The sequence below is a fragment of the Lucilia cuprina genome, chromosome 4 (genome assembly GCF_022045245.1).
Source record: "Lucilia cuprina isolate Lc7/37 chromosome 4, ASM2204524v1, whole genome shotgun sequence".
Lineage (NCBI taxonomy): Eukaryota > Metazoa > Arthropoda > Insecta > Diptera > Calliphoridae > Lucilia > Lucilia cuprina.
This window is the reverse complement of record NC_060952.1, coordinates 28,513,709-28,585,797: the sequence shown is the minus strand read 5'-3', so window position 1 is coordinate 28,585,797 and position 72,089 is coordinate 28,513,709. Positions and strand designations below refer to the sequence as shown.

At 28.6% G+C, this 72,089-nt stretch overlaps 2 protein-coding genes across 3 annotated transcripts; both read left to right on the top strand.

The window, feature by feature from the left end:
- The first annotated feature begins 28,432 nt into the window (after positions 1 to 28,432).
- Positions 28,433 to 55,637, top strand: LOC111684429. Of its 2 annotated transcripts, XM_023446605.2 has the most exons (9): positions 28,433 to 29,756; positions 36,841 to 37,089; positions 37,195 to 37,448; positions 41,614 to 41,795; positions 41,875 to 42,201; positions 42,382 to 42,619; positions 50,006 to 50,116; positions 50,191 to 50,369; positions 55,267 to 55,637. In XM_023446605.2, the coding sequence occupies exons 1-9, from the start codon at positions 28,688 to 28,690 to the stop codon at positions 55,406 to 55,408; spliced, it is 2,751 nt and encodes a 916-aa protein (XP_023302373.2). In that variant the 5' UTR covers positions 28,433 to 28,687; the 3' UTR covers positions 55,409 to 55,637. The 2 variants fall into 2 exon arrangements, with proteins under 2 accessions (XP_023302373.2, XP_046804325.1); XM_046948369.1 differs by lacking the exon at positions 41,875 to 42,201.
- Positions 55,638 to 67,243: 11,606 nt separating this feature from the next.
- Positions 67,244 to 68,696, top strand: LOC111684323. Its single transcript, XM_023446470.2, has 3 exons — positions 67,244 to 67,760; positions 67,820 to 68,001; positions 68,068 to 68,696. The coding sequence occupies exons 1-3, from the start codon at positions 67,328 to 67,330 to the stop codon at positions 68,386 to 68,388; spliced, it is 936 nt and encodes a 311-aa protein (XP_023302238.1). The 5' UTR covers positions 67,244 to 67,327; the 3' UTR covers positions 68,389 to 68,696.
- The last annotated feature ends 3,393 nt before the right edge of the window (positions 68,697 to 72,089 follow it).

The following is a 72,089-nucleotide window of genomic DNA, read 5'->3' as shown; positions in this document are numbered from 1 at the left end:
TGCATTAATTTTAAAAATTCTCTTAAAAATGTTGCAATAATTTTAAGCAACCAATTATCAAATGTATAAGAATCAAACTACAATAAATTTTTACTACAAGAAGGTGAAAAAGAATTTTACTCTTAATTTTAAAACAATTCTGGTTTAAATTTTCTTTTCAACGTTCATTATTTCTTATTGTGGAAGATGTTAAAATTAAATGGGAGTTCATATAAACAAACTGAAACTGTTGAAAAACTTTCAGTTGAAAGAAAGCAGTCGTCAAACTAATAACAAACACTCTTCATAAACTCTTCAACACCCAAGACTCATATAAACTACACATTTAACTACTAAACATTTAATAAAAAAAATATATTTTTTTTAAAACATAAGAATTTTAACAAAACAAAATAACAAAACGTGTAGAAATAATAGAAAAAAAGTGAGAAACCTAAACAAAACAGAAAACAATATGTTAATGAATGAGTGAATGTATGAATTTACGAAAACTAAATCTTGCTCTAACTATTTCATAGAAAAATATATACATATGATTGTAGAAAAAGAAAACCGCAAAGTGTAAACAAAAAAAATAAAAATATAGAAAAAAGTGGAAATTAGTGTTAAAAAAATTGTCTAAAGCAAAAAAAAATTGCAGTTAAAATTTGAGTGTGCGTTGAATTTTTGATAAATTAGTAGAAAATATAATACATATATAGTAATTATAGTTATTTATTTTGAACACGTTTAAAATTCAGTTACTTTTTTTTCAAAAAAAAAAAAAAAAAAAAATATTTAATATTTAAACTATCGTGGAGGAGCGGCGCTTTCCATAAGAATTTAATACAAAAATTAGTTTATCTGAAAAACTTATACAACTAAATTCTTAACATTTTGCACGAATAACTTTAATAATAATCTAAAAATTTTGAAGAAAAAAGGGCGGACTTTTATCTGAAGGAGAAATGAAAAGCTTTGATATTCATGTGAACATTTATCAGTTTCGTAAAATTTCAATGGAATTAAATTATTGAATTCGTTTATCTTGGAAACTATTTCACTTGGAATCTTCAAATGTTGCACAAATAACCTTAACATGCATGTAAACATTTTGGGCAATAAATTGGCGGACTACCAATGGGTGGAGCGGCGTTTTCCATATGAATTATCATACAAAAATTAGTTTATCTGAAAAACTTATACAACTAAATTCTTAACATTTTGCACGAAAAACTTTAATATTTATCTAAAAATTTTGAAGAAAAAAGGGCGTAGTTTTATCTGGACGGGACTTAGGGCCCTTAAATGAATTAAATTAAAATAATCGTATAACAGAGATGATATTAGAGCCAGAATCGTCAAATTTTACATGAAAAACTTTGATATTCATGTGAACATTTAGAGATTATCGGGTGGACTTTCAATGGGGGGCTTGGCACTTAAATACAAAATTTTGTATATCTTTGAAACTATTAGATTTTTAAAATTGTTCATAGATCTTTATTAAGATTCGGAAAAATTTGTGGTTTTGCAATATTTTGCATTGCATCTCTTATATTCGAAAAAATAATATAGGTAGAATCTTCAAAATCGTTAAGTGGGTTTTTATTTATATTGCTTTCAGGTTAGCAAAGCATAATTTGCATTCTCTGAGAAATTAATTAATTAGTGTTTCCAAATATTTTAAGAAAAACTCTAGACATTCGTACAAAAACATTTCTATCCATTGCTTAGCTAAGAGTAGTGGGCGTGTCGTGCCATAAATATATTAGAAACTCCGATCGATTAGAGAACACATTAAACAAGCAAGGCTATATATGCATCGATATTTGATCGTAATTTCTAATATATTTATGAAATGCCACTCCTGGTACATCAATGGATTTTAATATTATAGAAAAATTGAACAGCATTGTAATAAATATGCCACGCCCAATTAACATATATTACCCGTTAACGTTAAAAATATTTCAAAAGCTGTCATTTTCATAATTTGATGTTAAAATAACTTGTGTATCCATGTTTAAGACTCACGGTTTCAGCACTTGCCATTACGTTATCAGAACGTTTTTGGATTTTTTTTTGTATTCTTATAATAAGTCTTATATGAGCCAGATTCTCTCTACCAAATTTTATGTACCCACGATTTGCTAGTGGATATTTAAGATTCGACATAGTCGAGTATAACAATGGTACTTGTTTTTTTTTTTTCGTAAATATGCCCACAGTACAGTACGATATGCATTTATCTTGAATTGGTAATGCAAAAATGTTGTTTATTTAATAGAAACTAAGGTCATTGATAAATACAAGAAATAAAAAGAATTACAAATGTTAAACTATTTCAAATTTTCAAGCAGTTTTCTTAAAAAAAAAACTAAACTATTACAAAACTTTTGCAATGTATATACGGTTGTTAGATCTTACAACGTTGGCAGTAAAATGTGGAGAAAATTTCTACTAATACTGTCAACTTACAAATTTTGTATTGCAATATTTTAGATAAAGCTTTTTCTGACAACGTTGCAAAAGAAAATTTTAAATTTCCGACAATTATTAGACATTTTCTGATCATTTCGCTGACAACGTTGTAAGATCTGACAACCATGTATCACGGTTGGTTGATCATTAATCAAACTTTAAAATGCAATATTGCCTTTTCAAAAGTCTTTAGTTTTAAAAATTTGCATATCGATTTAGATAATGAAGTTAAATGTAATAACGATGTAGTGCATAACTTGAAAATCTAAATAGAAAAACCTCAATTTAAAATAAAAAAAATAATAAAGTAAATATAAGTTAGACACCACAAAGTCAGCCTCAAATTTCTTTTTCATACGTAAATTATGATTTTTTTATTAAAACTATTTTAGTGGCAAACAAATTTCTTATGCCCGCCAAAGATAAAACAAACAAAAAATAAAGAGAGAGTATTTTCTATTTAACACTTTTATTTTGCATTTTTTTAGCAAACAATTTTTAACTTAACATCGTCGGCTCTCTAGTATTTGTTCTGTGTGCAAATGTGTTAATTATAGAAAAAAGTGCAGTTTGCATTCGCAAACATTCATTTAAGCAGAAAAGTGAAATTTTAGTTTGGTTACCAAAATGGTTTTATTTAAACAAATATTTTAAGTGCTTTTGAATCAAAGTGGTAAATATAGTTTAATTTTTTTGTTTTTCTGTTTTGGCTATTAAGTGTCATTAAAATAAAATTTCAATTATTAATAGTAAATACATGTTTTACATTTTAATAGATGTGAACTCAAGCTTGAACTTTAAAGTGTGACAGGTGTAGCTTATAATAAGTGCCCATAAGGTAATTATTTAGAAATTCATAAACTCTTAACAATAAAATTGTAAGTAAAATTTTAAAAGAAAATTCAGAATTTGAAAAAGTGATAGGTATTTTATTAACATGATTTTTAAGTTAATATGGGGCAAAGGTGAATTTAGTATAGAGATTGTGATTCTTTGTAATTTTCTGATCGGGACCTTGTATGGGAGCATAAGTTTAATATTTATATTGTTTAAAGAGTATTTTGAGAAGAAATCATGGTCCGATTGTTTGCCATTTATGATCAAGGAAGAAGAGTTTGGGAAAATTTCTGTGGAATATTTTTACTTTTTAATTAAAAAAAATAGATTTTCTATAAGAGCGCTCATAGGGTAGTAAGGGTAAATAGGGGCCTATCCATATAAATTTTGGTAAAGGAATTTACGTCTACTTCAAATTTATTTATGTAGTTAGTTTGAAAGGAGAATGCACCTGGTCCTCTATTGGGCCTGCTGTGCGCTCCTAAACTAGTGTCTCAGGTGGAAATCGAACCCACCACCTCTGGTCTACCAGACTAGAACACTAACCACTAACCTACCGGATGAGTCCAAATTGGGGGGTACGGTTGTATGGGGCTAGGTGGAATAATGGACCGATTTTAACCATTTTCCTTGAATTAAGAGAAGAGTATGTGCCAAATTTCATCAAATTTGCTACCTGTAGCGTGTTTTACATGGATACACGAGTTTTACATGGATACACAAACAGTCGGACGGACATAGCTAAATCGACTCAGAAAGTGATTCTGCGCCGATTTGTATTCTTTAAGTTGGGTCTAGAACCAATATTTTTAAGTGTTACAAACATTAGCACAAACGCATAATACCCTCCCCAATATAGTGATGTAGGGTATAAAAATGTTTCATATAGTTTTTAATGTATTTTACAAATATTTTAGTTTTCTATCAAAAAACGCTACCATAGCACACTTTTCGCGTTAAGGTTACCCATTCCTAATCTCTTTACTGTTTTGTTAAAACAAACGAATTTTCTTTCATTTCTTACTCCCCCTTTTTTTAAATTCTAAATTGAAAAAAAAAATCATAATCATCATGCGCTCTAATAATTAAAAACGTAAATAAAACGCACACGTCTCATAAAAATCACAAACAAAATAATTCTCCCCATTAAAGCGTATTTGTAGTGTCGCAGCTAATTATTCAAAGAACAACTATGAGCGCCTTAATATTAAACAAAAAACTACAAAAATTGAAGAAAAATTAATTACAGGAAAATTTATTTAAAAAAGAAAGACATAATAAAGATTTGATATAAAGTAATACAAAGAGAGCTGGAATAAAATACTTAATTAGTCAACAACTAAGCTTCTTTATTACTTGCATATACTGACGGAAACCTTTAGATACATATGTACGTATTGTACATTAGGGGGGTATTTTTTCATTTAGAAATAAGAAAGTCAATAACAATAATAACATTTAAAAATTGGGGAATTTATATGGCAATATACGGACAGACATGTTTAGATCTATTTTGATGTTGGGTTTGAAATTACATAATGTTAAGAAACTCCCTAATATACATCTTTGAAATGTTTAAATCATATTAAACATAGCGTTTTGGAATAGAAAATAAAAAAAGATAAAAAGTGCATTTAGTTATTACTTGCAATTTTCTAATTAAATTAATGTTCGTAACATTTACTGTAAATTCTCTAACTGATTATAGAGGTACACGTGTTAAACATTTTTGTAAACTCATACTAATTGGTAAACAAATATTCTAATCTTATTTTTCTGAAATTTTCCATTTTTGTAATACGACTCATTACAAGAGAAATCAACTTTAAAGTGCTTTAAAGCTTTAACATAATATTGTTTAAATAAGTCCGCCAGTGAATTACATTAGTAAAACGATGTAATTCAACGAGTTCGATAATAAGCATTACTTACTCATAAAGTATACATTCTATTGTAATCGAATCCTATTCAACTCTTTACAATATTTAATGTGATTCACAAAATCAATCTTAACTGTTTCATAGGACAATTATAATCCTATACCATTCTAGCAAAAAAAAAAGAACTTTCGAAAAAGAGAAAAAGTAGTAGAATTATTTCCATGTAAGCACTGAAAAGGACCTAACGTAGTGATGACACAAAGTATACAAAGGTGTCACCTTTGACGTTTAAAAAAGTCGCTAATTAGATGTTATGTATCTTTTGTCAAACTTGTGCATTAGGAGATATATAAACTACAGCTAAAAAATAGTGTGAAACTTGTATTGAAGGAGATAGAAATAGTTTTTTTTGCTCGTGAGGTCTCTGTATAACCTGTGGTGATGATTTTAACACAGGCTTGTCATAGGAGGGAAGCTATTTTTTGTTTTTTTTTTTTGATTCTATATAAACTACATCTAAAGTCATTTTCAAGAAGTAATTTTTATGTTCTTTTTTGGTAGTGGAATTATAGTATAATAGAATACAACTAATTTGACTTAAATAATATAAACATAAATAAAGGAATTATATCATATTTAAGACAAACCATGATAATAAACTTAATTATGAACTTAAAAGCCCTATTTGGCGGGTTCAGTTGTATGGGGGCTAGGTGAAATAATGTACTGATGTTGACCATTTTCAATACAAGTTGTATGGGAGGTAGGTGAAATAATGGACCGATCTTAATCATAATTTCAATAGGCTTCGTCCCTGGTACATGAATCTCGAGAGTTTTAACATGAACAGAGTATACTCTGAACATATCTGGAAAAGGAAGGAATATTGAATCCATCATAATTCAACCCAGCACACATCTCACTCATACATTCATAAGAGAAAAACATACCACACATTCATTATAGGTAGACAGGTGGACTAAGGCCCGCCGAACCTCACATTCATCCCGTACCATATACAATTAATACCAACTCATTTCCAACGCTTAATCTCGCAGTCACTCCTCTGTGGGGTATCTGTTGTTTCGGCAATACCCCGGGATTGCAATAACACCTAGGCGGAGGCTTCACCAAGGTACCATATCCCTGGGACAGACTGTCGAGAGTTTTAACGTGAGCTCCTGCCGTGTCGGCCTTATCTCACGGTGGTCTTTTTCATCCACAGGGTAGACTTGAGAACGGTCTACCATCGCCCCTTTGTCTTCAATGAAGACTTAGGTGGCAATTTTTGCACATTGGCTATGACCGGTACCATGCGCAAGTACTTTGCTGGAGTACTCGAGCTATCTAATCTCTTGCCAAAGTAGTCACGTTGTAAAACAACCACACTACTATGGCTCTGTGGATTCGTCAACAGCACCTAGAGACGTAACCGGTGGACCGAAGCACGATCCATCAATAAGCCGTAGACATCGTTCTTACTCACAGTGACACGCTGTGGTAAGTCTGATATGAACAGAGTATACTCTGAACATATCTGGACAAGGAAGGAAAATTAATTGGTATCACTTGTATATGATACCTTTCATCCATCATCATTCAACCCAGCACACATCTCATTTATCCGACACATTCATAGAGAAAAACATACGACACACTCATTTAGGTATACGGGTGGATGAGTCCCGCATACCTCTACATTCATTCCGTATCATATACAATTGACTCCAACCCATTTCCAACGCTTAGTCCCACAGTCACTCCTCTGTGGGGTATTTGTTGTTTTTCGGCAACAGCACCGAACTCATCATGCATCAGTCTTTTATTCGCCACTTACTCTTCCCGCGAATTTGGGTTTTGCGACCGGTAGTCTGATTACGGTTTACATAGACGGACAGGCTGACGGACGGTCATAGCTAAATGAGTTAGAAGAAGATTCTGAGCCGAGTGGTATACTTAAAGGTTGGTATAGGTCCAATATTATTGTGCGTTACAAACATCAGCACAAATGCTACATACTATGATACAATCGTACAAAACTGATTATGAATTAGACAATTATATTTATATGTGTCCGATTGAATGTGATATATTATGTAATTTAATGTTTTATGGTTCCAATTTAAATAATTTCAATGCATTTTTTTAGGGCTATTAGCATCATCTTATATATCAGAAATAAAGAGATTAAATAATAAACATTAATAATTATTTTTCTCATTAGGGGTATTTAGATGCAACAAACTTAAAATCGGATATCTACAAAAAATTTTAATAACACCCATTTATCATTTTGACAACCACCAGTGTAATTTTAACAACGCAGCATTGCATATATATACTTAGACAAATTTTGGTGTAATTTTAGTACTAAGAATTTATAACACATTTTGCTCTAATGATCCAACTGACAGTAATATTCTATCTAAGATATGTGCACTAAAGTTGTAATATATGTACAAAATTTTAAATACATTTTACTCTTACAACAATCAAAGCATAAATTATCATTACAAGACATAAAGAGGTAAAGAAGTATTTCTCTAGATGAACTGACTTGTTGCAAATTAAAATGAATATTATTCAATTTGAACAGACATAAATTTTGGCCGAGAATAGCAACAGATTTGCCAGTTTCTATTTGTTACATTAAGGGAAAGTTCTTTGAATTTTAGGTTGTTTAGATTTATTCATTCATTTACGCATTTGTTAAAACACAATTACTCACTGACATATGTATGTATGTTTGTGCGTTCATAGTAATTCTCATAATGAAAGCATTAAAATTTATCTTGTTAATATTACCTAATTATACATTTGCAAAGTATATAGATGTTAAATTGTTGAAATGCTTCTAGGTCTGTAATTTATTAACATCTTAATTACTAGAATATTTACGGTTAGTCGAGATTTTGCATAATTGTTTGAAGGAGAAAAAAAATTGTTTATTATCAACATAAATTAGAAGACGAAATTAAAAGAGAATAAATATGTATGTCAGAACATTGAACTCATTATGAAGTGTCAATTTATAAGGATATATTTATTGTGATGTAATTTTGCTTTATCTCTTTAAAGATGATTTTTTTAAGAGCGTATTGTTTTTATTACGATAATGAGGATTTAAATGTAAAAAAATTTAATACATTTGGCAATGGCATTGAATATTGTGTTTATATATTACGGATATTTTATATAAATAAAAATATTTATATACGTATATTGGATTTGTACTGATGTTTGTAACGCACAATAATATTGGTCCTATACCCATCTTAAAGTATATTAATCGGCTCAGAAGCATTTTCTGAGTCGATTTAGTTATGTCCGCCTGTCTGTCAGACCATGTACACCTTGTAATTAAACTACAGGTCGCAATTTTGAAGATAATTCAATGAAATCTGGTACATGATATTCTATTGACCCAGGGACGAACGAAGCCTATTGAAATGGTTAAGATCGGTCCATTATTTCACCTAGCCCCCATATAACAAAACCCGCCGAATAAGGTTTTTAAGTTCATAATTATGTTTAATATACTCTTATGTCTGCAAAAAGCTGCAAAACCAAGTTCTTTATTAGCCTTGATAACCCTCATGCCCCTATAAAAAGCCCCCTTCAAAATTTGACTTAAATGTCCACAGCTTTATTCAAGAAAAAATGGCTTAAGTATATGACGTTTGTTAAGAAAACGTCATCACATTTTACTTTTTGTAACAGGTGTAGTGTATTCTATGGTCAGCCTCGCCCGACTATAATTTCTTAATTTCAATTAAGAAATTAGTTTTCATTTAAATCGTCTGAAAAGAAAATAATATTTCATAATGAATTCGACCCTTACAGTTTTAATTTTACTAAAACTTCAGATTCAGTTTAATATAAAAAGTATACCAGTAAAGAATAAAGCTTATTAAAAAACTAACAAAAAATGTTGTTCTCCGAAATCCTTAAAATTAAAATCACTGCACAGCTAATATGTCAATACTCAATTAAGATTGGAATAAATAACTTCCAAAGAAGCGAAAAATAAGTAGAACTTAATCCATAAAAGTGCTGAAAAAGACCTAAAGAAGTGGTAATTTTAACACAAGCTTGTCATAGGAGAGATGTCCTTTATATTTGATTCCAAATTCTCTACTTCTGAAGTCATTCTCAAGATGTAAATTTTATGTTAATTTCTTGAAGAAAAATTGTCCCTAATAATTTTAGCACATGGACACTTTTAATGAAAAGCCCAAAAATATAATTTTTTACCTTATAATATAAGAATAAAAATATATTGGATGGCAAAAAATTGTATTATTTTTGCTTCTTCCGAAGTCATTAAACAACACAACCAGGTTCATAACTATGTCCATTTTTAAGACGGTACCGTAATTGCTCTACAAACGATGAATAAAATATGTTTTAAAATAATGGTACTAAATCTTTATTATTATATACAATCTAATTGTAACACAAATAATTTGTAGACTATACTTTCTTTTATTAAACAGTTTTTAAATAATTTGTTTTATTTCAATTTAAAATTACTTATTTTGACAGTTAAATTAAAAAAAAAAAACAAATAATTTATTAACTGTATTAAATTATATAATCTTCATGTGTGTCATTAAAGTCATGACATTTCACTTAAAAAAGCAAAACAAATCACATAGAAATAAATAAACAAACAATGAATGTATAAAGTAATTTAAATGTTTTAAATTTTTCCCAACCAGACTTATTATTATTATGTAAAGTAAATAAAATAAAAACATTAAACCGCAATGTGTTAAAAAAAAACAAAATTATAACAGACATGCCTTAAGTCATGTTCTTCAGATCAAAGTTTAAAATGTCATCATAAAAATAATAATAAGCGAAAAAAACATAGACAAAAAAAATAATAATGTGAAATATTAAAAACAAATATTGATGTTGGTCTTTTTTTTTAAACAAACATTCATATGTTTGTATGAATAAATTTGCATAACAATTATTATAGCCTTTTTTTCTTAGTTTCGGGCCATTTCAGTTTAAAAATCAGACACACTTCATACAAGTACATACATTTTTTGTTAAAATTTTTAATATTATATTTGTTGAGATTCATACTAAAAGCAAAAAAACGTAATGTAATATATCACACAATTATTTAGATGATGGCGTTTAAAAAATTTAAACCACAAAAAATAATGAAAATAATTGTAATGAAATAAATGTTTTGCATGAGCCATTTGTAGTTAAAGAAAAATCTTTATTTGTTATTTATTTTAAAGCGAAAGTATTTTTTAATTTTTTAAATTATAACAGTGGCCACTGTAATGGTAAATATATTTTACATTATGATACGTTTCTAGGAAATTTCGTATCAAGTGAAAAAAAACCCATGAAATATGTATCAAGGTTACACTATTGTCCTTTGCACAATTTTTGCTAGGACGAATAGGTGCAAGCTTACACTGAAAAAAATCTGTATGACTTAAATTTCCAACTTTGACAGCCTCTAACACCAGCAGTTCTTATCCGAATAAGCCGAAATCTTATAGTCCTTGGTGCAAATTTCATCCAAAACGATTTTTTAACACCTCCGGTAGGTTAGTGGTTAGTGTTCTAGTCTGGTAGACCGGGTTAAATCGAATTTTATTGCAATATCGATTCAAGATCTAAACGATTTGAATGGATTTCTAAAGATGTCATCTTGGATCACTTAAGGCTAGAACTCTGTGAAGTTTAAGATAATACAGACAGACATGTCTATCCCTTTGCCTGCATGATGAAAGCAAAGAAATGGCCTTGAAGGAACAAAATATTCTGTAGTTTGAATATTTAGTATTAAAATTGAGCAATATTTCTCAATCTCTTTTTTCATATATTTATTTGTAGAAAGACAGGGTTGAGCAATTATCAATTATCATAATGTCCTAACCTGGCATATCTTTTCCTCTTCGATATATATTCACCTAAATCTTTTGTAGTTGATGAGATATCATTCATTGAAGTTGAAGGATGGACAGACACCGTTTAGTCAAATCAGAAAGAAGCTGTAAGTCAATCAGAACATTGTTGGGTAGGTAGGTGTGGATCCTATATTTTTTTATTATTAACAAAATTTTCAAAGAATAATACCACACTTTACCAGAAGCTTTTATTTTAAAGTCAGATGGCATACAATATTTTAAAAATTATAATGTCTCAAAAAGGAAAAAAGACATTTTGTAAGATTTCAGGACATGATAAACAGTTGCTGAGATATCATGCATTGAAGTTAACGGACGAACAGACGTCGTTAAGTTGAATTTGAAAGTGACTGTAAGTCAATCAGAACATCGTCGGATAGGCATACTATTTTTGTTATCAACAATATTTTGAAAGCATAATACCACATTTTAGTACTTCAGGTTATAAAAACCATGAAGATATGTCACTTCTCATTTCAAGCCCTCATTTTAAAGCCAATTGAATGGACTTTCAGATGACATACAACATTTTACCAATAAAGTTGTCCAGACACTGTTATAAAGTCTCGAAATGTTATAAAATATATAATATAATTTTATAAGATTTCAGAACATGATATCTCAAATCCCCGAAAATATGAGAACAAATTGGCAATTTAAATCACATTACAATCTTGTCTGTGTATATGCCGTTTTTTACATGGCAACAAGAGATTTAATTATCCTTCAACAACATACTGCTAAATTAATAACATACCTCACAATTATGAAAAACCCAAAAATAATTCGTGATTTAATTTGTAAATTTAATAACTATCATAATCTTTTAATATATTCGATTAATCAATTAACTTTACAAAAAAAAAAAAAAATACAAGTCTATGACCACAAGTGCGTGTTAGATATTTTTTTGTCTAATAGAAGTTTTTGCCTTTATTAATTTTTAATTTAATTTTTAACCAAATAATTGAAAGTAATTAAAACCTTAAGCAATAGCCTACCAACAACCAGATAACAAGATACAATAATAATATTACATTGCATTTAAGTATGTAGAGCAATAAAAAGTGAAAATTTGTAATAAAAGCGAAAAAGAAAAAAAGTTTAATTATTTACATTAACCAGCCAAACATAAAATCGTAATAAAACCAAAACAAAATAAATAAACAAATAGCATTTACAAATAAACCAGCAAATAAATAAATAAATAAACGATTCGTGTTGAAGCCACTCATAATGATTAATGTTGAACCACAAAATGTATTCAATATGATTTAGTTACAGCGTGAATCATGCATCATGATTTATATCAGATTACTGAGAATGCCCCAGTGTAAACAAAAGAATCTATGTACAAGAATATGTTTTCACTACATATTTATTATTCTCTTTTGATTTTTTGTTTTCATTACAATGTCAAGTTTAAATAGATTTTTAAGAACACAACCATGTTGATGTTAAAGTTCAGGTTTATTTTGTTCTGTTTTTATCAAGTTTTTCTTACAACATAATTATGTAATTTAAATTTCTAAAAAGATAAATAAACAAGGCATTTAATTTACATAATAAAAGAACTTACTGCTTTGTTTCTCACCTGTCAGAATAAAGAGAGTAACAAATTAACTTCCATTTGAAAATTACATTTATATATATTTTGTTTAGTTATGAACATGACTAAAAAGAAAATATCAAAACAAACATTAAGAAAACTGACCTTTAAATATTGCATTTCAGGTTTGTTAAAAAATAAATTTAAACCGTTAAGAAATGTTTTATAAACTTTTATTTTAGTTTTTATGTGGAATTTTATTTATAACCTTATAAATACATTATTACAACATTTTAAAAATAATTCAAAAGTTAGAACAAACATGTTAGAATAGTAGCGTGAACCATAGACACCCTATATTAAACTTTATGGTATAATCTTTCTATATCTATCTATTAGAATAGTAGAGTGAACCATAGACACCCTATATTAAACTTTATGCTATAATCTTTCTATATATATCTATCTATCTATCTATCTATCTATCTATCTATCTATCTATCTATCTATCTATCTATCTATCTATATATCTATCTATCTATCTATCTATCTATCTATCTATCTATCTATCTATCTATCTATCTATCTATCTATCATCTATATATATCTACCTATCTATCTATCTATCTATCTATCTATCTATCTATCTATCTATGTATCTATATATATACAATTTGTGCAAATAGGTTTGCGGAATTTAAAACACTAGATTTTAATAATATAAAACATAGAGAATATCAGCTGTAGAGCACATACTACACATTATTAATATAGATGTTACAAACGAAAAAAACTTGTCTTAATAGCTGTTATAAAATAATGTGGCATAATTTTTCACATAAAACTAAAGCGACAAAGGAAATAAACGAATGGAAAAATAAACACAAAATTGGTCATAATATTATCAACAGGGCAACCAAAAGTATTTTACTGAGCATCGTGAGGACACCTGTCTTAAAGCTGTGATACATGGTTGTCAGATCTTACAACGTTGGCAGAAAATGATCAGAAAATGTCGTTTAATCGTGTGAAGTTAAAATTTCGGAACGTTGTCAGAAAAAGCATTTCTTACAATGTTGCAAGACAAAAATTATATGCTGGCACGGTAGTTAGACATTTTCTGACAACGTCGTAAGACCTAAAAACTGTGTATGTATAACATTGTCTTTTTATTCATTTCAGATTGTTTAACAATTTTTTGTACAGCTCATTTTTACGTCGCCTTCATACAAAGAACCCTTTATAAAAGGAGTTGAAAGTTAATACTACACTTCACAAGAAATTCCTCATTAATAACTTTATTTTAATCGTATATTCCTCTACCAACATTTAAAAGGACAAGACCCATGTTTTATCTTGCCCTCGTATGACTTTTCATTCAGAAATCACTTGTCGACAAATTGGATTTTTAGACAAGTAACGGATTTAATAGTTTAAAGTATCCCGCTTTTATAAGATATCAAATATATTAAAATCGGTGATTTAATTTTTCTTAGTTTTCAAGAGAATTGTTTATGCTTATTAACACATTTTTTTGGAGCATATTTTTGGTTGCTCTGCTATCACACTTTATTGAAACAACACGATAAAAAAAGACAAAAACTAAATATTGCGTCTAGTAGTAATACATGAAGTCGTAATGACAAGTAAATGTCAGTTAATTTTATTACAGGAAAAAAATATTATGACCCAAACGCCTAAGTACGTAAAAAATATTGTGCAATCATAGGAAAAGACAAGGCAAGAAACGGGTTAAAATATTGTTATATAACTTCAAAAATTAAAGAAAATAAACTGCCGTAAAAACAATGAACCAGTTTTAACAGTGCTTCAATTTAATTACCAATTGTTAGAACATTTCTAAAGCAATAAAAATGTAGTAAGAATAGAAAATAGATAAATGTTTTAAAATAGTTTAGTTAGACTTGTAAAGTTAGAGTATAGAGCTATACTGGGAAATTCAATGGAACAACATAATTTTTAAGTTTTATAATGATAGAAACTATTTAGATTATTATGTGTTATTATCCCAAATAAAGATGGATTTTATAGCTAAACTATAATATTTAACGTGAGCTGTTTAGATTTGCAAAGAATTGGATTTACAGTAAATTAAAAAAAAAACGGTTTAATTTATAACATTAAGCGATGAAGAGGTTTGTATAAAACTTTGTTATGTCGACTTTTGTGGATGCAAAAGTGTATTTTTTTAACTATTTGCTTACATTTGGGGAATAAATTAATATATTGTTTTCAACCATGTTTATTCTTGGGATAAACGGACGGACTGAAAAATAAATATAAATTTTATAACGCACCAAAAAGTATCTTAATAAAAGTCCATTATGTAGCATGCAATAAAGAACCCAGCAAAAAAAGAAATATGTACTTTCAAAAAAGTAACATTTAGCACCACTTCAAAATTAGCACTAAGTGAATTGTTTTACGTTCTAGGGAAGTGAAGTTTTTTGACTTCCATAGAAGCGAAAAGAATCCAGATTTGTTTAAAATTGATAAATGTATGTAATTTATTCTTCTATGTTAATATTATTTAAGTCAAATAAGTTGTATTTTATAATACTAAAATTTCACTTCTTAATAACTTCCAAAAAAAAGAACATAAAAATTACATCCTGAGAATGACTTCAGATGTATTGAATTTAAAATCAAATAAAAGAGACATTCTTCCTATGGTAAGCCTGTGTTAAAATTATCACTTCTCCAGAACTTTTTCCGTACTTCCATGGAGTACATCGACTATTGTAGTAGCTGCTGACATACTACACATAAAACACTGTAACATCGATTATGAATTGAACAAATGTTTTACGGCATCATTTTCGTATTTTTTACAAACCGAAAGGTCACCTCAATTCTAATGATAAACCGCAGAAACTTAGAGTTTGAACATTCTAAAAATAAGCTGGTTTTTCTTTCACCAAAACTCTAAATAAAATACTTGTAGTAGCAAGAGAGAGAGAAATATTTGTACCACAAAATTTACCAAGATTATAATTGGCATAACAAATTTAAATTTCATTCACAATATCTTGTCTTTGTACACTATAGTTTGTATTATGTAGGCCAATAGTCTGACCAAAAGACTCTGGATAAACACACACATATGTATAAATGTATTTATTTTTTGTTTCACCAAATTCAAAGGAAAACAACGACAGACATTATTGCTCATACATATATTCAACTCCATAGTAACTTAGGAATTTTCTATATATGACCATAACGAAATGAAGTAGAGCAACAGGTGGCAATGAGTAAAACTTGTTTTCAAACAGTTTAAATATACTTTTTACTGACCACACAAAAACATTGGACACAAACATCAGCAACAGGATTACGGTTGAAAATCCATTTATAAGAGAAAAACTTGTAGAAGGAAAACAAATTGGCTCAAAATAAAATCAATAGAGAAAAACAACTTTAACAAAAAATTTTTTAGCACATTGTGCTCACCTAAACAAAGTTGGTTGATCGAGTAGAAAAATTGTCCATGAAAGGAAAAATAGCAATGTCAGCATGAATATTATTTAACTTTTGTTATACCCTACACCACTATAGTGGGGAGGGTATTATACGTTTGTGCTGATGTTTGTAACATACAAAAATATTGGTCCAATACCCACCTTAAAGTATACCGATCGCTTCAGAATCATTTTTTGAGTCGATTAAGACATGTCCGTCCGTCCGTCCGTCTGTCCGGCTGCACAGTGGTATAGGAAAAAAAAAGAGGGAAATAATTCGGTAACTTCTAAACGGTTAATCCGATTTTAATGAAATTTGGTATGCACAAAGAGGAGGTGTTGTCGAGTTTAGGTTTTGAATTTGGACCTTATAGGCCAACCAGGGGCCCGGCGGGGGGTCCTCAAATTAGGACACCTCGGCTATGTTAAATTTTTAAAACGATCCTATTTCTTCATTTGAGTTCCGATTTAAAAAAAATTTCGTATATAGAATCTCCTCATCGAGCACTATAAAAAATGTCGTCATAGCAGTAAATTATCTCTTATAGTTTAGGAGATATTCGCATTTGAAAATTAAAATATTAAAATTTTTACCGTTCTTACTTTAGTTTTTTGATAATAGCGGGTCCAAATATTCCCGATTTTCGCCATTTCTTTTTTATTCGCTTAACAACAAGTTTATATATCAAGCAGTGAAAGAATTATGTAAAAACCATGACTGAGTCCAAAGTTATAGGCATTTTAATTTAAAAAATTAAAAAAGGCGATTTTTTGCCATTTTTTGGGAAAAAAGTATCTTTTTCTTTTTAAGTTATCTAAAAAGTTTCTAAGAAGATGTATATAGAATTTATACTTTTTGAAAAGCTGACTTTACATAAAATATGATAAATGAAACAAAACCTAAAAATTTTTGATACCGAGGGGACCAGGTCCATCCAAAAAACCCTATTTTTTATAGAAAATTCAATTTTGAGCAAAAATTCTCAAATCGCATAGTCGATATCAAATTATAGTGACCTGTTTTATATGACCCAATATGTTCTTAATCATTTTGTAACGGGTTTCGATAACCCCGCCCCTGGTATGGATATAATAGGCAAAAAACCAAAAAATCCCATTTTTGGGATTTTTAAAACTTTTTTGGGAATTCCGGGATTTCTAATAAGAAAATTCGAAATTTTTATTTAATTTTGGATTTTGAGTAAAAAAAATCTACCTAACTGTAAAATTTCATCAAAAAATATTCATAAATAAAATTTTTATTGCAATTTGAAAAATTTGTATCTTCGCAAAAACTGAATAAAAAACATTTTTTAATTTTTTAAAAAAAAAGTATTCCGCGAATTTTTGTTTTGAAAAATAGACAAAATTACCTTTCCATTGATATATAACATGCCTACCTAATGTTTTTTAAGTGACAAATTAATTAGGGAAAACTCAACATCTTTTAGAAAATTTACCTAGTACTATTATTTTCATCCATAACGTTAACTCTTAAATTTGTTACATATATTAAAAAATTTTCAGGTATTATTTTTTAAACTGTAATGATTTTTACCCCTATAGGTCACTTTAATAGGTAGCTTATTAAAGTGACCTATTGAGGAAAAATTCATTACATAAGGATACGTTAGACATATTAGGTAGAATAACATAACCCTTTAAAAAATAATTTAATTTAAGTACCTGTAATTAATATATAAGACAGGTTTATATCTGTTTGTAATTATTTGTAATTTTCTAACCATGGCGATCGTACTAAAAAAAATGATTTGTGCTCCATTTTATTTGAACACTCTTCAGCTCCTTTTCAAGATAAAGTGAACTTTTATTGAAATATATTGAAACTGCACATAAAAATAAAGTGGATAAAACTGATATATGTAAAATTGAAAATTTTATAAAATCAGTTGATATAAAACTGAAGAGTGTTCGGTATTCCATTGCTAAATTTCGATCGAAATTTTCTGATTGGCTAGATGAATGTGTAGAAGTTGCTATTTGCGTATCAACTGTTGGTGCTCCCTGTAAGCAGTATGAGGATTTGAGCTCAAAATCTAAGAGGAAAAGGTTATCAACTTCACTAGAAACCTTATCTAACGAAGAAGTTTCGGACACTTTTAATGCAATGTTAAGAAAAGAAAAACAGCCTTTGGATGCCATAAAAATTGCAAATATTCTTCCAACCGCATCACCAAGACGACTGAAAAGAATTGTAAAGAGTATACCCACACCATCATCTGATACAACGTTCACTGAGGAAGAAGCTATTGCGCTTATGTTGCAGCTGGGATTAAGTCGTGATAACTACATAACGTTAAGAAAGGCGCTATCTGAAAAAGGAGTGGGTGTTTTACCATCATATGACAAAATAAATGAAAAGAAGAAAAGCATTATACCACCTCCTATTGAAATAACTGATCGGAAGGCTGTTATTGGACTCGGCGCTCTACTCGAAAATACTGCTTTAAGGATTGCTTCTGACTTTTCTTCAGACCAACTAAAAATAAATTCTTGTGATCTTCAACTCATTTGTAAGTGGGGATGTGATGGATTATCAGCACTCTCGGAATATAAACAAATCAACACAAGTGAATCATCTTCCGAGTATAAAAGTGTATTTATGGCATCGCTAGTTCCATTAAGAATTCGAAAGTATGCTGACAGCGATTCTCCATCAACCAGTTTCGATGATATTTGGAAGAATTCGACTCCAGGATCCAAAGCTTTTTGTAGGCCAATAAGCTTTGAGTATATAAAGGAATCCAAAACAACAACGCAAGATTTGATAAATCGTATTGAAGCAGAAATTAAAAACTTGGAACCTATAACAATCGAAATAGAAAATTATTCGTTTAACATGTCCTATGATTTAAAACTTACAATGATTGATGGGAAAGTTGGAAATGCCATTACAGGAACATCATCTACTTGGTACTGCTACATATGTGGTGATAAAAAATCAGAATTTTCGAATATTTCCAAGCAAAGATCAATAAATGAGGAAACATTACAATTTGGAATATCCCCCCTACATGCTCGCATACGATTTCTGGAACATTTTCTACCTTTAGCATATGATTTAATACCGGAAAATGCAAACAAAAGTGCAAATAACAATAAGGAGTTAATGGAAATGAGAGCCAGTGAGAAACGAAGAATTCATAAGGGAATTTAAAAAGCGGATGGGATTAAATATTGATAAACCACTCACAGGATATGGAAGCACAAACGATGGTAATACCGCTAGACGTTTTTTTAAACATTTTGAAACTACTTCCGAAATAACCGGAATTAGTATGGATTTACTGCAAAAGGTCAATATTATTCTAATGGCGATAAATAGCAAGCATAAAGTGAAATAAATTACTTTTGGAATTATATCCCTGGAAAGAAATGACATCTACAGTTCACAAGATATTATGTCATGGAAAGGTCATCATAGAACATAATATTCTGCCTTTAGGAGAGCTTACAGAAGAACCCCAAGAATCGAGGAATAGAGACTTTAAGCATATTCATCAGTTTAGCTGAAGGAAGTGTTCTAGGCAGTCTCAAAATGAAGATATTTTTAATAATCTGATTCTATCTTCTGATCCTGTTTTATCTACTATAAGGATTTGCTACAAAACGTTAGCATTTGAAAATATTCATGAATTTAAAGATTTACTTTATCTTTTAGATATGTAAATCCGATTATTTTACAAAATTATATTAATTTATAAAAAAAATAAATAAAGACTATTTTTATATAAAATAAATACTTGTTAATTTTTTTAGGGATAAAGAATAAAAGATTAATCGTAAAAAGTGGCTGTAAAAATTCATAAAAATTTAGGTAGTAAAACATGCCTAACAAATGTATGGATGAAAATAATAGTACTAGGTAAATTCTCTAAAAGATGTTGAGTTTTCCCTAATTAATTTGTCACTTAAAAAACATTAGGTAGGCATGTTATATATCAATGGAAAGGTAATTTTGTCTATTTTTCAAAACTGTATATAATTTTTGAAAATTAAAAATTCGCGGAATACTTTTTTAAAAAAAATTAAAAAATGTTTTTTATTCAGTTTTTGCGAAGATACAAATTTTTCAAATTGCAATAAAAATTTTATTTATGAAAATTTTTTGATGAAATTTTACAGTTAGGTAGATTTTTTTACTCAAAATCCAAAATTAAATAAAAATTTCGAATTTTCTTATTAGAAATCCCGGAATTCCCAAAAAAGTTTTAAAAAATCCAAAAAATGGGATTTTTTGGTTTTTTGCCTATTATATCCATACCAGGGCGGGTTATCGAAACCCGTTACAAAATGATTAAGAACATATTGGGTCATATAAAACAGGTCACTATAATTTGATATCGACTATGCGATTTGAGAATTTTTGCTCAAAATTTAATTTTCTATAAAAAAATAGGGTTTTTTGGATGGACCTGGTCCCCTCGGTATCAAAAATTTTTAGGTTTTGTTTCATTTATCATATTTTATGTAAAGTCAGCTTTTCAAAAAGTATAAATTCTATATACATCTTCTTAGAAACTTTTTAGATAACTTAAAAAGAAAAAGATACTTTTTTCCCCAAAAAATGGCAAAAAATCGCCTTTTTTTAATTTTTTAAATTAAAATGCCTATAACTTTGGACTCAGTCATGGTTTTTACATAATTCTTTCACTGCTTGATATATAGACTTGTTGTTAAGCGAATAAAAAAAAAGAAATGGCGAAAATCGGGAATATTTGGACCCGCTATTATCAAAAAACTAAAGTAAGGACGGTAAAAATTTTAAAATTTTAATTTTCAAATGCGAATATCTCCTAAACTATAAGAGATAATTTACTGCTGCGACGACATTTTTTATAGTGCTCGATGAGAAGATTCTATATACGAAATTTTTTTTAAATCGGAACTCAAATGAAGAAATAAGATCGTTTTAAAAATTTAACATAGCCGAGGTGTCCTAATTTGAGGACCCCCAGCCGGGCCCCTGGTTGGCCTATAAGGTCCAAATTCAAAACCTAAACTCGACAACACCTCCTTTTTGTGCATACCAAATTTCATTAAAATCGGATTAACCGTTTAGAAGTTACCGAATTATTTCCCTCTTTTTTTTCCTATACCACTGTGGGCTGGCTGGCTGTCCATGTAAACCTTGTGCGCAAGCTACAGGCCGCAATTTTCAAGATAATTTGATGAAATTTGGACCAAGCATGTTTTTTGGCACAAGGACGAAGCCTATTGAAAATGGCTGAAATCGGTCCATTATTTCACCTAGCCCCCATACAACCGTACCTCCCGATTTGAACTTTTTATGCTATAATTACGTCAAATATTCTGCTATCTCTCTAAAAATTGACACAAATAAGTTTTATATAAGTATAAATGATACTGCAGATTTTCGTAAGGATCGGCCTATATTTGACCCTAGCCCCCATACAAACCCCCCTTCAAAAAATGACTTAAACGTCTAAAATTGACTAGTAACCATTTGTATCGCAATGAAACTCAACAAAACTAACTGATATTTAGAAATATATCCTTTTCCCAAATTTACCGAGGATCGGCCCATATTTGACCTATATACTGCCTCATTTAGAAATTTTAGTTTTTTATCAATAAATGGCTTAAATATTTTGGAATTATGGTAATATTCAACATAAAAGTTTCTTTACAAAAAATAAAAATTTTATAAAAAGTAAAAATTTTAAAAATATACTCATGGTGTAGGGTATTATATGGTCGGTCATGCCCGACTATACTTTCCTACTTGTCTATTAATGGAAATTGGCCACTGAATGGGATATTAATATTATATTTAATTGTGGTTTCAATGATTAGGTCAAGAAAATAATATTTAATTTCCTTTTTGTTTGAATTAAAAATGGAAAAGGCGTGTGTTTTGATTGAATTGTTAAAAACAATTTAGATAATATTATAGGTTAGTTTTATTTGAAATTAATAACTAACGTTTAAAATAAATGACAGTTGTATTACTTTTGTTTCAACATAAATTGGTATATATATAGGGGATTTCATGTCCCATTTTTTCTATTTCATGAAATAGTTTTTACAGCTATTTCTTAAAACTAGACAAATTAATCTTTCCGACGGTATATAACATGACGAACTATATAATTTTTCAATAACATCCATTGTCAAAGTATATACGGATAGTTAGATAATAAATCATTTAATTTGTTTTTACCTTAATTCTAGAATATTTTTACATATTTTTGTCAAAAAGAAAATTTTCTATAAGCTTGCTCATATAAGGTAAGGAGTAATATGGGCCTAACCTTTCAAATTTTGTAAGAGGCATTTACGTCTACTTCAAGGTTATCTGTGTAGAATTTAATCGTGTTATAAGTAGGGTTCTATAGTTGAAACGAAAAGTCGACTTTTCGACATTTTGCATTTAGTAAAAGTAGACTTTTTGCATTTTATGGAAAGTAGATTGTTCGACTTTTTTCATTAATTTAAAATTCGACTTTTAGACTTTTCAACTTTAAGTATTTTATAAATAGTCGACTTTTTTGACTATTTTTATACTTTTTTCGAGTTTTTGCGACTATTTTAGAGTATTTGACTTCTTTTCCACTTTTTTAAAATTTTCGACTATTTTTGACTTTTTTCTACTATTTTCGACAAAAAGTCGATTGTTCGATTATTCGAAAGTCGAGTTTTGACCTTCAGGCCATTTTCTGAAGGGGAGTTTGTATGGGAGCTAGGATCAACTGAGGCTTGATCATTATAAAAATTGCAGTGTCATTAAAACTTCTATAAAACTTAGTTCTACGTATTTTATTTTATCGACTTTTATTTACAAAGTCGACTTTTTTCACAGAGTTATCGACCTTTATTGGAACAAAATAGTCGACTTCGACTTTTTTCGACAAAAAGTCGATTGTTCAATTATTCGAAAGTCGAGTTTTGACCTTCAAGCCATTTTCTAAAGGGGGAGTTTTTATGGGAGCTAGGATCAAGTGAGGCCTGATTATTATAAAAATGACAGTGTCATTTAAACTTCTATAAAACTTAGTAGAGTATTTTTGTTGACATAGTACATAAAGCATTTAACATTATTATGTGCCCAAAAGCATTATTTGGAGGGTACGGTTGTATGGGGTCTATATATAATTGCTTTGGATACACACTGGGTTATGAGTGTAACGAGTATTATAGGTAATGTAGTTATTTCATACATTACTTGGTAATGAGTTGTCGTTATCAATATCATATATTACATTTTTTTTTAATAGAATTTATAGTCAATTGTCTATAGCCTATGTTTAATAAGGAATTATATACAGTTATATTTCTTAAAAAAAAAACTTCCAAAATCGACTACGGTTAGAAATACTAACTTATTCCTTATTGGACATACGCTATAGACAATTGACTACAAATTCTATTAAAAAAAATTAATTTCTGTTATTGATAACGACAACTAATTACCAAGTAATGTGTGAAATAACAACATTAACTACAATACTCGTTACCAAAAGTAGAAAATAACTTACTGGGAAGGGACTATAGCTATTGGCTTGAAAGCTATCAAATTAGTTATATAATCAGATATATTATCGCTTTATAAATTGAGCACTAATGCTTCTTTTAAACATAATTCTCTTTCTCGTTTCTTTAAAAAAAAAATAAACATAAACAAATCTAATATTTATCAACAATTTTTAAACAAGTTTATTACAAAACCAACAGCCAACAACTTAACGATACATGTATAACAATAACACTCTTTAATCGACTTTCTTATGCTCTTTAAACACTCTTTTCATAGTGTAAATAAACTTAACGAAAGCCTTACTTTACTACGCTTCTTGAGATTGTTTGGACTTTCTTTTCGTTTAGCATATTGGGATGGATTTTTATAGTGAAAGAGATTTTTGGTATTGAATTGCAGTCAAGTATTACAGACAGTGTCGTATAGTGAGTAAGTAATTTACAACAAGATCACTACCAGCTGTGTGCCGTGTTAACAGCATCAGTTTGACACTAGTTTATAAAGAAAGCACAACGTTTTAACGGCTGAAGTAACGCAAATAAACTCATCTGCATTTTTGGTTAATTTTTAACTAAAAAAAGAAAAGAAAACGAAGCGAAAAACAAAATTCATAAACTATATGATAGAAAATTTATTTGTAATATTCCAGTTTCGAATGTGTCTTGTATGTTTTTGTAAAATATTTGTACATTTTATTAAGTTTGGTATGTTGGCCATGATCTTGTTGTGTTTAGTTGTTACCAAGATACGCAGTTAAACGCATGTTTGTTTTAAAGTCTACAGAGAAGTGGTGACAAAATTATGTACAAAAAAAATAAAAAGAAAATTAATTAAAAATAAAAGTCATTAAAAAAGTAAATAAAGCCAAAAATTAAAAAAAATAACCAACCTAATTGTATAAACTCAAACAAAAAAATATTTTTCGTGAAAGTGTTAGAAAAAATGTTGACCAACGCTAAATAAGCGTAAATTTTGTAGGTGTGTTGATGTGTAGTTGTCTTTAATTTAAGAAGAAGAAAAAACAACAATCATCTATCTGTTTGTAGTTTATTCACAAATAAATAAAATGTGTAAATTATTTAAAAAAATAATTATGAAAACATACATACACATACAAAAAAAAAAAAAATAATCAGAAATAAATTTATTAAATGAAAGTTTTTCTTAAAAATAAAAAAAAACAAAACAATTGTGAATACTTTCAATTTTAAACTGGAACCCATCAATGGTATCAGTTCTTTGTATTAACCATTGACCTAAATATTTTTTTCTGCAATTTTTGCAACAGAAAAAGCAACAATAAAAACAAAATGTGCATGTTTATCTGCAGTCAATTTGAAGTGTTAACATTTTGGTGAAATTGAAAGTTAAGTGCCGTGTTTGGGCGGTAACTTTGCATTTTTTTTCATAAACTATCAATTTCATTTATGATCGGTTTAAAGGTTTCTGAACTTAATGGTTGTGGTGATTATATTTTTAGAAAAACTATAAACATTTTAATTTGATCTTTGCGGTGTGTTGTCGCAGTTGAAAATCAATACTTAAAAGTGGTTTTTAGTTTTTTTGAGGTAGTTTTCTTTTTGTAAAACTTGGGCTTTCACTGAAGAATCTAAAAATTGTTGTTCCCATAATTTTCCACCGTAGATCCGCGCCTGCATACTAGTTAGTTCTTATATGTAGTTAGCTTACTGTTTAATGATATATCGTTTAGTTATAATTAAATAAGTCATTGCCTGGTAATAGGATCATGTTAAATTTCAAAAAATAACAGAAAACAAACACGTTTTACTTAAAAAATTTTCGAAAGATTAATATATTCCATCTTTAGTTTTGTTTGTCTGTTCTTTACAAATGACATCCTCGACATCCAATTTTGGGTCATTTTTTCGCCCTTTGGCACGAAGCATCATCCTATTGAAACATAATCTCACCCGGAACAATTTCCATGTTGATAATCGAAACTGTCATAAATAGTATGAATTAAACATAACTTTTTTCCCAAACTATTTTTTAAACCGAATATAACAACATTTATTTATTAATCTATCTCTTTATATTTATACAAATATATATTAGCGCATCTTTAAAGATAAATTTACAAGAATAGAAAGTATATACATATACACTTGCTATATACATACCTCATAAGGTTCGAGATAAATATAATGGGTACAAGACCTGAGATGTGTCATACTATGACACTTTTAAATATGTCACACGTTCATTTTTATTACATACTTTCAAAATTAAATTTTAGCTCAAACTCATATTAAAGTTAAATATCTTAGTATAGGCGAAAACTATTCTAATAGTATACAATTGGATATAATTTTTTTTTTAAATTTTTGTACCCGGCAGTTTTGTGTGCTTTCATAGCATTACACTATGTTGACTTGTCAGACAACGCAACGTTGTCAACATTGTAACAATCCGTTGTCGAAATCTAAATTTTATACACATCCGTTGCCAATAGTGATCTTACCACGTTAACTTTTAGACAACGAATTCTTGCATTGTTAACAACATAGTGTTGTTGTAGGTATGTCTGTATATTATACCGACGGACTCTGTATGGAAAGCAAAACCATCCCAGTAAAAACTTTCATTACTATGTAAGAAGTCAAAATTCAAGACAAGACAAGATGACTAATGATTTAGAAAGTATTTATAAAACACATTATTAGTAAGACCTTATTAGACTACTTCTGTGTAATCCAGACCATATGTAGTAGTCATTGAAAAGTATGTTAGGTAAGTAATTACAACTGATAGCCAGTTTTTGCTGGGATGTTTTTGTTACCCCTCTCAAAATGTATCTTGCTTTGTTTTATAATGATTTCTAGAATATTTTAATTTTAGCGATGACCGTTCATGAGCTGGATCTAATTAAAAAATGGTATTTTGGAATTATTTTTGTAAATTTTTGTTATATTTTAAAACAAATTATCGAATATGGAGCATCGTTTGAAATGGAATTTAAATCCGCGTCCAATGATGTATTAATCATAATTAATCGTTTGCTCATAAACATCATATTTTAAAAAATTAAAAATTGTTAGGTTAATATAATATAAATAAAATGTATACACAATTTTGTAAAATGATACCTCATATCCTATATTTTGTTTAAGAAGAAACTGTAAAATTTAATAAAATAACTGAAAAAGGACTTCCATCGAAAGACTATAAGTAATTTGGGAACAATCATAAAAAAAATAAAGATTTTTTGATGGTGGGTAAAATATTGAATTGAACATGAAAAATCGTATCCCCCATAAGATATTTTCATGAAAACTGTCCAGCTCACGAACGGAATATTGCGGGGGTAACTGCAACACCTTTATTGTGAGTCGGTCTTATGTATTTACTTTAACAACAGATTTTCTAGAAAAAATATAAACACTTTGACGATAATTTTGTACCAGGCGTGTATATTTATTATTCCCTCTATAAAAGAAAGATTTTTTAGAAATATGCATATTTTAAGTCTAAAAACCTCTTAATTAAAAATATTTTGGCTTTAGAACAAACATTACCTACATATCTTAGACACTTTAAAAAGCTTAATCGAAAATTTGTCTGCTTAAGGGAGAGTTTTACTGATAGAGATAATCTCCGTTCTTTGGTTAAACTGGGTTTAATATAATTTTTATCTTAGTTTAACTGAGTGTAAATGGCCAATTAAACTCAAGTTATAAGTGAGAAAACATAATTAACAAAAACAATAAAACAATGATTTCGGAAGAACAAAAACTTAATATTTTAGATAAATTGCAATTTTCTGATTTGTTTTGATTTATTTATTATTGTTTTAAATGCGTATTTAAAATTTTTCCAAAATTTTCCATTTTACAAAAGTATTTTGCAAACAATAATTTTGTAAAATGGAACAGCTGTTAATTGTTTATGTTTTTGAGTGAAAAGTTGGCAATACTAACAAAATTAACTGAACTTAAATCTAAAACTGAAAAACACAATCATCGGTTAAAGTCCGCCTAAATTTGTTCCTAGTTTCTTCTAACAGCAAGTTAAGCCTAGTTTAACTGAGGAGTAAGAAACCCGCCCTAAGACAATAATCAGATTTTATGTTCAAAAATAGTGATTATCCCCTTTTTCATCTATTTACTTCGTTCTTGTCCACTTCTATTCGTAGTTTTGAAAATCGTTCCAAGCTTTTAGGTGTAGTCAAAAAAATATAGTATAGTAATAAAAGTACTAAATAAAGAATACATAATTATATTTTTAGTCTTTAGAACATTTTATAAAAAATTCCTTTTTTACCCTATTTTCCACTTAGGAGAACTCTCGTAAAATATATTAATAAATGGTTTTGAAAAACTCTAAAAATTTTGTCCTATTTTGTCACCTTCAGCTCCATATTTCGTAAATTCACTTTGCTTATACATATGTATTTCTGAAATTTTCAAAATCTTACTAAGTAATAATTATCTAATATCTAACTATATTCCAAGTTTAAAGAAAATCGGTCCAGCCGTTTAGACTTGATAGACGAACGAACGAACAAACAAACAAACAGGCTTACAAAAAGATCATTAAAAAGAAAATTATTATATAAATAAACTTTAATAAAATAAGTTAATTTAAATATATATAATTATTAAAATAATTAAATTAAATAATAACATTCGTGTGACATAATTATGTATAAAATACATAATTTACATAAACAAATACTTAAAAACAAATCAAACTTTAAAACTAGTTTAAATAAAAAAAAAAATAATAAAAGTGAAAATCAATATAAAACTTAAAGTGAAATAATAAACGATGAAAAATTTCTTTAAATTTGTTTAACCAGTTGAAACGTTGACAAAAAATCTTGAAAAACGACAAAATTCACAGTCATACTTCTTTCTACTTGCAGATTTTAGAATTAAGAACAAAAATTAAAAGAGAAATTTAAACAAAATGTGCTAAAAACTAAACGAGACATTAATTAAATAACAAAAAAATCAATAAAATTGAAAAAAAAAAACGGAAACATAAATACAAAAATGTATAAAAAACTTGAACAAAATTTAAATACAGCTAAAATAGAGAGACAAAAATATCAACAAAATAACAACAATCCAGAGAAAATAAATACAATGAATTTACAAAGCGAACATTGTTCTGCGAATCATCTTCAGCAGCAGCAGCAACAACTTTTACCAGATTTTTCAAATCAATCATTTCAAGAGAAGAATAGAATCAATTGTATTGTAGGAAATAAGCACAGTAGGACATCAAAAAATACAACGACGACATGGTTAAGAAGTTTAAGTCTATTTAAAACGAAATGTAGACAAGAACACCAGCAACGACAACAAAAACATCAGCACATTAACAATAGCAACAAACAAAGTTGGATTTTGTTAACAACCATAATTGTGTTATTAGCAATTATAGAAAATTCTATGTCACTAGCAAAAGCGGATGACAATTTTAATAATAATGTTGATGATATTGCTGTTGACGATTTCAATATAACCGCCACAACAATACCATTAACAACACTTCACCATCACGACCATCTAGATCTACTTCATGACAACTCTAATGGCAGTACTGATGGCGGTGCCATTGGAGACACTCAAACATCAACATTTGCACCAATTATGGCGAACAATGAATCTTTATGGTTCAATAATAGCAGTCCCACCACCTCTAATACCTCTAGTTCGTCTGCAAGATCACAAAAGAAATTAAAATCTAAATACAATACAGCAGAAGATTCAATATTCCTACGTTTTGCTAAACGTTTTACGGCCGACAACAATCTTTGGTCTGGCATCATACAAGACTGTTATAGACGACCAACGTTTTCCTGTTTTCAAAAGAATGTCTATTATTATTTAAACGATGTTTTAGATGCTCAGGATGTTAATGTTACGCAAAGATTGAAATTCTATAAAAATGGCAATTCATATCAATATGATGTCGAGGCAGCGGAGGAGGATGTACCAACACCCTCAACACTATCATCATTGGCAGTGGATTCGATGGAGAATGTGGCAGCTGAGGAAGAAAATGATGTAAAGGAAAATGAAATACCATATACACGTAATAGTCGTTCGTTTACAGGTGAGCAGAACAAAAATTTATTTTTATTTATTTATTTTTAGATAAACACGTGAAATGTTATGAACTATATAGCAGGTATTTAAAAGAGTTTATTATTTTGATTTTAGATTTTTTTGTAGTATGTGGATATCTCAGCCAATTTGCTTTCAACAATTTAAGAAGTATACACTCAATATTAGATTATAGACTCAATATTAGATTAGATGACCATATCGGGGCATTTTCAAAAACTCCCTTCCATTATAAATTAAGTTTTGTTTACTTTTTGGCTAATTTTTAATCCAAACCAGCAAAAATTCGATAATATGTTGTACTTACATAACCACTTACTTTTCAATGAGTGCTACTTACCATCTGTATTACTATGAAGTACTCTTGTAATGATTTTCTTTTAACAGGATATATAAGTACTTTATTTTCGACTTTGTCATTTTATTTGCACAGAATTGTGTTTTACAACAAAGCATACCCAACAACTTCTTTGTAATCGAAATTGCAAGTACTCCGTTATGCGAGCAGGGAAGAACTTGCCGTCAATGTCATCACAGTGTTTAAGTAATGAGTTGGAATGTTGATAAAGTAGTAGTGAAAAGGGAATTTTAACTCATTACTTTTCAAAGTAAGTTTTTCCTGCCTTGCCATTATGCCAGTGACACAATTAAATGATCTGATAAAACAAGTAAGAAGTTATAGTCGGGCGAAGTCGACCATATAATACCCTATAACTGTATACGAATAAAATATAATTCAGTTTTCATAATAAAGCATTTAAGTTGAATTTTACCTTGCCTCAGATATACATAAGCCATTTTTGTTGAATAAAACTGTGGAAATTTAATTAAAATTTTGATGGGGGCTTTTTATATGGTCTAGGGTCAAATAAAGCCCTGTAATTATAAAGTTCATCAGGGTCATCAAAGCTAGTATAGAACTTGGTTTTGCCGTTTTTTGTCGATATACGAGTATATTAAACATAATAATGAACTTAAAAGCTTTATTTGGCGGGTTCAGTTGTATGGAGCCTAGGTGAAATAATGGACCCATGTTAACTATTTTCAATAGGCTTCGTCTACAGTACCATAAGAGATCACGTGCCATATATCATTAGATTATCTCCAAAATTGCGACCTGTAGTTTGATTACAATGTTTACAACCCTATTCGGGGGTACAATTGTATGGGGGCCAGGTGAAATAATAGACCGATCTTAACCATTTTTAATAGGTATCGTCCTTGGGGTATTAGAATATCATGTACCAAATTTCATTGAATTATCTTCAAAATTGCGACCTGTAGTTTGATTACAAGGTTTACATGGACAGACTGACGGACAAACATAACTAAATCGACTATTCTTCAATATTATGCAATCAAACAAATATTGTTTTTGAAAAAATTTAAGTTAACTCTTAAAAATTCAAATTATTCAATTGTTTAATATTTATGTTTATTTTATTATGCTAATAAACATGATCAATATTTATTTTAAAATATTTATATTTATTTACAAATTCTTTCTTTTTTTATTATTGAATTTAACTTTCACTTTATAAACTTTTCAAAAAATCATCTTCATTTTGTTACAAGTTATTATTTTTTGTTGATTACTTGCACATCATCTTCACCATTGTCTCACTGGCAAACTAACCGACTGACTGACTGTCTGAGTGTGATTTGTCTGGTTGTTAAGATGTCTGTTTTCTTACATTTCTCATATATCAAAAATATTAAATATTTATATAGTTTAATACATTTTGCTAAAGCCTTTTGTAGCAAAAAAATTTTAATCTGTAAAAATGTGTTGTAGGCACCGTGTGAAAATTAATTTCGTTTAAAAATATTAAACTTATGTATAACGTGTCTAAGTATATTGGATTTTATGGAATTTTTCATTTTTTTATAAAAGAAATATAATATAGATTTTTAAATGAAATATTTAAATCTTAATAGGTGACAATAGATATTTTGTACCCTACACCACTTGAGAGGACAGGGTATTATTTGCCTTATTGATGTCTGTACGTTCTGTCCTCACACTAAAATATAGCAATCGATTCAGCTAAATTTTCCCAAAATATGTATTTTCTTGGGATAATATTTTTCTTTAATTATTTAGGATTACATATGTTCGGTCATGTCCAATTATACTTTCTTATTTTGTTTTATTTGTCAAAATGTTTAAATTAAAAAAAACTGAAAATCAAATAGCTTTGCATAAAATTACATTTTCATTCGTTTTATCACAACTTTAATTAAACACTTTGTTAATTTTTCCAATGAATAAAAATTGTATCTTTGGCACGCAAATAGCTTAATTACACAAAAAGCATTAAATAAATAATCATGCGAGTTAGACGAATTTTTTTGCACAAAAATCCAATTATTTCAGTGCAAATTTACTGATGTTACGTTCGTATTTAATTTGGAAAATAAAATTTAATATTAAAGTATTAAAAGTGATTGTTAGTCATTTGTAATATTCGAATCTGCCAAATCTTACCCATACATACCCATCATCAAATCATCATGATTTTTTCGATAAAAAAATATTATTATCATATCATTTATGGGAAAAAAACTCTTCCTAGTGATGATTTTTTGAATACAACTTCATTTGTATGTTTGGGTCAACATTTTTTTAATTTGACGAGGGGTTTTATGGTCCTAGGATTAGTTATAGTCCAATATTAGCCTTACGGATTAATTTTCGAGTTCATAAAACTAATTTGTGATAAATTGTAGAACATTTGTTAAATAATTAAATTTTTATGATGGTTCAAACTATATTTCGAGAATTCACTTGTATTGATTTTATGCAAAAATGTTCTGACTTGTGAACAACTTCAGCCATAAGCTCTTTCCATTCATCAATACAATGAAAAGTGAATTTTATACGTATTAATTTCAAAATTTTCCTCGGTTGATCCAATTTTATCAAAGAAAAATTTATTTTGTAGAATATTTGGGAAAATTAATGCTTCCAACTCAACTCTTCTTTAGTTGAAATTTTGCTAACAACTTAAAATTTTAAATTGAAATTCATTACAACTTTTTTGGGAAAAAATACAAATTATTAGAATCAGTTGCAACAAATTACAACATAAAAAATACAACTCTATTGTTTATATTAAATTTTTAAGATAAAAGGAAGTAAATTTTTTAAATTTCATAAATCTCTGATTTTGGTTGAATTTGCAGTAAAACACGAAAAACACAATGAGTTGAGTTGTAAACAGATTTGCCGATTTATAGCATTTTGCCGATTCTATACCTCAACAAGTCAGATTTCTATATTCGGCTGTGCCGAATCTTATATACCCATCACCAAGTATGTTTTAAAAAACTGTTTTTATTTATTTTGTATCACTGCACGTATGTCACACATAACAAATATAAACTGTAGCAGAAAGAAATATTAACCGTTGTACTGTACTACCACCGTTAAACTGTATTACCACCCTCAAACAAATATGTGATGTATTACCAACATATAACTGCTTTATCTCTTGTTGTTGTTTTTATGCTTTTATTTATAATTTGTTGAGGAAATTTTCAGAGAAAGTCTCAGATTTTTACCCATATATCTGTTATTTATTGACCGATTTTGCTGATTTTCATTAGGAATCTTCTCGAAAGCATGTCTGACAGAATTATTGAAAATTTGGATCTTGAAGATATCTGGAATCTTCAAAAAATTGATTTCAACAGACAGACGGACATGGCTTAATCGACTCCGCTATCTATAAGGATCCAGAATATATATACTTTATAGGGTCGGAAAATTATATTATAGAAATTACAAACTTATATATACCCTTCTCACGAAGGTGAAGGGTATAAAAATAGCATAGGGCCGATTATGCGATTTTTGCTCGATAAATGACGATTTTTTCTTAAATTCTTAAAACATGGTTACTTTATATTTTTTATTAATTTGGCAACTTTAAATACTTGAATTATTTGAATTACTACTTTTTTGTAATTATCGGACTTTATTATTGTTATATCCCTAGCTCCCATATAAAGTCCCCTTCAGAAAATTACTTGAAGGTCAATAATTCACTTATAAACATTAGTATCACTATGAAATCCAGCATACATAACACTAATGTAAAGAAAGCCATGTACGAAAATTTCTAAGGATAAAGCCAAATTAACCCTTGCCGCCCAAAACCAAAAATTGTTCATACAAAATGAGAAAAGAAAAGAAAAAAAATAATATATGTGAAAAACTGAATTTCCCCCCAAACGCTGGAGCTGGATTCTTGCCTGGCTCCATATAAGTCCTCCTTAAGAATATCACTTTTTTCAACAAATTTTTAAAATATTTCCGAATTAAGGTAAACAATTTAAATTCTTTATTATTAAAAATAATCCATATTTTTAACATACTCAAAAGTGTAAAGTATCATATGGTCAGCTATGACCGACTATACTTTCCTACTTGCCGATAAATGCCGATTTTTATTGGACAAATTTGTCGATTTTTCTTCAAAATCATCTGGCACCCCTGGTTGTAAACCATATGTTTGAAAACTTAGGGATCTTCAACCAAAATATCAGAGTATTTGCACCAAGGTTAGTACTATTGGAACAAGGTTAGACCCAAATTTTTAGCTCTATCGGTGTTAGAGAGGGTCAAAGTTGGATAATTTGGTCATACAGGGTTCTAGCAAAAATTGTCCAAAGAAGATAACTATTTCTTGATTGTTGCCAACTTTTTAAGTCCTGTTTTTGGAATAAACGAGTTTATACATTTTCCTTTAAGGTCTTTTTAGTCCCATAATGGGATATCTATAATATCAATGAGAGGAGCGGTACCTTCTATATTAATTATATAAAAAAATTCGTTTATCTGGGAAACTAATAGAACTAAATTCTTCAAACTTTGCACGAAGAGCTATCAAAAAAATTACCAATGGGAGTAGCAGAATCTCCCATTTTAATTAAATAAAAAATCGTTTATCTGGGAAACTTATAGAACTAAATTCTTCGAACTATGCACGAAGAGCTTTAATATTCATCTGAACATTTTGGAGGAAAAAGAGCGGACTTTTATTAAATAGAAAAAATCGTATATTTAAGAAACTATAAGACCTAAAATCTACAAATTTTACTTGAAGAATTTTGACATTCATCTGAACATTTAGAGATTCATCTGAATAGTTATGGGGGACATAGAATTAAATACAAAATATCGTTTACCTAAAAAACTAAATTTTTCAAATGTTTTACGAATTACTTAATATTTATCTTAACGTTTTGAAGGAAAAAGGGCGGACATTAATCTGGGGAGCTTAAATTAAATAGAAAAATTCGAATATCTGAGAAATTGTTGAAGCTAGAATCTTCAAATTTTACATTAAGAACTTTGACATTCATGTAAACGTTTAAGGGACGGAATTTCAATTGGGGCTTGGTCCCACACATTTGAATTAAATACAAAATTTCACGTATCTTAGAAACTGTTATATTATTCAAATTTTTCATAGATAGATAGAAATTGGAAAACTTGCAAGAATTTTTTTGGCACCTCTCACATGTAATATATGGTAAATCTGAAAAACTATTTTAGTTAGAATCTTCAATATCATTAAGTGGGTTTAGCTAGTACATATTTTAAATATAGTGTCACAGCATCTGGTTTGGTAAGTTTCAGAATTTTCTTGATTGATTTGAAATTAATATTCCACTTTTATTGCAAACATTTTAATAATTTTTTTCAGCAATATGCACAAAAATACAGAAATATTAAACATTTTTTTGAACATTTTGTACTGAGATCAAAATTCTTCAAACGCAGATGGGGAATAGAGGATCTTTTCAAAAAAAATAGTTTTTTTATTTTTATATTTATTAGTTTACGGTACACCCTAATGTTTATGATTTTTAATTACTCTCTAAAGATTTCTTATTTAAAATAGCAAAATTAAGTTATCTTGTCTCTTACACTTAAATTCCTAATTAAACCCCCTATTTAATGCCAATCAGATTTTAATTGACAGACAAAATAAACATAAACGTAAATTCAATTATAAAATCTAACAAAGGCGCCGACGAAATGACGTCTCTTTTTAAATGATTTGCTCTGCAAAATACACATATACATAACAACAATATAAACAATTTATTATTATTCTTTATAAATCACAAAGTTTTGTTTTACAACAAATAAACAGACTTTTACTTTCAAAACAAAAGAAATGAAAACAAATGAAACCGAAACAGAGACAGAGACATGTACATCATCAAAATCAAATTGAAACCATTGAAGAAAAAAAAGATTAGAAAATGAGAAGAGGAAGAAAATGGTATTTTAAACAAATTTATATACAAAATACTGGTATGATAAATTTACTATGTTTTTTGTATTGTTTATATTTAAAAATCTTAGTAAAACTGTAGACAAAAGACCGACAGACTGACAGATGTATAAACAAAAATATTGAGATGAATGTAGAATACAAATGAAATGATTTTATTTAAGTCTCTTTCTTGTATGATAAATGATAGTGTTGGTTGGAAGTTAAATTGTATGTTAAACTAAATAATCAGAGCTTTAAAAAAGAGATAGAAAGGTTTAAGATTCATGTACAATAGATTCCAAAATGTCCTAAAGATTTTCTTAAATGTTTGTATTTTACGAATTCTTAAGGATATAATACAATGAAGAGATGCTTTATATTTTATCTAAATCAGAACTTATTGCTGAATTCTTGAATCTAGAAAGAAACTGGCCTTTTTATTCTTATTGTTTAATAATATTATATTTAACGTGGACGTATATAGTTACATCAACAGATATAGTCACATCAAGGCAAAAACTCCTCAAGCATCAGCACAAAACATAAATCATCTGATTTGCGAAACCAACAATCAGACATATAGATAGTCATTAGCTTGACCTTTGAACTCGAAACAAACTGTGATAAACTTGTCACGTGTTAAAAAAAAGCAAAAACAAACAAATTCCTTAACATTTTAACAACAACAAGAGAAAATATAATAAATCATTTCAACTATTTCCCTTTTCATCACTATATTATTTTTTTAATTTTTCAATTCTATTAATCTTCATTTTACAGACAATCCAACTATGGCTGAAACACCCACTCCCATCGAGGAAGTGACAAATGCTTTGTATGGTAAAAGTATTAAATTTGCAATGACTCATGATATAGAATTAAAACTACCCGAAATGATGTTTGACGGTGCAACATTTCGTATATCACCGCAGGCGATAGAGGGCAACGGGGTTATAGCTAAATTGGAATTGATACCAAAACAACAGTCGGAAGCACGTTTGGCGGGAAAAATTTTAATGAAGAAAATACGTGAGTAGGAATAATGTTTGTTTAAACTGAATAATCACAAAAAAACAAACAACTATATTCTATATTTATTACTAACTTAACCAAACAAATTAATTATACTTTTAGAAAAATTCTTAAAAAGTAAATTGTTACTGTCATTCTTGGCTCTGGTGCTGATAATTAAAATCATCAAAATTAAACTGTTTTGGTTGTTGCCGCTGGTGATTGGTGTTGGTGCTGCTAAAAAATTACTCTTGAAATTTTTACTATTTCTGTTTCCAGCTCTTTCGCATCTCTTCAAATTGTGCTCATACTATCAACAGACGTATCATTCGACTAAATATCATCATCACCATCATCATATTAATCATCATCATACGGTGAGTCATCAATTACAGATTTATACATGAATTTTATATGGGAAGTGTTTGCTTTTGATTAAGCATCAACAGTAGTTTTTTTTTCTACATAAATTTTAATCGATTTAGATTAACATGGACATGAAAACGCAATACAACAACAAAACCGACTCAATGAAAGTGAAATTTGATTATGAATAGATTATAATGTGAATGAAAGTGAAACCGTTAAATTGAAATTGTTTGTGTTTCCGATTTGAAGTCATGAATAGTTGTTTATTAAAATATTCTACTAACGTATATATTTTAAGAGTTTAGGGATTTGTTGAAATTTTGGAAATTAAATTCAAATGCACTTAGTTTCCGCAATAGAATTTTATAGAAACTATTTATAAACACAATCAAATTTACTGCTTCTGTAGATTTAATAGAAAATAGACAATTTTTAGAGAGTTAAAAAAAAGTAAAAGGGGGTTATGCACCATAGGGGCACATCTGCCAATACAAAATAACTTGAAAACCTAGTAATCGATTTTATCACATTATAACATTTAATGCTCGTTTATCGATTACCAAATAAAAAATTTAGAATATGTTTATGGTGGTTATGGACCCCCTATAGACCAGCCATTTAAACCCGACTTTGATCTTGTTTTCCGTTACGTGTTATGAACTATATTTTGGATAAATGGAAAGCGTGTTGCATTTGTCAGGTTAACTTTCTTAAGTGCAAATAGTAGATTCTAGTCTTCCGACTCTATAAACATCAAATGTATTCTCTGCCTTTCCCTGGAATGATTTGACATGGGGTCGAACCAGAGAACCACATAATCTGTTACCTCGGGTGGCCTGTTGACTATGTCCTGACTTGTCAGTTTAAACCACTGCAAGTAGTGGCAGTTAAGAATTATGAATGGTGGAATCTATAATCCAGAAGAGTTCGGTGGTCTTGCCGAGTGACTCCTCAAAGATGTGACTGTGGGACTAAGATTTGGAAATGAGTTGGTGTCAATTGCATATGATACGGTATGAGTATATGAACGGATCTCGTTTTCCCGTATTCCTAGAGTGAGTGTTTTGAAAGTTGTTCTCTATTAGTATATCGGATAAGTATGGTGGGTTGAATCTTAATGGATTCGGATAAGTATTAGTGAGTTGTCACAGAAGCTAAACCAGTAGTTGAAAAAGACCACTGTCAGGTATTCATGTAAAGCTCTTCGACATTCATTCTCGGAACTTGTTATCGGCGAATCGTCCCCACCTTGGTGTTATTGCAACACGGGGAGAAATGTTGCTACAAGTACCTCTAGTCTGTGAAGACTATAAATTGGGATAATTTTCGGTTCTGTACATATCTACCTTTTGACACTATGGGAACCGAAGCCCATCAAGAACAGTTTCGAACTTTATTTTTAACAAGTTACAGCTGTGGTTGAAACCAACTGACTTTACTCACTCATGCACTGCAAAATATTTATTTGGAAATAAATTCAGTGTTGATGCCGTAAACAAAACAACGACTCCTCAAAAGACTGTGAAGCCAAAATTTGGGAATGAGTCGAGGTGAAATAAATAAGATACAGGATGAATCAACACTAATTGGAATGTGTGCTACCATTGTATCCACAGAGGCTGTTTCATCTGCTTAGACGTGAACTGAAGTGATGCTTCTAAAACTCCTCCTTTAGCTTATTCGGCTAGAGATAAGAGGAGTTCGGCCGTGAGCATCGTCTCATGTATGACACGCATACAATGATCCACTTATAAACAAGCATCTTTTTACTCCTAATACCTAGTAATATGGCTTTTTGTCCAAAGAAGTCTAAAATAGTTTTTTTTAAGTTCTATCCTCATTGTGGTATTTTACTTTGGTAAAGAAATATGAAAACTAAGCAGAATTTACTCCATGTAAATACTAAAAACCTGAAGAAGTGATGATTTTAATACAGGCTTGTTATTTGTCTTCAAATTCATCTGAAGTAATTCTCAGAAAGTAATTTTTATGTTGTTTTTTGAAAGTTATAGGAAGTGAAATTGTAGTATTATAGAAAATATATTAATATTAACATAAATAAATAAATTACACACATTTATCAATCAACTACATAATAAAATGGGTTTAACTAAAAAATTTCAGTCTTTGGAGGTCATTAAATATCACTTCCATAAAAGGTAAACAATTTCACTTAGTGCTACTATTGAAGTGGTGATAAATGTTATTCTTATGGAAGTACTTCATTTTATTTTCGCTGGTTAGTTACCTAGTGTCAACTTTTTTAATATTTAATTAAGAATAGTATTTTGCAGTTATTCGGTCTTTTAGCATTATTTTGAGTTAGTTCTCATAATTTCTTCTGTAATTTACTTTTTGCTGAAATATTTTAAACTTTAAAATCGAGCTTTAGTAAAGTCTATTTCGGGATTAATTTGATCGTTGACATTCTAATTATTATCTTAACTTACGTATAAAATAGCAAAGACCTAAAAAATATATAAAACGGGATTTCTTACTTAATGGATCCAAATTTTGTGCTTAGGTTAGGGAAAGCTGTTATTACCGTACCTCTAAAGCTGCTTCCGACTGATTATTCATTTATTTTTATTTTTAGAGTGTAATGAAGAATTTAATTTAAAATAGAAAAGTAACTGAAAAATTTACCTAAAAAGAAAAAAAAGAAAATAAAAAAAAATAATTTTCTGTTTAAGTAAATATGTATTAACAATGCAACATGTATTAAGTTATTTTGAATATTAAATAAATATTTCCTTAGCAACTGATCTGAATTCATATCAACAACACCATTTAAAGCATCATGAGATATTAAAGTATTTAAAAATGAATTGATTTATATTTAAACAAATATATATTTATGTGTGTGTACATTAGAGGTGTAACCCAAAATAGGACCTTTCACTACTTGGTAGAATGGTATCGAAAACTTTAAAACAATTGCAACAAACAATTTTCTAACTTTCGAGCAAAAGTGTTGTGGAATGGATTCAAAATTTTACAAAAAGTTATACCCTAATGACCATATGTCATTTACATTTATGGCAACGATTTATTAAATAAATTTTATTTAAATATATGTATAATAAACATTGTTTGTTCCACATAAAAAAAGTGTTAAAAAGGATTTACTTTTTTTTTTTTTGGTTCGTCGTTTAGTATTTATGCTAGTTCAACAAATTTAAAAACCATTGAAAATTTATTTCTGTATCAAACAAACAAAAAATTACAGACAAACAGTCGTTAACATAAATGTTGAAAAAAAACAAGTAAGGAAAACCATATAAATGAAACCCAAAAAAGGCAGTAAAAAAAGATAAGAAAAATTTTCTACATTTATGTACTAAACGAGGGGCAATAAACAAAATAACATGGAAATAAAGGATCAACTAAATGATTATGCTGTCAGGGAAGAGATAATCTTAAAAGAAATAATATATAAATTAGATATAATTTGTATTCTAGTACTTTGGTAACGTGATATTAATCAACCATTTTACATATTGATATTAATCCATATTGGAAGAGCATATAAGTAAACGTGAAATTTTTACTGAAAAAAAATTAAAAAAAAATAAATTTTACAAAATATGATGACTATTCAGTTTGTATATTACAGCCCCTCACTCTTCTACTTCTAGGTAATACATGACGTATGTGCAAAATTGAACTTACCAGTAATAGCACGTTATTACCAAGGGAACATACTTACAGCTACAGACAAAAAAATAATATTTTTCTTGGCTGCTTTGTTTATATATAGAATTTTTCTTGCATTTTCCACACAAAAAAAGTGCCACCATGTACCCATCTCTGTTCCTAACAATCATATGTTTAAAAAAGTCATAAATAAAAAAACTGGAAATAAAATCTAATAAAAACCATACATCATATGCGTATATGATTTCCTTACCACATTCACATATAAATTGACAATAAATATTCCATTTTATAATGCAAACACAAGCGCCAAACTTCAAGATATTAATCAAATTTTACAAACAACAAAAAGTAATAAAATACCATATAAAATTGAATGAAAAACTTTTAGTGCAAAAAAAAGAATCCTTTAGACAAAAATTATATATATATATCCACAAAGATAAAAACAAAAAATATACATATATTTGAAAACAAGTCAACGTTATAAATTCTAACTTTTCACATTTATTTTAGGTTGTTCCTGCTTGGCACAGTGCAGAAAATGCTCACATACCAGAAATTATTTACACACATCCACCCAAGGGACATGTGTCGGCATATTTGCATGGTGCTCCCATACACGAAAGCTATGGACCACCATCACATGAACATTTTGAAACGGGCTGGGCAAATTCGGGTCCCGGTTTGGGTTCAGAGTAAGTGATTAAATATTTAATTTATACACTATTATTCACTGCATATTCCATATTCTTTGTTTTCATTTCACATACACAGCTTCATTAGCGATATAAATCGTGTTGCACATATTGATGACAAAACAAATTCATTTAAACCGCATTCAAATAATGATGCCAATGAATTGCATGGTTGGGGTCTGGGTACTACCCCAATCAATAATTTAGCACAGAATAAGAAACGACCACCACTTCAGCAAAACCAACAGCAACAACATAATCCAAATCAAAGATTTTCAACAACATTACAAAAACCACCCATTAATCAAGCACAACAACCACAAAATTACCAAAAACCTCAAGCCACTAGTCATACATTTAATCCCTTCATACAATCTCCCCAGCCACAACCAGGTGACAAACAAAGGTATACTCATTCGTAAACATAATCTATCTTAAATATATGTATATAACCTATGCACAATCATACAGATAAATTCGTATAATATTTACTTATACATATTCATGAATAAACTTTAAGATTAAATTTAAAATTAGAACATTTTAAATTAATTGTGTATTAATGCAATTAAAATTTCTCTTTCAGCTTTTTTAACAGTAAATACCGCAATAATATAGCAGCAGCACAGTCGGCTCCTAGTCCAGTCTATACACCCGCGAGACAACCTTCACTGCCTCCTTTGCAAAATCAATTAAAGCCACAACAAATACAGGCTGCATTGTCACAGGCAGCACAAATAGCTGCACAATATGATCCAACGCGAAATCAAGAACAGCAACAGGCGGCAGGTGGACAAAGCCTGCAACCCCAACAGCAACTTTCGGTGAGTTTTCTCTTAATTTTTTATTATTTTATATTAACGTTTTCTTAGACTGTTTAGACAAACATTTGCATGAATGAAAAAATAAATATATTAAAAATACCACAGTTCTAGGTCAGTTCTAGTTTAGTTATAGTTCAGTTCTAGTTATTTTCTGGTACAGTATTACATTACTTCTGGTTCATTTCTAGTTCAGTTTTAGTTCAGTTCTAGTTAAGTTCTAGTTCAGTTCTAGTTCAGTTCTAGTTCAGTTCTAGTTCAGTTCTAGTTCAGTTCTAGTTCAGTTCTAGTTCAGTTCTAGTTCAATTCTAGTTCAGTTCTAGTTCAGTTCTAGTTCAGTTCTAGTTCAGTTCAAGTTCAGTTCTAGTTCAGTTCTAGTTCAGTTCTAGTTCAGTTCCAGTTCAGCTCTAGTTCAGCTCTAGTTCAGTTCTAGTTGAGTTCTAATTCAGTTCTAGTTTGGTTCAAATTCCTTTTGTCTTATCAAAAATTCCCAAAGGACAATGCTGTTTTTGGTACACCATTACGTATGATGATTGTTTATTGACAAGCCGTAAAGTAATCATAACTTATACGCACCAAAAACACCTTCAAAATATTGGTTCAATCTTGTAATATCAAAACAAATTCTTGTTTAAAAATGAAAAACATCCATATACATATTTGTGAATTCTGAGAAAATCAATTGGAACATAAAAATTCCATTGACCTTTTAAAATTCTTATTAAAATTGTTTTTTTTTTACCAATAAATCCTTTTATATCGTTTTTACAAAGCTTTATGTTTGCTTAAAATAAGTATTCAAAAAATTCAGGTTTTTAGTGAACTGCGACTTGTTTGTTATTATTCACAGTATTACAAGCATTTTCTACGCACTGACAATAATATTGAAGAAAATGAATATAAAATACCTAAATATTTACATTAAATAAGACGACATGAGTGGACTTAAATGTTCTTTTAAAATATCCAAAACAAGAAGATGCATACACATTGACATTTAAAGTTGAATGAACCGCCTAAATAAGCATTGAAGATTTTTTTGCTTTTTAAATATTGTCAAAGCTGCAAAGTGATTTGTACCAAATCTTAAAAATGTGCCAACATTCGGCTTTTTTAATTGGAAAAGTTTACGTTTTTTTAAGAAATTCAACAATAACATTGCACTCGTATATTCAAATAAAATTTCAAGTGAAAATATTTAGAATGAATTAAAACATATTGCAAATGACTGGAGTTTTATTTTGTATACTTGTATTGATGTTGAAGAAATTTAACATTTCAATACCTTTTATATGTTATATTTATTTTAAGTAAATGTTTTCTTTATAAACATCATAGTTTAAGGTTTATTAACATTTATGAACCTATTTTGTTAATTATGTGTAGTATTTAAAGAATATTAACTCATTGGGGCTCACTCAAAATAAATAATAGTTATTGCACACTTATTTTTGAGAAATTCGCTTAAATCCTCGAATATAATATTAAAACAATATTGGATTATTATTTAAAAAATGTTAAAGGTTTTAAAACATATTCATTATATTTCGATTTATAGTGAAGTTAATCTTTAAAAAAAATAACACTATATGACGGCTATAGACATCATTTGCATCTACGAGTGCTCGAAGTACTTGACCTCGATAAAGGTTATTTACGTCAACGTGTAATATACGTATTTACTTTCGATTTGTTAAATTTTAATTTTTCATTAAATGTTATATGTACATATGTTCAATTTACAAGTATCTGTTTGTAAATTAAATATTGAAACATATTAAACACATAAATACCATACATGCAAAATTAAACAGATAAAATATTATGTATTTTTAAATCAATTGTAAAACAACAAGGAGAATTTTTCACAGAATTTTTAAATTATTTAGTTTTGATGGTTTCCGTAAATAATTGTATGTACATGGACCTATGTAATTACATTTGTAAAATTGTAATATAATATATTTAAGAAGTAAAATAAAAAGTAATATAACTTTACATAGATCAATCGATTGTATTCATTTTATATTAAGTCAATGAAATGTAAAATTTTATAGTTTACTATCTATACCCAGTAAGCTTCGCTACTCTAATCGTGGAATGGCATAAAATAACTTTTTTGTAAATGTATATATCTGCGATATAATAAAGTGCTTTTTTATTGATTTTCATACAAGTTTGTAGAACTTTAATATACATTAACTCAATTTTAAATGTTTTTATTTTTGAACGATCTTTTAAAGTACAAAAATGTACCAAAAATTTCCCTAAAGTCCGTCCGTCTGACTGGCTGTCCATGTAAACTTTGTGCGCAAGGTACAGGCCGCAATTTTCAAGATAATTTAATGAAATTTGGCACAGAGGCTTCTTCTTCGTACCCCCAAAATAGGTCGTATGGACTCATAATTAAGTTTAAAGTTGTGTTATGTCAACAAAAGTAGACAAAACCTAGTTTTATAGAATCTTAAATGACACTACCGATTTTGTAAAGATCGGGCATCATTTGACTAGCCCCCATAATAACACTTTTAAATTCTATATAAATAACTTTGAAGTAGACTTAACTTCCCCTACCAACATTTATAAGGATAGGACCATATTTTCCCTTACTCTCCTTTGGGCCCTTTTGTACAAAATCTCTTTTTTTTTTTGTCAAAAATTTTCGGTTTGGGTGGAGTTTCCCCCGTGGATCCACGCCTGTACTAAATGCAAGCTAAAGATTTCTAGATTAATTTTTATATAAAACTCAAAACAGTATCAGTAGGAGAAAGAAAAAGTACCAAAAAAGTCCCATTAACCCCCGTTAACACCAACTGCGATTATCGTTTAACCGGTAGATATTGTTTTCATAATTTTCGTATGAAAACTATCAATTTAACCTTACGATAAAATATAACCAGTAATTGAGTTAATGGGGGTTAATAGATTCTCATTAACTCTAGGATCTATATGATTAATTTAGTGTTTTAGGTTCAATTTTATAAAAAAAACTAAAAACAATTACGTACCGTTTATACTTAGATTCTATTTTACTCCGGACTTTTATAGTTTTATATTTCTATGTTTAATTTTCTAGAAAATTCAAAATGAAAATGTAAAATGTAAATTTTAATGAAAACTTAAAAAAGTAACAATGAAGAACGAAAAATAACCGAAAGAGTCATTTTATTACTAACTTCATATTTCGATTTCAATATCATAGAAAACTCAAAAAGCACTAGTTAAAAAATGAAAACTAAAAAGTACAAATGAATCGACACTATGAAATCATGTTTCGATTTTAGTGTCATAGAAAACTCAAAAAGTACCAGTTGAGGAACAAAAAAGTACTGAATAAATCATTCCATTATCTTATTAAGTCTTTCTATAAATTTTATCTAATTGTGTTTAATAATATCAAATTTCCCATTTTTATCCCCCTTTTGATACTTTTTTTCTCCCCATTAATGGAATAAAAACATCGTAGTGGAGCTAGTTATTATGTGTTCATATTCAAGTTAATAAACCAAAAACAATGTAATAAAAGTACCAAAAATAGGTAAAAATGTTTCCTCTAAACGTCCTATTAAACGTCAAAAATACTAAAATTAAACAAAAACAGATACCTGTCCCCTTCTTCTTAAATTAAAGTCGGTAAGCTTCATTTTGTGTTTGTATCTTCTCTAGTTTTTAAATGTCCTAAGCAGGGCAAGAATATGCACTAAAAATGTGAAAAATATGCACTAAAAATATTTCTTTGTGAAGGTACATAATAATAGGTACATATTCAGATCTTAAGTTAATGACAAGAAAAGGACCAATAATTTTGACGTTACAATTAGCAGCACAAACTCAAAATACCTTCAAAACTATTGTGATTTTAAAAATTTCATAAAACTATGTAAAATTGTATTTCATAGAACCTAGTATTTTCTTGTTAAATGGAAATTCGTTGATATTTATTAAATAATTATAAATATGTAAATACCAAACTTGTTGTAAAAATATAAAATACAGAGGAAACAAAACAATTTGTTTTAGAAAATTAAAAATATGCATAATATGCTATAACAATTTTGAAAATATGCAAAGTATATGCAATTTAAAGCAAAATATTCAATTTATGCATTTATAACAAAATATGCAACAAAATATGTAGCAAATTCTTTGATTCGAAAACAGTTATTTTGTGTTACTGACTATAAACATACATTTGCATAGAAATACTTGCCCTTGACATAAGTATCGTTTCGTTGATGCTACTTCCCGAAAACCCTTTTCACAGAAAATCTGTTTATTGTTAATAAACGGTTTATATAATAGTATTCAAATAACTAATAGATAAAATCAGATATCCACTTAAAACAACAGCTTAATTAACTTAACAAAACATTAACACTTAAGTCTTGCATTTTACAAGCTTGATGAATAGATAGTACAGGAGATGCACTTTGCTTTAACTATTTAATGAATTCGTTGGGTACATGTTTAAGTGCCATGTACAATCGTAAAATAGATTCAGTGTTAAATTTAAGAAAAACACTTTTTCTGCCACTTAAATATAAAGACCAGCCATTGTGACATGTGTCACAAAGCTAAATTTTTAATTGGAGCAGAAATTTAAAAAAATACAAAAGATCCAAATGTTAGCTTTTGAACTTGCAAATTCTGAAAATTCAATGTTGCAAGTGAAGAATTCAAAACAAAAATTATTTATATTTTTTTATTATTTTACTTTTTTAATAGTCTGTTACAAACAATTGAGTGGTAAATTGCAAAAAAAAAAAAAAAACAAATCACAAAAGTTATTGTTATCGTTGTCTTTTAGGTCTTACTCCCTTTATGCAATGATTTGACATTTCTAGAGGCACATTTCATGTTGCAAACAAAATGAAACATTTTTAAAGTTGCTTGAATTAAACTTAAATTCGTATGAATAAGTTGTATGCAATATTATTGTATGCGATATTTTCAATTACTTGTTATGTTCAGTCATGTTGAACACATTGCCTGTGTGCTCACAACAACGAAAGTGTGTCACTTGATGCTTGCAAAGTTGTTGATAATAGTGTTGCTGCTGGTAATATAAAATTGCTACATGCTATAAGCCTATTAACAGTGTAACATACGTATTTTTTTAAATTACAATGTTTGTTAAACAACTTTTCAAACATTGCAATTTAATAGCCATATTCGGATTCCCGAATAGGTCTTTTAATATAATAATTATTTTAAATATTTAACAAAATATATAAATAAGCCTAGGCCCACATTTAACACTAGTCTCCATACAAAATAAAGCTTTCTAGAAATCAGTTTTTCATAAAGAATTTGCGGAATAAGTAATAGTAAAATTCGATAAAATTGCTTAAGTATGAAAAAATTTAATTTGAACGACTGTAATTTCGATTTTTTTTATTAAATGTTAATTAAAAATTTAAAAGATTCAGCACCACTGTTCCACCGTTATTAAGCATGAATACATTTCGTTATGTTTTTCTTGTTCATTTAAATCATTAAAATATATATTATTTGATTTGATGGAAAACATCAAATACATGTCTTTATAAAGTGTCAAAGTCACTGTCAATCATAATTTATTTATATGTCTTTAAGCACAATATGTCAATATTTTAAAATATTTATTATTATTAATATTTTTATGTTGTTTTACAAAACACGTGTGTGTGAAAAAAAAAAGAAATCTCAGCAATCTACTTTTTTCGTTATACTTACAAAAATTTCGTGAATAATATGAAAAAATATTTAAAGTAAAAAATAAAATTTAAGTATCTTTTATACCCTACACCACTTTAATGGAGAGGGTGCTGATGTATGTAACAAATTTAATTATTGGTTCTATACCCTCCTTAAAGTATACCAATCGTTTTGGGGATCGATTTAGCTATATCCGTCCTTCTGTCTGTAGCCCCAATCCCACCTTATCCCCCAATATTGGCACAACTGAGTTTTGTGATTTACGTAATGATTGAGCTTCATTTGACCCTAGTCCCCATACAAAGTCTCCTTTAGAAAATGATTCAAAAATCAAAAAGTAAGAATTAGGGCAAAAATCAACTTAATAGTATTATTATCAAAAATATTCCAACGTTTTTAAATACTACTCACTGCTGTAGAGTATCATATGGTCGGTCAGGCTCGATTATAGATTCATACTTGTTTTAACTTTTCTTTTTTAAACTGGTTTTTGTGAAAAGGACAGGTCGTCAATTTTAGACTTAAATTTCGACAAATTAACAGCAAGATAAGTAATTTTAAAAGAGTTATCAATCTCCTTAAGACATGAACATTTTACATACATTATTATTAATTCATATAGTAAAAATAGTGGGCGTGGCAATTCTTACATAAATTAATTCCAAATTAATATTTTAAATAAATCTGGTTTTAAAACTTTGAACAAGAAATTTGATTTTAATTTTACATAAATTATATCAAAATAGGCGTAATTAAAATCGTAGGCATGGCACCTCCTAGTGATTATTTTTGAATAAATACAACATAATTTAAAATTTTTGACTATATCGCCACTAATTAAAATACAAATGAGCGGAATCCCTTGAATTAATAAAATACCGATCCTTTTAATTTTTTAATTGCACATATTAAGGCAAAATCGTAAATTAATTTGCTCCTGCTTAGCATCGAGGAATATATTTTATTTGCGCAATATTTAACATTATCGAAAATGTATTTTATTATTCTAGCAACAGTGCATATAACAAACATTAAAAATAAAACAATTACTACAAAACCAAATATTAATAATACGTGTAACTACCAGAGATGTAAAGGGAGAACTCAAAAATATCCTTTCATTCTTTCTCTATAATTAGGCAAACAATGTAACCTGTAGCTTTATGTATGTTAAGGAAAATATATATTTAAATTGTTGTAACACTTCTGGCATCCATGTACAACTTGTTATAAACGATTATGAATATAGAAAAAATAAAACATTCCCGCTTTACACATCATTTAATCGACTTCATCGACTCCATTAAATAAAACAACACATTAAAATATATGTAAAAAAACTCGCATAATATTTTCTACTTGATTGCACATGATCATTTCTACAAATTTGTTTTCCAAAGCATTTTAAAATTTATCAGCTTTTTGTTTGTTGTGCTAAATAACCAGAGAAACAATAATGACTTTTATTTACTGAAGCATGTTATACACAAAGATTATTTAAATATTAAATATTATAAGTACTTAATACTAACGAAATACAAAAGAAAAGTAAAATAACAAACAGTGAAAAGTTCTGCTTTGAAACAAATCACTAAAGAAACACATACATTCATATAATATATATTCATAAGAATATGTATATCCTTTTCTTACTTAACTTTTTCTGTTCCGTTTCTTTGTTTGTTCTTTTAGCCGGAACTTTCTGCTCAATTAAAGGAAGCCATAAGAATACAAGCTGAACAACGTTTGGTACAACAGCAGCAGAAAATTTTAGATAAACAACCATTTGTACAGGATGGTCAGGTATGTAATTTACACCAAAAAAAAGGTTAAGTTTTACTTTAATAACAATGTTTGTTTCTCTTTTACTCCAATAGCCCTTAATGCCATTGAATTATGATCCATTTTATAGTCCAATTTTACTGAAAATCGATAAGATTGTCGAACAATTGGGTGTCACGGATGATTTATGTAAAGAACGTTTAGTTTGTAGTATGTACAAGGATCCACAACGCTATAGTCCGCATAGTAACTTTGTTTCGGCGGAATTGAGTCGGTAAGTTCATTTGATATATACAATTAAATACAAACAAATTTAATTTCTCTCCTAATGAAAGGTAGGCAAGAAGGGGGATAATGCGCCATTGGGGCGCATCTGCCAAACCAATTTTCTATTTATATTTTAACATTGAAAAGCTCAACAGGACTGAAAATGTAATGAAATAATCAATATTTAGGGCGCTATTTTGTAAATCCATTCTCCTCACTTCACTTCATTTTTCATACAACTTGTTTTTTCAAAAAATTTGAATGAAAATATTTTAAACGCAGAGTGAAGTGTTTTACAAAATAAGGGGATTACTGTAGTATTTCATGCTACAAGATTTCGATAATTGATTCATTACCTAGTTTAAAGAATAAATATGAAAAACTAGAACGAGAAACATCAAAACAAGCACTAAAAAGTAAAATATGCTCTGGAATAAAAGTCAAATCATGATAAATTATGCTCTTATGGGTAAAATATGCAAAAATATGCTCTAATAAATCGATGCGGAAATTCTTAAATTGGTCTGAAAAGTGTTAACATCTTATCCATGAGTACATACGACGCACCACAAAAAACATGTATTTGCATATTTTGGCTTCCCTGGTAATAACAAAATATGATAAAAACAGCTGATTTTCTTTTCTCCTTAGAGTTAATATAAAATGACATCCCTGATAATATGCGATTTGCTTGTTTTTTAAAAAATTAAAAAAAAATAAGAGGATCATACTATGTACTATCAAATTTTCCGTTTGCTTTTCTCTCAATGTGTGATGGTTTCATTTCATACTGAGTTTATACGATCCAATCCGTGCTCTTATACACACAATTTTGACAGATCATATTACCTATGTGCTCAAGAAATGATTTTGACAAACGTTTTTCTTACTGTATGCTAAATGACATTTAAAAAAATAAAATTCGTATGATTTATATTTGTTGCTTTTAAACTATAGGTACAACACAAAGTAGAACGGATATAGCTGTTTCTTTTGTTTATGTGTTTACATAAAAATACATCCCTGATTTAATGCGTCAAGCTTATTTTTTGAACCATTTCAACAAATGAAGAGTGTCATCCTATCTTTATCCATATTTTAACAGATAATTTTACTTGTGGTATAACGTAAAAGTAGCTGAAGGTAATGCCGACGGTATAGACCCAAATAGACTACACAAGCGGCTTGACAAACATAATTTTTTCATTCCAACACACGCTACACAAACATTACTAGTACAAACACCGATTTTTCACGTTTTTGTGGACTTGCAAAAATACAGATGTACATTTTTTTCAAAATATAAATTTTTTAAAAAAATTGGTTATTTATGAATATATATGAATATAAACAATACAAACGGATTAACAAAAAATTCAAAATGTTTGTGTGAAAATCCAATTTTTTTTATTTTTTGCAAGCATTTGTACAAACACGAAACATCCTCATACACTACACAACAGGCTTGCACAAACGTAATATATTAGTATGTTTCTAAAGTCGCTTTTGTAGTCTATTTGGTCCTTATGTAGTAGTGATTGAAAAAAAGAAGTTGTGTAAGTCTTACAAAGCTTTTGCTAGAGACATATCATACTGTTCCACTAGTCTATTTTAAAAGGGGTTATTGTTCTTAAAGACATTCAACAAAGAAAATCAAAGAACATAATAAATACGTTTCTACATAGAATGACTATTTCAAATACCAGCACTTAAAAATCACAACAAAGAGCTTTGTCATTTCGTCAAAGCTTTTAAAATGTAATACAATAATTCCTACTTGACACGTAGTTGAAATTCCATGTCAAACAAATGCCTATTAGAGCATGTAGAATAAAAATTAGAAAAACTTTTAAAAGCAACAATTAAGAAAGAAAAAGCAATGACAATAGATTTGTAAAAAGAGTTTTTTAATATAAAGAAAAAATTAAATTAATATTGAATTTAAAGTACAAAGGATAGGATTTTTTTAAGTTTTTAATCTAAAAGTAAGCAAAAAATATTTTAATTTTCTCTTTTGTATTTAGCAAAAAAATAAAGAAAATTTAATTCATTAATTTTTCTTTAAAATCGGTAATCTTTTAAAATTTTTAAATCATACTTGTTGCAATCGACAATAAATTTTCTAAAAATAAGCAAAAAAGGCCAATATTCTTAATATTTTAATTGTCTTTTGTGTTTTTACCAAAAAAAAAAAAGACAGACATTTTAATTTGAAATTTTTTCCATTCAATATTTTCTTAAGTTAACCAATCTTTGGTATTTGTAGGTTTCTGTGGTTAATAATATACATACCTTACAAAACTTTATAAATTGAGAAAGGTATTATGCGTTTGTGCTGATGTTTGCAACGGTCAAAAATATTGTCCTGCTCTATCTAAAAGTAAACAAATTGGCTTAGGATGGATGATCACGCCCATCTCTCTGTGTAAATTTTGGTCACAAATGACTTTTTTTAATCAGATATACTTATTACACTTTAATGTAAATCTTACTTGGAGTATTATATTGTGACGTATCATATTGTCGACCATTACCGTCTATAATTTCTTACTTGTTTTGAACTGAAGCCACTTTGATATTTAAAAAAAAAAACATTGTCCTGAATAACTTTTTCTACGAGACTTTTGTTCAATATAAACATTTTTTGTTTTTCTCCCTTTCTGTTTATTTTCTTTGTAAATGTAATAAAATCTTTATGAAATTCTTTAAACCAATAGAAAAAAATCCATGACCATGCTTTTCGTAAAGAAAAGAAAAATTATTTAAAAAAGGGGAAAATAATTTTTCTAATTTAGACCTTTTATCAAAAAGTCTTTATGTCATTAGGTATTTTTAACAAAAAATATATATTTGATATTAAAGGTTTCTTTTTTGAAAAATGTTTTGAAAATGACAATGTTTTTGTAGGTAATAATAAGTTTTTATGTATATATTGGGGTTGTAGTTGACTAATAAATCTATGAAAACGATTTTTATATATACAAATTGTAATTAGCATAAAAGCTATAGAACCAGTTACGAATAAACATTATAATTATGTATGGACAAACATAGGGTAGAAGGGGGACAAGATGCCACTACTTTTTTAGGGCGGCCTCGAATTAAAACCACAATATATATTCTTAATTTTTTTCTTGGTTCGGTTACTTAGATATGTTGGCTTTTGTTTTATTCCTTTTGATCTTTCCTAAGTCATTTTAAGAACATTATTTTAAACTTTTCCGCATTGACCAAAAACTGCTTCAAATTATGTTATCGAAAAATCTATGATGTCTTGTGGTTCACTGTTATTGACATTCTATTACCAACCAATATATTTTTTCTATAAAAAAAAGTTAGCAGAAAAAAACACACAGTGAAATATTTTCACAGCCCTTTGAAATCAATTAATCACGTCTGCATCCCATCATATATAAAGTTAATCTTTCAAACTTTCAGGGATGATAGATATTTGAAAAACGAAAACAAAATGTGATAAAATCTATTACTCGGTATTGACAGCTGTGCCCCTATGGCCAACGATCCCCCTGCTACTCTACATCATTAAATGCCTATCATTTTCGCGGTTTATGTAAAATAGAAGTGAAAAGTTCTATAGGACAATACAAGTTTTTTTTTTTAAACCTAAACTAATTTTCAATATAACCCTGCCCTTTGTACAAGTTTCTTCACAATAGAAAGACATAATTTTCAAAAGTTGAGCCACTTGTCATTAGTTCATATATAATTTATATACACAACACATTAACTGCTTCTAATACTTTCAACAAACTTATATTTTTATTTTCCTTTTAAAAGCATATGTAAGTATAAAATTTACTTAATGGAATACTAATGTTTATACATTTGCTTGCAAAATGAAATCAAAAGAATTTGTAAAGAAAAAAATTTAATTACAAAATTGCTAAGAAAATCGAAGAGTTCTTAATGAAAAGTAAAGACTAAGTTTTAATTTTTTTTTTTATGTGAAATCAAATAAAATTGTTTTATTTTAATATAATGAGGATAAAAACTAATGTCAAAATTATAAGACCTTGTCTTGTTGATGGGTTGATATAAAAAAATGTACTTAATCAATATATATTTATAAGCAGGGAAACCAAAATATGAAATGCATGTTTTTTGTTTTTTACACGTTTCAGACCAATTTAAGAATTTTGGCATCGATTTGTTAGAGCATATTACTGCATATTTTACCCATAAGAGCATTATTTAGCATGGTTTGACTTTTGTAGCATATTTAGGACATATTTCTGAGTTTTTAGAGCATATTTTACTTTTTAGTGCATATTTTGATGTTTTTCGCTCTAGTTTTTCTTATTTATTTAAAAGTATTTTTTTAAGTTTAATCTTATAAATTAAAAAAATAATTTAATTTTTTTTTAAATTTCTTTAAAAATTTTCATTTTTGTTTGTAAAACTTGAACAGCAGTGACAACGTTTACAACGTTTAATAAAAATTAAATTCATAATGTAGTTAGATATTTTCTGAACATTTTTTTTCAAAGTTGCAAGATCTGACAACAATCTGGTCGTTATAAAACTTATTTATATACTCTGAATGTTATTTTTCTTGTATCCTAGAACTAAGCCCTACTTGTTTTATCTGCATTTTTCCAGAAAAAAAAGAAAATAAAACTTTAACCACCTTAAAACACAATGTGCCAAAAACATCTTTATGCCTAATTAAGTAATAGACCAAATCTATTGAAATTCCATTAAGAAACTTTTACATGTTCTCTACTCCTTTACATTCGATTTTCTTAGTTCTTTTCTTTTACAAAGTTAATTACATATTTTAAGAGATTAGTACTTCTATAAATTTACTCTTTTAGGCTAATTAATTTTTTGGTTATTTTTTTCTTTACCAAATAACAAAATTACAATTTTCTTTATACTTACAGGGATACTAACGAACTACAACCTATAACGAATACAAATCAAGCTGTAGTAAGATTTTTCCGTCTTATACAGGCGGCACGTGATGGTCAGGATCAAAGGGACTGTTTGGCCTTGTATCCAAATTGCAGTATAAATACAGAGTAAAATAAAAGAACACAAGACGAAAAGAACAATTCAATTTAATTGAATGCGATGTTAACGAATGGTGTTTCTTCGATTTGTGTCGGTGCGAGCAATTCCTTGTAAAGTCATTAATATAGAAATTTGTTTATTTATTGCTTTTTTTCCTTTTTGTATTTTTTAGAAGATATTTACTATTTATTACTTAGTCTAAGATTCTATTTTTATTTATTTATTTATTTATTTATTTATTTATTTATTTATTTATTTATTTATTTATTGAAAAATGAAAATATACTTATAATTGTACATAATATTCATTTGTGTAATTAAATTTTCTGGTAAATATTTTACTAATTTAATTTATTTTTAGCATATTCATATTTTCATTCTATTTATTTATTAAAAATTTCAATCAATCAGTCCTATTTAAGAACATAGTTAGACGTATTTTATTTCCAAAAATGGAATGGGCCTGGTTGATTATAATGAAATTCCTATTCATATTCTATAAAACTTTACATACTTTATACATTGCCTAAGACTATTTTTTCATTTCAAATTTTAAAACTTCTTTAATACCCAGCAAAAAAAGAACTTCCAAAGAAGCGAAAAAGAACTAGAATTTTCACCATACAAGTTCTGAAAAACACCACAAAAAGTGATGTTTAACACTGATTGTCACAGGAGGAATTTTCTTTTTATTTGATTCCAAATTCACTACTCCTGAAGTCATTCTCAAGATGTATGAATAAAAAATTGCTTCTTCGGAAGTCGTTAAACATCACTTCTACAGAAGAACTTCCAAAGAAGCGAAAAAGAAGTAGAATTTTCACCATACAAGTTCTGAAAAACACCTGAAAAAGTGATGTTTAACACTGATTGTCACAGGAGGAATTTTCTTTTTATTTGATTCCAAATTCACTACTCCTGAAGTCATTCTCAAGATGTATGAATAAAAATTGCTTCTTCGGAAGTCGTTAAACATCACTTCTACAGAAGGTAAAAAATAAATGTTATTCTTTGGGAAGTATGTACTTCGCTTTATTTTTGCTGGGTATATTTCCAAGCTTGTGAAAAATTCCATGACTTTTATGTAAAATATATTCTGATTTCTGTTAAATTGTTTCACATTAAAATTTATGTGAAAGGTAACTGTAGCCATTTATGAAACTCCAGCTATTCAACATCCAACAATTGCCTTTTGTCTTATATTCTTAAGGCATTATTCATAACAATTTATCAAAGATTAGAAAAATTTTGCTCCATAATCCTTTGATAAGTTGTTATGAATAAAGTTTAATATATTTTTAATATTATTTGTTACGTCTTTAAATCGTTTAATATTAGATATAAAAGTTTTCTAGAATATGTATAAGCTTTATTTCTTTTAACAAATTGTTAATTTTTCTACTATATATTTAAGTAATAATAAATCTAGCAATTGCATAATTATTTATTTATTTATTACAGTCTGTAAACTTTAATATACATATTTTTTCATTTTGTTAAAATTGTTTTAGTTAGATATTTAATAAACTTAACATGTATAAAATAAATTATTTTAATATTTTTTCATATTTGCTTTCATTACCAGTGACTCAGAAAAACAGGCTAAATAGGAATTAGAACAAAAAAATCGAGCGAGGAATTCATATTAAGCTACTGTCGACGGACCACGTTTTTTGACGTTTATAAAAGAAATCTAAGCAAAATGATGTTTTGTTTAAAATATATTTTTTTTTTTTTATAAAAAAAATTAGCAATAATTATTCTGAACAAAATTTGTTTCTCATTTTATTTATATTTATTTCATTTAATATCTTCCATTAATACTATTAATTATTAACAGTAATTTGAGTTGACAATTAGGTTAACTACGCTAGAATCTAATCAACTTATCCACTTCAATTTCAATGACTTCTACTTACCGCCTGCATTACTTTTAAGTACTCTCGCAATGACATACATATAATCAAATAAATACATATAATATACGACTTGAAGACACTACCGATATAAAAATATACAATTGACCTACAAACATGAAACTTACATAAATCTATACTACCCAGCAAAAACCACTTCAATTTCAATAATTACTACTTACCGCTTGCATTACTTTTAAGTATTCTAATAATGACATACATATTATCAAATAAATACATACTCTATTTTAAGTTTTGTCCTTCTATTGTTACATTCTATTGAATATCGCATTAGCAAATGTTTTTCACACACAAAATTAAATAATTATTGAATGCACATGAAAATAACAAAGCAGTCAGGTTGTCAGTAAGACAGAGTAAGGCAAGCTGCCTAGGTTTGTGGTTTAAAAAACAAAACTACTTGTAAACTTTTTATTTGTAAATCCTTATATAAGTAGTGATTTGTAAGGGAGCGAGTTAAGTACTTGCCTCAAAAGTCATCACCGTGTTAAAATACTAAGAAATAAGTAGTGAACAACGGCTTTTTAGCTCATTATTTTTTAATGAGATAATACAATTTAACCCTAATATAACTTTAGCACTGACATTAAAAGTGATTTTCAAATATAACTGTTGTTTATAATTGAAGCTATTAAGTTCTCTTAAAAAAGAACTGATGTAAATGTTAACAGTTTTTGACATATATTGTAAGTAAACAACGATCGTCGATTATAATGATTTAAACAATATTTTCCAACATGACCACCCATTAAGTATATTCCTCTAAAGATATGTCTGTTTGATAACAGACTACAAACTTTTACAACTAATTGGCAATCAGATTTTTATTTATACGCATATTACACTGGAAGCAAAATAAAGCAACATATCTATCAATTCATAAGTATAAATAGTAGGGTTATCAATTATTCGTGTTTAAATTATTCGAATAAAAACTTAAATCAGTAACTTAGTTTAATATCCGACAGCCAGAAGGCAATTAGGGCGATATCAGGAGATCAAACTAAATCTAAGACCGTATTGGATTGTAAGAAACCTTTAACTGAATACTTTCCCAGAGGTAAGGTTCACATCATATGAATACCAGCCCACTCGGGAGTAATCGGTAACGAAAGAGCGAATGTAATAGCTTCAAATGGAAAGGAGCTCGAGGCATTAAGGACAGGAGCTCGAACCATTAGACGCAACAACAGCTGAACTAAAAATATGGGTGAGAGAATCTTCTAAGACCTCTTGGAATAATGTAACAATAGGTAGAACCACGAAAATCCTATAGGGTGACCCTGATGAAAGCAAGACGAAAAATATCCTCAAAATGAGCAAGTCTGAAGTTAGTACGATAGTACGCACTTTGAGTGGACACACAGGATTACGAGCACATTTATGCAAAATTGGTCGTGCGGATTAGTCAGTAACATAGTTCAATATCCGACAGCCAGAAGGCATTTAGGGCGATATCAGGAGATCAAACTAAACCTAAGACCGTATTGGATAAGAAAGCTTTAACTGAATACTCTCCCAGAGGTAAGTTTCATATCATATCGGCATCAGCCCACTTGGAAGTAGTCGATAACGAAAGAGTAAATGTAATAGCTTTAAAAGGAAGGGAGCTCGAGGTAGTTAACCTGACAAACGCAAAATCATTCGACGCAACAAAAGCTGAGCTAAAAATATGGGTTAGAGAATCCCATAAGACCTCTTCGAATAACGAAACAGTAGGTAGAACCATGAAAATCTTATGGGGTGACCATGATGAGAGCAAGACGAAAAATCTCATCAAAATGAGCAAGTCTGAAGTTAGTATGATAGTACGTATTCTGAGTAGACACACAGGATAACGAGCACATTTATGCAAAATTGGACGTACGGATTCAGACGTATTTAGGCCTGTGGAGAGGACAGTAAAACTCTGGAGCACTTTCTTTGCCACTGTCAGGCATTCGTCGAAGTTAGATCCAAGTATATTGAAAATGATGTTATTCTGGAAATAACATTCCTGACTAACACTGATTGGAAGATTCTTATGAATTACGTTCAGGAAACTGAGTTTCTGAACTCTGAAAAATAATTCATTCAGTTCGCTTTTTTTTCTAATGATAAGGAGCGCACAACAGGCCCAATTGTGGTCTAGGTGTATTTCTTCGGATTTGATGTAGTATAAATCCTCTTATCAACCTAACCTAATCTAGTTCAATATCAACCTATTTGAAATTTCTCAGTTGAAGCAAAGGCTTTTGTAATGATATATGTATACGAAATATGAGTACATTTTATCAGCTACTTTTCATGTTTTTATATCCACTATCAGAAAAGATGGATGTATTTTTATTCCTTTTGTAACACATCGAAATATTAGCTCCTTATTAGATTCTAAGACGATCTAGCCGTCCGTCCGTCTGCATTTCTGTTGAAAACACGATGGGACGAGCTAAAGAGTTGTAATTATTTACCTATTTTTTATTTGGTATTGAAAATGGGCAATATCTGACTACGATTAAACCTACCCCCCATATAAGGTTCCCTTCAGAAAATTACTATAAAGCATATAACTGGCATATAAAAGCGGATGGCAATGAAATTAGAAATGTACAAATTTTTAAGGAACCAAAATGTTTTTGAAAATTTATAATCGATTCTACCTCCTATATAAAGATTCTATCTAAAAATCTACTTCAAATTACATAACTCGCCTTTAAATATCAGTATATCAACTAAATTTTATATAAACAGGGTTTTTTCATAAAATCACTTTTAAAACAGATGCATTCTATGTTTTGAAATGCAAAATATAAATTTTTATAAATTGACAAAGATAGTAAAAACTGTGTTCCAATCATAACAGATCTTTTGATTTAGTATTTGTTTTAAAAATATTAATTTAATTCTTTGTTCAATATTATAAAAAAATATGTTTAAAAAGTAACAGTAATATATTCTTCGAATATTCGACAAAAATTTTTCGAATTATCTTTTATTCTAAATTGGATTTTTTTTATTCGTTTCTCGATTAATCGAATATTTTTTTTTTTAATGACACCCTAATAAATAGTTTGGAAATATTAAGCAATTTGCAATGTTAATTAATTATTGGCAAACTTTGTCATTAAAGATTGCTAACGAAAAAAAAAATACATTATTACTTAAATAAGTAATGACAAATACGGAGTTAAAGAGGGTTAAAGCTTAAATTGCATTTTATGGGTTATTGACATCCGCCTAATGCGAAGAATTTTACATTTTCAGACAACGAAATTTAACATTAAATAAAACAAAAATAAACTTCTCAGAAATTCCCTAAATGATAACACCAAATACTTATTATTGAGTTAAATTTATTCTTATTTGCTTCTATTAATATTGTCTTAGTTATATTTGATCCCTGGGCAAATGGAAATGGATTTTAGTCCTTTTATAAATTGAATTATTTATGTTACCACAGTGATTTACCAATTATAAAGAACCAAAAGTTAAAATTTCGTTATTTTTTATTTTTAACAAATCCAAATACATATAATATTCTAAAACCAATCAAAGACTAACAACCTTTTATATTTTCTCAAACAAGTTCAAAAACTGACCTTTTTATTTTCCAATTATATTTTCAGCAGAAATCAATAAATGTCAATTTCATTTCTTTTTTTTTAACAACAACTTCGACTTCAATGTTTATGATACATTAAAAAGTTTCTAAATTATACAACCCCACCTAAAAAGTAGTTAAAAAAATAAAAATAGAAAAAAAAACGGAAATGAAAAAACTTAAATTAATTTCAACCGGCATACAATTTGACAACCATAAATTGGCCAATTGGCAATAATAACCAAACGCACATACAACATTTAATATACAAAACAAATAAATATTGGCAATCACTGCTATATTTAAACCCTAAAGCCATGAAAAACCATAAGAAAAACTATTTGTTTATCACACAATTGAAAGTCAAGATACATATCTGAGATTTCCACTTAAGTGCCCAAACATACACAAAATTTGAAGACTTAGCAAAATCTAAAACTTCCCTACAATAAGGAAGCACTCGTACAAAAACATGTCTCATGATACGTGTTCCATCAATTGTCCCTCTTTTCATATTGGTGACCATATATGATGTTATTTATGAAATGTTTAATGTACTTTTTAAAATGTATATGATGGTATTTTATTTATGAAAATCTGAATTCCTCTCATCCTGACTGCCTAAAGCCTATATTCCACCATAAATAAATAAATAAATAAATAAATATATATATATTCAAGTGTTAGTAGGGGAAAATAAGAACATTTGCCGTTCCAAACACGTACCATCATTTATGCAACCTGATTTCCCTTAATAAGAGTAATTTCATATTATATACTAAATAATAAACGTGGTCAGGTTTAAAAGTAATTGAAAAAGTTAAAAGTCAAAAACTCTATATTTTGATTTTACATGTTTGATTTCACATGGGATCGTACCAGAGAACCACATAATCTGGTACCACGGGAACCGGTAGCCCACAGGGTGGATAAGTTCGCAGCTGTTGCCGAGACAACAGATACCCAATAGAGAAGTAACTGTAAGTATATGCGTTAGATGGTGTAAAGGATGACTGTAGGCGTATACGGGTCTTCCACCTCCCGAATACCTAAATTGAGTGTGTCGGATGTTGTTATCCATAAGTGAGACCGGTGAATGAGAAGTGTACTTGGTTGAATGATGATGGATGTAAGGCATCTCATACAATTGATACTACTGAACTTTCCTTCCTTTTCAAGTATGTTGGAGAACAAATCTGTTCATACAAGATTTCCCATATTGCGTTCTATGTGATAGATTTTAATGGATACATTTTTCGGTCTGCCGAATACATTTCTGTTGCCGACTAAACAGAGGCGAATGTAATGTTTTTGGATCTCACAAGTTAAGCAACGGAACAGCAATGGTCACACGCAGAGAAAAAACATAGTTCGACATGGTTAGTATAACCAAGCTATGTTCACTGTAACAATATATTGTTATTGAAAACATGTAATTGTTATTTTAATTATATTTAAACAATATTGTTTTACTGTAATAATTACATGATTCCCTGAAAAAGAATTATTTTTTCAATTATTAAGTAATTTTCATCAAGTAATGGTAACGATGAAAACTTATTATTTTACTAACAACCATTTAAACTTACAAATAACTATTATATGTTATGATGCTATATGTTATAAATAACCGTTGTTATAAATAACCATTATACAAATTATTTTTTTGTGTGTATGTGTGTGTGTTGTTTTACAATGAAATGAGTTGAAATAATTCTCATTTGGTTTATAACATTATATGTATAAGTATTTCACTTTGTATAGAATAATTTATTTATGTTTTTGGAATCAAATTGAAATTTGTAAATCGGATCATGTATTGTAGGTTTTTTTACCTTTTTAGAAACTGTAATTTTAATAATTCAGTAATCAAAATAAATTTAATTTCGATACATATTTTTAACGATATTTTGATCACATCGGATCATACTATATTGTTAAGTATAACAACAATATTATGGTTAATAAAAATATTGTGAATAAATATTTCAACTGTATTTAATCATAATATGATATTTTAAAATTGTTACAATAACCATACTATATTTGGACTACAATCATAATTTTAACCATAATATGTTGCTCTTAGAACATGGTTGCTACAACCATGCTTTTTCTCTGCGTATAGAGATTAGATAGCTCTAGTACTTGAGCAAAGTCTATATAAGTCTAACCTACTTACATTTTTAACTCATCTCCCCACTTGCATCAAAAATATGATTGCCTCTTTACGGTGCGGTACTTGCTGCGTTAACAATAAAAATTTTGCGGTGTATATAATTTCAACTATATTATTGTTAACTGCCAATAATCGATAATGTGAAATAAAACCATAAGAGCCCGCAAAATACCAATAAACTAAATCTACATATTCATGTTTGGTATGCCAACGAGTATGGAAATCTAAGAAGCGACAGTGAGTGGTAGGAGTAATGTATTCAAATGAACACGCACACAACCATGTTGGGAAAATGAGGTAGTATGTTCACATAAATATTAATACATATTGGCCAAACAACTTGTTTGATAGACATTTTACGCACATAACATATTTTTAGTTTGCCATTTCGATTTATTTTCTATTATATTTTATCAATGAACTTCTAAATAAGCACATAAAATGAAAATAAAACATATATAAATAAATAAAGTTTCATTTTCATTACAATTATTTATGGTATTTGTGGCATACATTTTATAAGGGAAAAAAAGAAATGAATGATAAATTACTCTTGACCACGCCCCTATATTGTTGTTAATTGACCTTGAACTGACAAAAAGTGATGAAAGAGTGTTTTATTTAAAGTAGGGTATTTTCACATTGTACTACATCACCACATGAATACATACCTACATATAAATCAGCAATTTAACTTGTTAAGAACATCAGAATTGGAAGATTACATACTTAGACAAATGTGCTTACGAATTGGTTTTATTTTGTGGGCTGAACGAGGCACAAAAGTTATAATTGGAAACCAATATGAAATCAGTTACAAATTGACTCAAATGTACAAAATGTTTAGCAAATAGATGAAATTCACAAAATGTATAACAAACGAAAATTGAAAATAGATTGTATGTTATGATGTGCGGCAAACTCACTTGAAATTTTTCTAATTGTAACAACCTTGTGTTGGGATACAATTAAAAATTCATCAAATACAAATTGCAAAATATTTTGGGATATTAGCAGATATCTTCCAAATGATATTCTTACTTCTGTTATTAAGTATTTACAAATTAAAAAAATTTTGTTAGTAAAATTTAAAGTATTTTTTTTTTCTATTAAAACTGTCAGTATAGCGTTAGAATCAAAAACAAGAAGACATTAAGAAAATGTGAGTAAAATTGTAAAATGTGTGATTTAAATTGTATTCATTTTATACTAAAGACATATTATTGTAACTAGTATTTGATTTACAGCTGTGTGACAAAATTACAATTTCGCTGTCTTAAAATGAACTTGACAATGTCCACTAAATATAAAAAGCAAAAACAAAAAACATGTGTTAAAAAGGCTGCAATATTCAAGATATTTAATTTACAAAAATATGCAAGATCGTGACAAAATAGGAAAATATTTTGCTTGAATGACGGATTAAATAAGTTGCCAGAGAAAGAGACATTTTTTGTAAAACAATTTAAACTTTAAATTACTTTATTTATAAATACCCTTGAAGTAAACCATGTATGTGTAGGGTATGTGCAATAAGATGGGAAGTATATTTGGTATGTCGAGGCGTTTATGAAATAATTAACATAAAACAAAAAGGTTGAGTTTTATCCAGCCTCTGCAAAAACTCTTTAATGGGTTGTACTTCCATAACCACTTACTTTTCAATTACTACTACTTACCGTCTGCATTACTTTGAAGTACTCGTGTAATGACTTCCTTTTAATCTGATATAAAGTACTTTATTTTCTGCTTTGTCATTTTGTTTCAATGATTTAATTTAATTTCGTGTTAACAATTGTTTAAAAAAAAATTAAAACATTAAACTTGTATCAGAAAACCATTATTTGACGCGCAATAATATAGCAAAATAGCAAAATAAGAACTTCCAAAGAAGCGAAAAAGAAGTGTTCTGAAATGTAGAATATATGATTTTAAAATGTAGGCACTACATCTGAAGATTTTTTTAGAATGTAATTTTTATGTTCCTTTTTTGAAAGTTTTAATAAATAAATAAATTAACATAAATTTAATACAGGCATTTATCAATTAACTCCATAATAAAATTGGTTTAATTCAAAAAAAATATTGTATTTGGTTCTTTGGACGTCAATAAACATCACTTCCAGAGAAGGTAAACAAATCACTTAGTGGAAGTACTTTTATTTTTCTGTATAAACAATGGTGCAGTGGGTAGAACATTTAACTTTTTAATGTTAAAAACAAAACAACTTACTCAACAACTTCTTTGTAAGCGAAAGACATTTTATTAAGCGAGCTGACATCACCGTGTTAAAGTAATGAGATAAAATGCTAATGGAGAAGTAAGTAAAATAATTATTATTAACATTTTAACTCATTACTTTTCAATGTAATTTTTTCTAGGTAATAACAATAATGTCTGAACTGATGCGCTGCACAAAAGGTAAGGTGAAAGTATCATTGTGGTAGAATGCGAAAAAGCTCTACACTAGCAGCGCCTTCTTGCTTATGTTCTTTCTGCTCTTAGAGGCAGTAAAAGCTGAGTTATTCGGAAAAAAATCATGTTTACTCGAAAGGGTATCGTAATTATGACACAAAAATTCATTCAATCCCATGCAGAACATGCGACTTAATATTAAGTACAACTCTCAAGTATAGACCGGAGCTGAAAATTATTTTAGAAATACTTCCTTCGACCATATACATGAAAGGTTAAAGAGACTTATAGTTCAGTTCTGGAAACTGTTTGTAATACATTTATAACACACGCTTTTTAACAAGGACACATTGTGATCGATTGGACTAAAAGCACCTTAGGGAGAAAAATCAATCCATAGCAGCACCGCACGTACATATGTGGATCCTTCACCTTATAGAAGTAAGGTAATGTCCGTAAACATGCATGTTTACGGATGTGATGTCTTTCAAAAAATTGTAAGACATACAAATGTATATCAGCAAGGTTTTTTTAGTTTTGTTAACATTACATCAGCACTCACTAATGTCCAACCACCTCCGAAATTTGTCCTGCTGACAACAAAAAAAAAACTTTCAAAGAAGCGAAAAAGAAGTAGAATTTACTTCTTGGAAGTACTGGAAAAGACCTGAAAAAAGGGTGGTCATAGGAGCGATATTATTTTTATTTGATTCCAAATTTACTACATCGAAAGTCATTCTCAGCAAGTAATTTTTATGTTCTATTTTTGGAGGTTATAAGGAAGTAAAATTGTAGTATTATAGAATACAAATAAAATTAAATAATATTAACATAAATAAATTACACGCATTTATCAATCAACTCCAAAATAAAATGAGTTTAATTCAAAAAAATTCAGTACAAAAAATATGCCTTTAAACAAAATTGGATTCTTTTCGCTTCTTAGGAAGTCAATAAAAATCACTTCCACAGAAGGTAAAAAAAATTACTTAGTGCTACTTTTGAATTAGTGATAAATGTTATTCTTTTGAAAGTACTTCATTTTAATTTTGTTGGAATTGATCCAAACACATGCAACAAAATATCTTGTGTTCAGGAATATTTGCGTGATTTTTTAACATTAAAGCATCAACTAGTCGACTACAACTCTCTTAAAGTTTTAAAACTCTCTTTTAACAAATAACCACATATATCTAAATACCTACTTTACAAAACCTAAAATTGATCATAAATTTCGTACCTAGGTTAACTTAAAATTCTGTAGAGTATGTATTTCGCTGTATTATATGTACGTACAAACATAAATTCGTAGTACAAACATGCGAATGAAGTAATTCTTAAGCCAAACACGATCAAGTGAAATTATTGTATAACGGTACAAAAACAACTACCAAAATTATTTTTAAACAGAAATCAAAACAGAGAGACATAATAATACTGGACTTCACAGTGGGAGAGAGAATGAATTCGTATTAACGAAAATTCAAGCCAAATTTCAACAGCCAAAGAAAGAAAAGTCAGTTAAATCCAATTGACAATACAAATCAAAATCGATTTGTTTCAAATCCCTCACATGCACTCAACTCAAAAATTCAACAAAAACAATTGTGAGCATAGAAAAGAAACCGAAAACAAAAGAAACAATTTAATTATTATTGATAAAGAAATGGTCGTATAAAAACCACAGTTACCACAATAAATATTTACATATTCAGTTGGCCAGTCCGAAGGTACACCAACACACAACTAGATACGCCATCACATAAACTGCATTAAATACTTTAATAAAAATAAAGAGGATTTTTAAAACAAACGAAGGATGAATAGATTTGCTGTTCTATTTGTGGTGGCTTTAGCAGCCACTGGAGCTTTAGCCCAAGCTCCCCAACAATCTGCAACCGATTTAGCTTTTGATATGTACCATTCATGTCTTAAGGATTTCAGCACCAGCTGTGTTAAGCCCAAAGCTATGAGATGGTTCAATGAAGCTTTGAGACAAGATGAAATTGCCATTACTGATAAATTGTCCATTGTACGTACTGGTAAAATTGCCGAAGGTACTCAACAACGTTCCATGGATGCTCAAGAAAGAATGTTCGATGAAATTGACAATTTCTTGGCTACACATGCTTTACGCATTAAGGCTCCTGAATATTTCCAATCTGCTGAGGCTCGTTCCATGGTTCCCGATTTCTTGTTGAACAATGCTTTGACTAAAGGTGCTGTTGTACCATTGGCTGAACGTGAACAAGGTAAGTGTAGTGAACAATTAAAATTTAAGTTAAATGTTTGACAAGTGTTGTGTTTTTAGGTCGTGGTTTTATGCGCAAAGCTGTTTTACCTTTCTTGATTGGTCTTAAATTAAAGACAGCTGTTTTGGTGCCACTCGCTCTTGCCTTGATTGCTTTGAAAACCTGGAAAGCTATGACTTTGGGTCTCCTCTCTTTGGTTTTGTCTGGTGCTTTGGTAGTTTTCAAAATTGCCAAACCTAAAGTAGGTTAACATACAACTGAAGATAAATTGTTCTTTAGCTAAATTTTTCTTTTTCTTTTTCAATAGATTGTTAACTATGAAGTTGTTCACTATCCCCATCACGAACATATCGAACATATTGTACCTCATCATGTTGAACACATTGTACCACACCACATCGAACACATTGTTCCCCATCATTTCGAACATCATGTTGATCATCATCTTGATCATCATTTGGATCATCACTTGGATCATCATTTGGAAATTCCTCATCATGTTGAACATATTGAACATTTGGAACATGCTGCTCCCGCTTGGGATCCTCATGGCTGGGCCCGTTCTTCCTCACAAGAGAATCATGGCGATGCTCAAGATATGGCTTTTGCTGGTCAAAATAGACGTTAAACGATACCTAAAAACGACAACGCTTACATCCCCATTACCCTCACTCTGTGTTTGATACGAAAACTTATTTATTATTTTAGTCTTAAGTTGACCACAAAACAAAACAAAACAGAGCAAATTTCCAAAGATTTGTTTAAAAGGAACGAGAACACAAAATGTCTTTTCAATCTTTTGCAATGGCATTGAATTGACAACGTGTTGTTTATTTTAGTTGTACAAATGCAATCATTATGATTGATATTTAATTTATTGTAAATATTTATTTATTTATTTTAATTGTAATTGAAAAGAAAAATTACAAAAAAAAACTTGTTATTTAAAGAATAAAAATAATGTGAATATTATGTTTGTTCCAAAGAGTTTTTTTCGAGAAGCCGATTGAAGTTGACAAAAAAATTAGAGAATTTAAATATTCTGATAATTTTCAAAACAAAAATATTTTATAAACTTTCATCAAAAATACAATACAAGTTCATCTTTTGATATTTAGATTTCCTTATGGTATGTATACATGATTGTAAGATCTTACAACGTTGGCAGTAAAATGTTCATAAAATGTCTAATAACAGTTTAAACTTACAAATTTTGCCTTCCAATATTGTCTTGCAAAAGAAAAAATGTTCAGACAATTGTTAGACATTTTCTGAACATTTTACTGACAACGTTGTAAGATCTGACAGCCATGTATCATCACGGCTTTTAGATCTTTATATATTACTGTTCGATCTTTCGAGAGTTTAATTTTTTAAGTTCACTTATCTTATAAGTTCTTTATTTTATTTTAATTTTATTTACAGATAATTCTATAATCTAGTAAATAAGTCTTATGATCAATCATTATTTACTGATCTTTCTGTCAATTCCTAATAAGACATGTACTAAAACTGGTTAATTAGAACAAAAATCTGTCTTGCTAATAGTTCATTGTGAGTGTCAGTACCACTCATATCATTAGGAACTGTCTTAGGTTGTATTGACAAGTTTATACTGAGTTTATATTTTTAAAATTTAAAAAATCGTAGAGTGGATATTACGCCTTTCAGTTATGTATATAACTTAGATAATCTTTTAGAGAATGTAATTATATTAGCAGGTTTTACTTTACAGGTTGTAGTATATTCAATAAATGGATCAATACGAAACTGATCCATTGACTGCTGTATCATCTTTAATATGCAATACGAAACTAATCCATTTACTATACATGAATTCCTTTTTTTCTAATAAAGAATTTTAAATCCACAACTAACTCTATCTTTAATGCAAATCAGATTGACATAAATATAATGACCTAGTACAGACGCGGAGCCACGGGGGTAAAAGGAAAATTTATCGCCCCGCCAAAATCGAAAATTTTTCATACAAACTATAGAAATGAGGAAAAAGGAAATAAGAAAATAAGCTGAAACCGCGGCTGACCTTGTATCTATCAAAATGAACATTTTTCTTTAAAAAAGTTTGTATTAACTCAATTACTTAGCACTTAATTATTTCGCTAAAAATGCATTAATAACATCAGTAAAAAACGTCAATTGTTGCACCATAAAATTTATAAAAAATAATAATGCTTCCTTAAGTTTGGCTATTTGGTTTGTTTCTTAATAACAAAAAAACACAAATTTTAAATCTATAATCTATTATCACCGGAAGCCATTACAAAATACATACATGCAAACAAATAACTAGAAACAAAGTTTCAAATTCATTAGAAAAAAATAAAGAAAAATCGCTTCAAGTGAAAGTTTCTACCAAAAAAAAACCAAACAATTATAAAACCAAGCCAAATAAGGTGTCACTCATACAGTTCATAGTTGGCACTTGAAATCATTAGTAATAAAATAAAAATCCATAACAAGTAATGCCAAACATTAAATTTTAAAGGTATATTAATAGTACCTTATAAAACAAAAGGGAAAGACTGATGAGAGCAACATCAGATAAATTGCAAAAATTCTAAAAATTCCTAAGTATATTTACAATGAAAATCAATTAATTTTTAAATAAATCAAAATTTAACTTTTTTATACAACAATTGGCATATCTTATTATTTTCTAATTTTATTCTTTCTTTCTTTACAAGACATCCATCTCCACATGGTGCGTGCAACAATTTTCATTTTATTTTCTATATCAACATTTTTCTTCATATTGTATTCAGCTCAACATGATAATGCATGTCTGCAAAAACACAATTAAATATAATTAAACTGCAAATACTTGTACAAACTTACATACACACTTACATTACTATTTTATTTAAAAAAATAATAATTATTTAAAATTTACGCACCTTGAAATTAAATATTCAAGGGATGTTAGAAAATGCCATAGGGTGTGAGATAAGAAAGAGGGAGCTAAATGTTTTAGTGAAAGAAATTACAAATTTCATTTAAAACACGACTACTCTAATGTACGGTGTTAAAATTTTACGTTTGTCTTGTACAAATACATAAATGAAAATAATCGACAGATAAGGTAAAGAGCGTCATTGATCTTGCTGTCCAAAATTATCAATAAAATATCCAGTGATGTTTTATTTTAGAATATTTAGGATTGAAATTTAGTATTGCACCTGTTGGTGGATTATGAAGTCCTCTTTTCACACGATCTGAATAGTATTAGATATAGTTTTAGAAAATCGATTATTTGTTCCGGGTTGCGATAGGATTCTTATTGACAGACCATTTCAGTACATCTTATATGGAATTGTGAAATAGCGAAATTAGAGCAATATTCCTAATATTTTATCAATTTACTGGCGTTACCCAGCATGCTTCGCTACCCTCGCCGTACTGATTTCCTTTTCATCAAAAGCTGTAAGTTCAAGTTATGTTCCGTTTTTAATTACACAAAATTAAGAAAGCAAAATTATCACAAGTAAGATGATTACATTCGATTACTCCGAATCTTATATACCCACCATCAAGCCGTATGACGAAAATGGAAAGCTCCCCTATAAACAGTAATGTATGTTAAATTAGTTTTTTGTTGGGGACCTTATATGGTGGCACCGATTCTCATAAAACACGGTAGAGAGATTTGTGTTCATAAAAAACTTACTTATGTCGAATTTTAACATTATAGTCATTTTATGAAGGGGACCCTATTTGGGCGGTAGGGTTAATTATGGACCGATCTTTATAAAATTAGGTAAATAGAATTTTGCTTGTAAGAAACTTACATATATTGAATTTCAGCGCTAAACTCGTTTCCAGTCAGTAATGGGCTTTAGTCTTTTTTGGAAGGGGAACATATATGAGGCGTAGGATTAATTATGAACCGATCCTCATAAAATTTGGTAGGTAGAATTTGACTCAAATAAAACTTATTTATGTTGAATTTGCTAAACTCGCATTTTTAAAATAGATATGACTTCTAAAGCTGTGTTTCGGGGGGCCATTTGTATGGGGGCTATGAGAAAACGTGGATTGATATTGCATATTTGCAACACTAAACAAACCTTACCTATAAGATATATTTGTGCAAAATTTCAACTCTTTAGCTCTTTCCATTTGGACTCTATCGTACTTTCAACAGACAGATAGATGGACAGATATTGCTAGATATAAGGAACCATAACATATATACTTTTGTGGGTCTATGATCAATATTTCGATGTGTTACAACCGGAATGACAAAACCAATATACTCCCATCTTGTTATAAACTTTAATATAATTAGGATCCTGTATAGAAAGAAAA

What these genes read in the sequence shown, in the direction of transcription:
- LOC111684429 (XM_023446605.2), top strand. Translation starts at nt 28,688, where the DNA reads ATGTATAAAAAACTTGAACAAAATTTAAATACAGCTAAAATAGAGAGA. An exon ending in CAACCAGGTGACAAACAAAG is followed by an intron (nt 42,202 to 42,381) that starts GTATACTCATTC and finishes TTTCTCTTTCAG; the next exon opens with CTTTTTTAACAGTAAATACC. An exon ending in GTTTCGGCGGAATTGAGTCG is followed by an intron (nt 50,370 to 55,266) that starts GTAAGTTCATTT and finishes TTATACTTACAG; the next exon opens with GGATACTAACGAACTACAAC.
- LOC111684323 (XM_023446470.2), top strand. Translation starts at nt 67,328, where the DNA reads ATGAATAGATTTGCTGTTCTATTTGTGGTGGCTTTAGCAGCCACTGGA. An exon ending in ATTGGCTGAACGTGAACAAG is followed by an intron (nt 67,761 to 67,819) that starts GTAAGTGTAGTG and finishes TTGTGTTTTTAG; the next exon opens with GTCGTGGTTTTATGCGCAAA. An exon ending in TCAAAATTGCCAAACCTAAA is followed by an intron (nt 68,002 to 68,067) that starts GTAGGTTAACAT and finishes CTTTTTCAATAG; the next exon opens with ATTGTTAACTATGAAGTTGT.